Raw genomic sequence first — 69,799 nt, 5'->3', positions numbered from 1 at the left:
GCCCTGGTGGGGGTCTTGCGACCCAGCTTGCTCACCAGGTCGCGGCAGGTGGTGCCGGCGAGGAACGCGCTGATGACGTCTGAATCAGTGATGTTGGGCAGCTCGGTGCACTGCTTCGAGAATCACCGGATGTAGTCCCGGAGAGACTCTCCCGGCTGCTGTCGGCAGCTCTGGAGATCCCAGGAGTTCCCAGGGCGCACGTACGTGCCCTGGAAATTGTTGGCGAAGGCTTGGACCAGGTCGTCCCAGTTGGAGATCTGCCCCGGAGGCAGGTGCTCCAACCAGGCGCGAGCGGTGTCGGAGAGGAACAGGGGGAGGTTGCGGATGATGAGGTTGTCATCGTCCGTTCCACCCAGTTGGCAGGCCAGCCGGTAGTCCGCGAGCCACAGTTCTGGTCTCGTCTCCCCCGAGTACTTTGTGATAGTAGTCGGGGTTCGAAACCGGGTCGGGAACGGCGCCCGTCGTATGGCGTGGCTGAAAGCCTGTGGACCGGGTGGTTCGGGCGAGGGACTCCGATCCTCCCCGCTGTCGTAGCGTCCCCCACGCCTGGGGTGGTAGCCTCGGCGTACCCTCTCGTCGAGTTCGGCCCGACGGTTGTGGTGATGGTGCTCGTTGCCGAGGCGACCCGGGGCCGTAGGCGCTGTGTTGCGTGTGCTCCCGGTGTGGACCGAGGCTTCCCTCATGAATCGGGAAGTCGCAACGTGATGTTCCGAGGGGTACCCCTGCCTTCGGGAGGCGGAGCTTTCGGCCCGTCGGGCCGCGGCGCCCTCCACGAGATTCTTGAGCTCTCCCTGAATTCGCCGCCCCTCGGTGGTTGATGGCTCCGGCATCGCGCGGAGAAGCATTGCCGCTGCAGCCAGGTTCCGGCCGACTCCACTGGAAGTGGGTGGCGGCCTTACCCTGACATCGTCGGCGATGCGGTGCTGGATACCCTGGGGTAGATGACGCACTTCTCCGGCCAGAGGTTGGCCCGCCCATTCCTGCCCGACGTCCCGGCGGATCGGCTCAAGTGTTCCTGCTCCCTCGTCGAGCCTGGCCTGCACCCCGCGGATTTGCTCGAGCTGTGGGTCATGACCCCCCGCCGGAACGGGGACCACAGCTAGCTCCCGTAGGATGTCAACGCGAGGCACAGGCCTAGGGAGATCACCGTTCTCCGGCATACCAAGATGGTTGCCTTCGGAGGGACCCCCTAGATCGACGTGGAAACATTCACGACTTGGGCCACAGTCCTCATCGCCGAGGCTGCGGCTACCGTCAGAACAGTCGGAAAGGCAGTAGTCGCATGCGGTCATGAAGTCCCGCATGGCACTGGGGTTACCAAGTCCGGAGAAATCCCAACAGAAGTCGGGCTCGTCATCTTCCTCGGACCCCGAGGGCCCGTAGGTCGAGACGTCCGTCAGCCGGTCCCAGGGTGACCGCATACGATACCCCAGAGGGTTTGGACTCGGCTCTACGAGTGTGTCCGCCAAAGCGAAGTCGCTTGGCGGGTCGAGGCTGAATCCAAAAGGCGTGAGATGGGAATCGGTGGGTACCTCTTGGTCGACGGGCGGTGACGAAGTCACGTCAGGGACTGACTGCACCGTCGTCTCAAGTACGAGGGTGACACCCAGCAAGCCTTTCGCGAGCGTGCTGGCGTCGTCCGTTTGCTTGGGATTGGCGTGTTGCGGGGAGACGGCGCTCGTCTTCGTCTCAGACGCGAGGTCGATGCCCGACGTGCCCCCCGTTGGGGCACCGGCGCCGTTGACTCGCTCGACAGCCGACGAGGTGCCGCCTCCTGCTTGGCCTTGGTTGCCCCGCCTCCTCCTCCGTCGGCGGGGGAGGGGACGGGGTGAGCTCGAATGTTGTTCTTCCACCATGCGGGGAAGACGTCGTCGATTTCGCCGCCGGCGGGCGGGCTGTCGGCCGCCATTGTCGCTGTCGCACGGCGGGGGTAGGAGTATCATGTCGTAGCTGCCGTCGAGGGACATGAACTCAAGACTCCCGAAACGGAGCACCGTCCCGGGCCGGAAAGGTTGCTGGAGACTGCCCATCTGGAGCTTGACGGGAAGTTGTTCGTCAACACGCAGCAGGCCCCTACCTGGCGCGCCAATTGTCGGCATTTCGAAACCCGGGGGTCCCTGGACCGACGAGTAAAACTGTCGTCGCGTGCCCCAGCCCAGATGGGTCGGCGTGAGACGGAGCGCGAAGGGGGGAAGGCAGCCGGAGGGAGACGGGCGTGAGAGGTGGAAATCCCGCGGCCTTCGTGTTTGTCCCGCGCCCAGGTCGGGTGCGCTTGCAGTAGGGGGTTACAAGCGTCCACGCGGGAGGGAGCGAGCGGCCTCACGCGAGCGCCTGTCCCGTCCTTCCCCGCGCGGCCAACCTTCTGTAAGAGGGCCCTAGTCCTTCCTTTTATAGGCGCAAGGAGAGGATCCAGGTGTACAATGGAGGGTGTAGCTGTGTGCTAACGTGTCTAGCGGAGGAGAGCTAGCGCCCTAAGTACATGCCATCGTGGCAGCCGGAGAGGTTTTGGCACCCGGTTCGTGTGATTAGGCCTGGGCATTCGGGTTACCCGAAAATTTCGGGTCGGGTTATCCGGGTAATTAAAAGTTCGGGTTTTAGAAAGTGTTACCCGAATTTGCGCCGGGTATTATAGTACCCGAAAGTTCGGGTACCCGACACTTCGGGTTCGGGTATCGGGTACTCCCGAAGCAACCAAATTAAATTTTAAAAGCACGCATAACCAGCAGAATTACAGACAGTCGTCCACTCGTCCAGAGTCCAGAGTTCCAGACAGTCACAAACAGAATTACAGTTACAGACAGTCACAAACTCAGCTCACGCATTACCAAATTCACAAACAGAATTCACAAACAGAATTACAGTTACAGACAGACAGACAGTCACAAACTCACAAGTCACAAACAGAATTACAGCTCACCAACACGGCAGAATTCTGATTACAGACAATCACAAACTCACAAACTGAATTACAGCTCACCAGGCACCACCGCACCAGCAAGGCAGCACCAGCAGACACCGGCAGCCACTGCCCAGCGCCCCAGCTCACTGCTCACGCTCACGCTCACGCTGTCACGCATACACAGTCTGCACCACACGCTGCGAGCCTGCGAGGTCGGATTAGGGTTAGGGTTAGGGATGTGCTCTGTTGTCTGCTCGATTCCTTGGGCAAGGCTCAGTAGGGAATTAGGGATGAGCAGATTAGTGACCCTAACCTGGATGGCAGATTGGTAGGAGCAGGAGCAGTCGAGCAGGATGGCGTGGCCAGCTGGGTTCGGTGGCGGCCGACCGACGTGGTGACAACTCGGGATGGCGGGATCCCCTGCGCTGCGAACTGCGACGCGAGCCCTGGCGGTTGGCGCGGCTGGAGCTAGATGATGGAGCCTTGGAGTTGGAGCTCTTGAGGCCTTGATGGCTGCCGCCTGCGAATGGCGAATGGCGATTGGCGAAGAGCCGAAGACGACGGGCGTGTGCGCGTGGAGTGCGGGGCTGCGGGCGGTGTGCGGTCTGCGGTCTGCGGTGTGCCGTGTGCGGCTGCCTGTAGCCCTGTACGCCAGACGACCAGAGTTTGCTGGTGGGCCTGGGCCGGCCGTGTAAACAATGGCAGTTGGGCTGTAGAAATTTCGGGTATGGGTTGTTCGGGTACCGGTTGGCGCTACCCGAATTACCCAGAATTAGTTCGGGTTTCACAAGTTAGAACCCGAAATTACCAAATAAATTTCGGGTACCCGGTATTACGGGTTCGGGTTCGGGTATTTCGGGTTCGGGTAACGGGTAACGGGTTTTTTGCCCAGTCCTACGTGTGATGTCGTGGCCGTCGGAGGAGCGCTGGAGCCTGGCGGAAGGACAGCTGTCGGGGCTGTCGAGTCCTTACTGACGTCCTCTTGCTTCCGTAAGGGGGCTGAGAGCCGCCGTCGTCATAGAGCACGCGGGGCGCCATCATTACTTGTCTGGCGGAGCGAGCCAGATGGGACGCCGGTCTTGTTCCCCGTAGCCTGAGTCAGCTTGGGGTAGGGTAATGATGGCGCCTCCTGTTGACGTGGTCGGTCCGTGCCCCAGTTTGGGCGAGGTGGAGGCTCCTCCGAGGTTGAGGTCGAGTCCGTCTTCTAAGGTCGAGGTCGAGTCCGAGCCCCTGGGTCGGACGAGGCGGAGACCGTCGGCTGAAGCCAGGGCTGAGTTCGGGCCCTGGGTCGGGAGAAGCGGAGTTCGTCGTCTTCCGGGGCTGAGCCCGAGACCGAGCCCTGGGGTCGGGCGAAGCGGAGTTCGTCGTCTTCCGGGGCTGAGCCCGAGTCCGAGCCCTGGGGTCGGGCGAAGCGGAGTTCGTCGTCTTCCGGGGCTGAGCCCGAGTCCGAGCCCTGGGGTCGGGCGAAGCGGAGTTCGTCGTCTTCCGGGCCTGAGCCCGAGTCCGAGCCCTGGGGTCGGGCGAAGCGGAGTTCGTCGTCTTCCGGGGCTGAGCCCGAGTCCGAGCCCTAGGGTCGGGCGAAGCGGAGTTCGTCGTCTTCCGAGGCTGAGCCCGAGTCCGAGCCCTAGGGTCGGGCGAAGCGGAGTTCGTCGTCTTCCGGGGCTGAGCCCGAGTCCGAGCCCTGGGGTCGGGCGAAGCGGAGTTCGTCGTCTTCCGGGGCTGAGCCCGAGTCCGAGCCCTGGGGTCGGGCGAAGCGGAGTTTCCTATGGCGCCTGAGGCCGGACCTGGCTGCTGTCAGCCTTACTCTGTCGAGTGGCACAGCAGTCGGAGCGGCGCAGGCGACGCTGTCCTCTTGTCAGACCGGTCAGTGGAGCGGCGAAGTGACTGCGGTCACTTCGGCTCTGTCGACCGGAGGGCGCGCGTCAGAATAAAGGTGTCAAGCCACCTTTGCATTAAATGCTCCTGCGATTTGGTCGGTTGGCGTGGTGATTTGGCCAAGGTTGCTTCTTGGTGAAGACTGGGCCTCGGGCGAGCCGAAGGTATGTCCGTTGCTGGAGGGGGGCCTCGGGCGAGACGTAGATCCTCCGGGGTCGGCTGCCCTTGTCCGAGGCTGGGCTCGGACGAGGCGTGATCGCGTCCCTCGAATGGACCGATCCTTGACTTAGTCGCACCCATCAGGCCTTTGCAGCTTTGTGCTGATGGGGGTTACCAGCTGAGATTTAGGAGCCTTGAGGGTACCCCTAATTATGGTCCCCGACAATAATCATGTGTTTGGTTGGGTGCACGGGTACGGAAGTTGTAGCCGCCGATACTCAAAGCAATGTTTATTTGATTTAGGCATGAATACATGCAGCTTGGTGGTGTGCAAGTAGATATCTTCAGCCAGGTTGAGCGGTGTGCAAGTAGATATCTTCAGCCAGGTTGAGCGCATACACCCGATAGAGTAGGAGCGCATGTAGCTTGGGATCACGTAGTGGCACCGAAAACGAAACATATATTTTTATTTCTTTTTTATTATATCTTCTGATTAAAAGATTTAATCATCGAATAAATTGTATATTTGTGTTCGTAAGATTTTTATGGACAAAACTAGGCTACTCATGTTATATAAAATTTAAATATTTATTTATATACTCTTCTCTAGCATATATCAATACAAGCAACCAAACACTAGTTTTATGTGGACTGGACGCAATAATACAAACAACCAAATAAAAATCTATGTACGAACCTATCCTGATCACTAATAGGGTGTTTGATTTGAGGAATGAGCTAGTCAATCATCTTCTCACTTCTCACTATTTTTGTTTAGTTTGTGTAATGGAATGAGTTGATTCATCACCACCTCATTCTTCATAGTTAGTTAGTTAGTACTAATATGAGGAATGTGGTCATCCCACCAAATTTAAGGAATGAACCCATGATGCATCACCTTAATTTGGATGTAGTGATTTCTTAAACCAAACACTCTCTAAGAGCCTGACTCCTCACGTATGAGAACTAGGCTGTTATCATACATCAACCAATCACACGGAAACTGAACAAGAACTTTTGGACGGAATAATTTTGGGACAGCAGAGGACGATTTTGTTTGTTTTGATGTCTCGGTCTTATTCCTATCGAACGTAGCGGTGCATCCCTAGAGGTGCCTAACGGTCACGTGTGGCGCGCCTCCGTCCTCCGACGAGAGAGCTCACGTTCACAGGTCTGGAAAAGGCGCGACACCACGTTACCTACGCCGAGCATGCATTCCCGGCCGTGACAGCATTTAAACCTACGCTAGGCCGCCATGCGTGCCCTGCCGAGCAACCCCCGCCCCGCCCCACACAGGGCCGGCTCTGGCCCTGGGTTAAACCGTTTAGGGCTCAAGCAATGAGGGGGTTTCGATTTTTTAAGACTATTTTCAATATAGAATTTTATTAGACGGTTTCTAAAAAAATACTATATTAGTTTTTGCCAACAAAATCGTGTATCTTGAGTCTAGATGAAACTCTCCCTATCTCTTTTCTTATTAATTTTTTATCATGCATGCATGTCACCAAATTTGCTTATACGGGGTACAATTTAATGAAGAAGAAACTCAAATCAAATCTCTACATGGAAAAGCTTAATACCAAACCAGCCTATCCGATCTTCTTCTCCTGAAGGTATGTTCGTATATGCATCGTCTCCGGTTATGTATCATGCATCATTAATTTATATATTAGTATAGTAGAAGTTACTGGTATTAACTTTTTCTTACGAATCTAGTTCTGCAAGGTTGCATAAGAAGCACCTATTTGGTGCTCAAAAGAGGAACAAAAGAAAGGGAGACCATAGCCTCAGGTGAAAGAACTTTCTCAAAGTTGAAGTTATTGAAAAACTATTAAAGATCAACTATGTCACAAGAAAGATTAAATAACTTAGTTGCATATTCTATCGAGAAGAACATATTGAAAAACATTTATCTAAAAGTTGTTCTCACAGATTTTTGCTTCAAGAAATACTCAGCATAGTTATTTAGTATGAGACATTAGAACTGTATGGAATCTAAAATTGTTTAATACTCTCAGTTTTATTAATTCCCACTTGAGGTAACTGTATAGATTTAACATTGTTTTACTGTTTTTATTCTCTTCTATTTTATCATTATAATTATTGACAATATAAAAGGAAAATAATAGAAGCCCAAACTTTGAGATTGGTTTATATAGGACGCTCTAAAACCCAGAGCCAGACCTGCCTGACACCGGGCGCGCCCTCTACTTCTACTCTACTACCCCGGCGCCCCGCGCCTCGCGTCACACTCTCAACACCCACTTCCACTCCTCCGATCCAGGCCATTTCGAAGCTAGGTTAGGTAGCTCCTGCTTGCATTGGCGTTCAAAATAAACCCTCCTCCGACTCCCCACGCAGCCACGCTCGCTGGTCCGATCCCGTCCAATGGAGAGCTACGGCCACAAGCGCGCGTGGAAGAAGGAACCGACGCGGGGGAAGGGCGGCCCGCAGAACGCGGCGTGCGAGTACCGCGGCGTGCGGCAGCGGACGTGGGGCAAGTGGGTGGCCGAGATCCGAGAGCCCAACAAGCGCGCCCGCCTCTGGCTCGGCTCCTTCGCCACCGCCGAGGAGGCCGCGCTCGCCTACGACGAGGCCGCGCGCAGGCTCTACGGGACCGACGTCTTCCTCAACCTGCCGCACCTCCGCGCCTCGGGAGTCTCCGCCGCCGGCGCCGGCAACGCGCACGAGAGGCTTAGGTGGCTCCCAGCTGCCTCCGCCAGAGGCGCCGCCGTCCCGGCCTACGGCCTGCTCAACCTCAACGCGCAGCACAACGTGCACGTCATCCACCAGAGGCTGCAGGAGCTCAAGAACAACGGCTCGCCCGCCGATCATCTCCCTGCAGCGGCCTCCACGTCTCCCTGCTCGACCGTCACCACCCGCGCGGCTGCGGCCTTGCCTGCGCCCATGTCCTGCTTCCACGCCCTGGAGCAGGCGGTGACCACGGTCGCCACGAGGACGACGGTCGACGACGCTGAGCCGTGCGAGGGCGGCGCCTGCCCGTCCGGTGCGGACAAGCCCCAGATCGACCTCAGCGAGTTCTTGCAGCAGATCGGCGTGCTCAACAACACCGACGACGACGGCATCAGGACTACTGCTAAAGCCAGCTTTCGCGGTGATGCCGCGGAGGCTGGCTGCTTCGGCGGCAACGGCGAGTTCGACTGGGACGCGCTGGCAGCGGACCTCAACGACATCGCGGGAGCAGGAGTCCATGGCGGCGTCAACGGAGGGTTTCAGATGGACGATCTGCATGAGCATGAGGTCGAGCAGTTCGGGACCTGCCTGCCCATCCCTGTCTGGGACGTGCAGTAGTGTGGTGTCAAACGAGTCCATGCAATGTTGAAATATCCCGCCCATCTGCATGCTGCACGTGGCACCGCCTTTCCCTAGCGCACAAGCTTTAGCTTCCAAATTCATGTAATCGATTCAGAATCTGGTGGGTTGATGATGAGTTTGGCATGATGATGAATTTGTGAACAATTGGGCCTACTATTCTTAGTTCTTCATAAAAAAAATATGGAAGCTGCCAGCGGCCTAGCACTGGTCTGTCCTTTTTTAGAAGGACAAGCCTAGCGAGGTGGTAAGAATGTGGTGTTTGAATGCATTAAAAATAAATACTTAACTATTAACTAGTTCACTAAAAATAGCTAAATATATAGTTAAACTATTAGCTAGGTTATTTGGATGTCTTAACTAATTTTAGTCACTAACTATTATCTCTAGTGCATTTAAACACCTCGAAGTCTTTCTACTGATAAAGGTCTTAGGTTTGACATAACGTCCCTACAAAAAGAGTTACTCCCCTTGGCAACAGTGATGGCTCTGCCACCCTCGACGTGGAAGACTTTTGCTTTTGACACCAACAACTACTTCGGCGCCAGGAAGGAGAATCCAGAAGTGTGATTAAGCATTAAATAACGCTTCGTTGATTAGTGCAGGTTGCCGTGAAATAATTGTTGATTAAGGGAGGCAAATAGTTCAATCGATATTTAATTGTCTCAATTTCCTCAAAGTTAGTACTTAATGAGGGGTATTGTGGTATTTTTCCTTGTACACTAATCTGTCCTCAAATGGCCGGTTACCTTAAGATCAGGAACCGAGGGAGTATAGATAAGTAGAGATGGCCAAACGGGCCGCCCGGCCCGGCCCGGCCCGGGCCCGGTTAAGCCCGGCCAAAAACCGGGCCGGGCCTGCTGAGCCAGCAGGCTTAATTTTCTGTCCAAGCCCGGCCCGCAGCGGGCCTAAACGGGCCGGGCCGGCCCGTTTAACACGAAAAAAACGGGCCGAAAAGCGGGCTAAACGGGCTGGTAAGCACGTTTTAGTGTAAAAATAACGGGCTTAACGGGCTTAGAGGTAAACGGGCCGTGCCGGGCTAGCCCGCCGTGCCTAGTTTTCTGTCCAAGCCCGCCCGCTTATTCTATCGTGCCGGGCTCGGACCGGGCCCAAAAAGCGGGCTTCGTGCCGGGCTCACGTGCCTCGTGCTTTTTGGCCATCTATACGCGCACGCCGGCATCATGGGGGACTCCATCACCGTCTATGGCGAGAGCTTCTTAGCCTCCAGTGGCTATCAGGGCCACAGGAGGGCGCCTCTGATGCCCTCTCTTCCGCTGCCACGGCGTCGATCGGCCTTCCAGCTCCCGCCATGGCCGCCACGGACACCTTGACTGCGCCCTCAACGCTCGCTGCCGCTGCATCCCCTCCTCGCCCGACCAGACATGGAGCTCGCTGCATTTTCCCCACCTCCCTATGCGGTCTGTTTGGCATCCCTGTTGCCAGGAACGCCGCCGCCGTCCTAGACACATCACCACCGGCACCTTCCGCCCCTGCATGGCCAACGCGGCCCTCTCCTATAGATGTACATGAGACACGGGCCCGTTAACCCGGCCCGAGGCCCGTTTTTTTGGCCCGGTTCGCGCCCGGCCCGGCACGTATGGGATGGGCCCGGGCTGGCACGGCCCAGTGGAGCAGGCCGTGCCTGGGCCGCTGGCCAGGCACGTGGGCCGGCACGGCACGGCCTGCTCCACGCGGACAGCCCGGTCGGGGCCCGTAGCCGACACCGCCCGTGCCCCTTACCTCCTCGCCTCCTCGCCCCAAGGGGCCCACCTCTCAGTCCCTCCGCTCGCACTCGCATTCGCACTCGCACCCTGCTCCCTCTCTCTCTCCCGACTCGGCGGCGATTGACTTGGCGATTGGCGATTCCCCTCCGACGCCTCCGTCGCGGCGCCGCCCCTGTCCAGCGACCTCGGCTCCCGTCCCCGACGCCGGTGACCTCGATCCACCAGCTCCTCTCTAACCCCTCTCCCCTATCCAATCCCCTCTCTCTCGGTGAACTATGTGAGTTCGTGTTGTCGTCTCGTCCTCCCCTCCGGCCCTCCCCAGCTCGCCGTCGTCTCTAATCGGTCTCTGTCTGTCGTGTGTCGTCTGGGTGGCCCCCGTGTTCTCCGGCATCGGGCTCCGGTAGCACAGGTAAACCCTAACCCTAGATCTTTCGTAAACCCTAACCCTAACCCTAACTGTATAATGTTTTGCTCTTTTGTAGGTCAGTTGCTGATGCCTCGTCTTCCTCCTCTAGGGTAGATCGGGCACGGCGACTGCGTGCTCCGTTGAGGGACGGTGCTGGAGATCGGCCGTCCGCGGTGAAGGTCGCCATGGCGGATGATGACGATGTCAATCCGGTCACCGGCAACGACGACCTTCGCGCGGCAGGGCTTGTCCCAGATGACGAAGACGACATCCAGGCTGACGCTGCTGCTTTGCTCGGTATCGATCTAACCTCTGCTCCTGTCGATCTAAGTTCTAATCCGACCAACGCTGGTGGAGGGCCTGCTACGGCCACCGATACTCCGGTCGGCTCCACCAGCACCGATGGTGGTACTGGTACCTCATCTGTTGGTAAGCGTAAATCTACTGTCTGGGTTGATTTTGATGAGGTATTTGAGAAAGTGAATGGGTCCAATGTTCGAATTGCTGCTATTTGTAGAATGTGTAAGACTCGTTTATCTGCTAGATCTTCTGCTGGTACTGGGCATTTGCTTAGACACCAGAAAGCTTGTAAGAAGAAGGTTGATCACGCTGCTAGGGTCCAGTCTAGGCTTGCTTTCAATCCTGATGGTTCTCTACACAATTGGGAATATGATCCTATTTTTGCTCGAACTGAGTTGTGTCGTCTGATTGCTAGGCTTGACCTTCCATTAGGTATTGGTGAGTCACAGGCCTGGGAGGATTATATTGCCCGTGCTCATAACCCTAGGTTTACCAAAGTGTCTAGACAGACCACCACTAGAGACCTTCTGAAGCTTTTCACTGAACGACGTAATGTGCTTATCAATTCTGTGTTGCCTGCTACTTCTTCGGTTGCATTAACCTCAGATATTTGGTCTGGTAATGCTAAGGAGGACTACATTAGTGTTGTCTGTCATTATGTTAATGCTGATTGGGAATTACAGAAAAAGGTCATTGGTCTTAGGCTTATTGAGGTTAGACATACTGGTCAAAATATTGCTGAAAGAATTGGTGTTGTGGTTGAGGAGTTTTGTCTGGTTGACAAGATTTTCTCTCTCACTCTAGACAATGCTTCTTCTAATTCAAAGGCTATGGATACATTGACACCTTTGTTTGCTGGTTATTTGGGTCCTGATCCTTCTTCTAACTACACTCTTATGCATCAACGTTGTGCTTGTCATATCATTAATCTCATTGTTAAATCTGGAATGAAGAGACTGAAACCTTTTTTGGAAGATTTTAGAACTGCAATTAATTTCTTAAATGCTTCTAATTCTAGAATAGCAACATTTAAAGAGTACTGCTTAGCAAGGGGTGTTAGACCCAGAAAATTTGGATTGGATATGGATGTTAGATGGAATTCTACTTATTTGATGCTTAAACACTTGGTCCCATACAAAACTGTTTTTTCTGTCTTCATCAATTCACATTATGAGTCACAATTATTGCCTCCTAATCATTGGTATGTTGCTGAGAAGATTTTAGAGTTTCTAGAACTGTACTATGACTCTACTGTTGTTCTGTCTGGTGTTTATTATCCAACTAGTCCACTAGTTCTTCATCATATTCTGGAAATTGCATCTCATTTGAAAGCATGTGAAAGAGATTTAAATCTTAGAACTATTGTGTTTCCAATGCAACTTAAATTCCTTAAATACTGGAGTGACATACCTTTGCTATATTCATATGCATTCATTCTGGACCCTAGAGCTAAGATGAGAGGTTTTTTTAATGTGTTGCATTTACTTGGAGAGTGCACTGGGTGTGAGTACAGTACATATTATGCTGATGTAAAAAATGAATTGTATAAACTGTTTACTAAATATGAGACTAAGTTTGGTGCAGTTAGGGCTCAAAGGGCTGCTCAGCCTTACAGGTAAAAGAAAACAAGCTTGGGGAAGAATATTTGGAGATTCCAGTTCAGGTGTTGTTGGTCCTCCCTGAAAGGGAAATGTGCCCTTGGGCCATTTCTAAGTATTTTGGTGATTGAGTGCAAACACAAGGGCCTAAATGTGAATTTATGTACATGGATGAACAAGGTGAAAATCATGAAGTAAAGGTATGTTTCTAAGCCTTAGTACATTGGTTTTAAGTACTAATATATTTGTCTAAGTGTTAGAAACAGAAAGAAGAAGAATAGAGAAAAGGAGAAGGGACTTGGCTGTGTGCTGTCAAGACCCAGCTCGGTCTGGAGCACCGGACTGTCCGGTGTGCACCGGACAGTGTCCGGTGCGCCAGGCTGGCGAGACTCGAACTGGCCGCTCTCGGGAAATTGGCCGGCGGCGTACGGCTAAAATTCACCGGACTGTCCGGTGTGCACCGGACTGTCCGGTGAGCCAACGGTCGGCCAGGGCCAACGGTCGGCCGCGCAATCCGCGCGGGACACGTGGCCGAGCCAACGGTCGGAAGACGGCACCGGACTGTCCGGTGTGCACCGGACATGTCCGGTGCGCCAACAGCGCCAGATCTGCCAACGGTCTGCAACGGTCGTCTTCGCCGTTTAAGGAAACAAATCGGGCACCGGACAGTGTCCGGTGTGCACCGGACTGTCCGGTGTGCACCGGACTGTCCGGTGCCCCCGACGACAGAAGGCAAGGATGGCCTTCCGGATTTGCTCTCAACGGCTCCTAGCTGCCTTGGGGCTATAAAAGGAGCCCCTAGGCGCAGGGAGGAGGAACACAAGCAACCTTTGAGCATTCTTGATCATCCACACTAAGTCTCTGCGCATTCGTTTGTGTTTCTAAGTGATTCGAGCTCTGTTCTAAGTGAGAACTCTGAGATAGTCTTGTGAGCTCGATTCTTGGCCGTGTGTGTGCGCTTTTGCTGTGGATTTGTGTGTGTTGCTTCCCTCCCTTACTCTGTGTTTCATTTGTGATCATATACTTGTAAGGGCAAGAGACTCCAATTTGTGGAGATTCCTTGCAAACGGGATAGTGAAAGGAAAACAAAACACCGTGGTATTCAAGTGGGTCTTTGGACCGCTTGAGAGGGGTTGATTGCAACCCTCGTCCGTTGGGACGCCACAACGTGGAGTAGGCAAGCGTTGGTCTTGGCCGAACCACGGGATAAAACCACTGTGTCACTCTGTGCTTGATTCTCTTGTGGTACTGTGTTTTGTTAAGATTGTTGAGACTTCACCTTAGCCACTTGGCAATAATCGTGCTAACACTTAACAAGTTTTTGTGGCTTAAGTTTGAAGTTTTTACAGGATCACCTATTCACCCCCCCCTCTAGGTGCTCTCAATTGGTATCGGAGCCGTTCTCTTCACAAAGGGACTAACCGCCCGAAGAGATGGATCCTAAGGGGAAGGGTATAGTGATCAACGACAAAGAGAAGGAATCCTTCGTCAACGAGCCGAAGGACGATAAGCCTACCGACTCCGGCTCGGGCCAAAGACGGAAGGAAGGGAAGAAGAAGAAGACCAGGCGCATCAAGGAGATCGTCTACTACGACAGCGACGAGTCTACTTCTTCCCAAAAGGACGAGGACCACAACGACTACGAGAGAAGAAAACCGGTTAATTCGAACTTTTCTTTTGATTACTCTCGTATTCCGCAAAGTTCACATTCTCATTTGCTCTCCATTCCACTCGGCAAGCCCCCACACTTTGATGGAGAGGACTACGGATTTTGGAGCCACAAAATGCGTAGTCACCTATTCTCTCTCCATCCTAGTATATGGGAGATTGTAGAGAGTGGAATGCATTTTGATAGTTCGGATAGTCCCATGTTCATTAATGAACAAATTCATAAGAATGCACAAGCTACTACTGTTCTTCTAGCTTCCTTGTGCAGGAATGAATACCATAAGGTGAGCGGCTTGGATAACGCCAAGCAAATCTGGGACACCCTCAAAATTTCTCATGAGGGGAACGACGTCACCTTACTCACCAAGATGGAGTTGGTGGAGGGCGAGCTTGGACGGTTCACAATGATAAGGGGCGAGGAGCCAACGCAAACATACAATCGGCTCAAGACCCTTATCAACAAGATAAGAAGCTACGGGAGCACGCGATGGACGGACCACGACGTCGTCCGCCTAATGCTAAGGTCATTTACCGTTCTTGATCCTCACTTGGTGAACAATATACGTGAAAATCCCAGGTACACCAAGATGTCGCCCGAAGAAGTTCTTGGGAAATTTGTTAGCGGGCGAATGATGATCAAGGAGGCGAGATATGTGGACGACGCCTTGAATGGTCCGATCAACGAGCCGCAACCTCTCGCTCTCAAGGCAACACGAAGCAAGGAGGCGCTACCTAGCAAGGTGGCACAAATTGAGGCGGCCGGACTCAACGATGAAGAGATGGCTCTCATCATCAAGAGATTCAAGACGGCGCTAAATGGTCGCAAGGGGCAGCCAAGCAAGACCAAGACCAAGGGGAAGCGCTCATGCTTCAAATGCGGTAAGCTTGGTCATTTTATCGCTAACTGTCCCGATAATGAAAGTGACCAGGAAAAGGGGAACAAAAGAGAAAAGAAGAAGCAATACAAGAAGGCAAAGGGCGAGGCGCATCTAGGAAAGGAGTGGGACTCGGATTGCTCCTCCTCCGACTCCGACAACGAAGGACTCGCCGCCACTGCCTTCAACAAATCGGCTCTCTTCCCCAACGAGCGTCTCACATGTCTTATGGCAAGGGAGAAGAAGGTGAGTACTCAAGACTCCACTTATGCTTCTTCTAGTGATAGTGAGTCTAGTGATGATGACATAGATTATTCATGCTTGTTCAAGGGCTTAGATAGATCTAAGATAGATAAAATCAATGAATTGATTGATGCATTGAATGAAAAGGATAGGCTTTTAGAAAAGCAGGAGGATTTATTGTATGATGAACATGATAAATTTGTAGAGGCACAAAAATCATATGCTTTAGAAGTAAAAAGAAATGAAATGCTTTCTTATGAACTATCTACTTGTCATGAAACCATTTCTACTTTACAAGGTGTTAACAATGATTTAAATGCTAAGTTAGAAGTAGCAAATAAATCTAATTCTTATGTAGAACATGTTAAGATTTGCACTAGGTGTAAGGATTTCGATGTTGATGCCTGTAGTGAACATCTAGTTTTAATTTCCAAATTAAATAAGGAAGTGGCTAGTCTTAATGCCCAACTTAAGACTAGCAAGAATGAAGTTGATAAAATAAAATTTGCAAGGGATGCCTATACGGTTGGTAGACACCCCTCAATTAAGGATGGTCTTGGCTTCAAGAGAGAGGCCAAGAACTTAACAAGCCATAAGGCTCCCATCTTCGTCAAGGAGAAAGGGAAGGCCCCTATGGCTAGTAATGCTAAAAAGAACCATGCTTTTATGTATTATGATAGGAGAAATGCTAGAAATGCTTATAATGATTTTGATTCACATGTTTATGATTCTCATGCCATGTTTGCCTCTAGTTCTTCTTATAAGCATGATAGGGATATGCCTAGGAGAAATATTGCTCATGTGCCTAGAAAGAATGTTATTCATGCTCCTAGGAAAGTAGTGAATGAACCTTCTATAATTTATTGTGCTTTAAACACTTCCTTTGCTATTTGTAGAAAGGATAGGAAAATAGTTGCTAGGAAGTTAGGGGCAAAATGCAAGGGAGACAGGACTTGCATTTGGGTCCCTAAGGACATTTGTGCTAACCTTGCAGGACCCATGTAACACCCAAATTCTGAATTTGGAATTGGTAGAAGAAATCTGAACAAAGTATCATTGGGAAATAAGAAAATGAGGAGAAAAAGAATTTTTTTTAAAACCATTTATACATTTCATGAAATAAATAAACAAGGAGAATAAAACTTAAACTAGTAATAATAAAATAATTTGGTTTATATTCACCTTTGGATTCCAATTGATATATTTGAAAATCTGAAAACTAAAATAGAAGTATAAATTTGAATTTGGAATAGAAAATAGAAAATAAATGGGAAGGGAAGAACTAAGAAAAATACTACATAAAATAAAATAAAAATCAGGATAAACATCCTTCATACTTATATTATTAAATTATACCTTTCAAACTGAGGACAAGTTATTTCACAAAATTTGAATTTAAACTTGAACTCGAATTGGATTTGAAATTGAAGAAAAGAAATAGAAAATAAAATGGAAAAAGAGAAAAAAAAACCTTACCTGGGCCGCAACCTGGAATTCGGCCCACTTGGCCTTTCTCCCCCGCGCGGCCCATTTAACCCACGCGCGCGCCCAAACGGGCACTGACAGGTCGGGCCCGCGCGTCATACGTCGCTCCCCCGCGCCCGCGTATTCCTTCTCTCGCTGACATCATGGGGCCCTCTGCCCAGTCTCTCTCACCCGCGCTCGCTCCTCCCTCCCTCTCTCTGGTCCGCGGGGTCCGCATGTCGGGCTCGTCTTCAACAGCTCGCTGCAACAAACGCGCGCGGACTCCGAAGCTCGCCGGTAATCTCGGCGTCCGTGCAACGACCGTGGGTGCGCTCCGGGTATAAAGCTCACCGGGCTCGCCTCTCCTCCCTATCTCCCTACTATCGCGACCACCGCCGTAGCTGTACGCCACCGTGCCGCCGCGGAAGATCGGGAGCCGTGGGCATCGGGGACCGCCGCCGTCACCTCGCTCCGTTCGTGGCTCTGGATCTTCGGCGGGTCGTTGCGGAAGCTTTGGTGCACGTAGTTGAAGAATCGGGGCGGTCTTGCTTCGGTAATTCCTCGCCGGTGTTGCAAGAACTCCGCCGAGCCGCCCAAACACGTGCACAACCCGTCTGCGCGCCCGATTTCCGGTAGATCCACCTCCCAACTCTCTGCGCTGCCCTCCTTTACGTTTTGCCCGGTTCAATTTCGTGTTTAGCGTTCGGAAACGGCCGATTGCATACCTCGCCGGCGTGCTCCGTCGTGTGCCCTGGGCGGCGCCACCGTCGCTCGGCGAGAAATTGGGGGAGACACCGGGGCCGTCGATGCGGAGTCGGATGGCCAGGATTAGAAGCCGGGTAACGGTTCGATCTGGGTTTGTTAGGACCGTCCGATGCGGGGCGAACGCGTTGGATTTAATGCAAGGTAAAGGAATCCGGAACCATCGGATCGCGATCCAACGGATTGGATTGCGTACCGATTGGGGTGGGGTCGATCTAATCTGAGCCCTCCGTTTCTGATCGGACGGCCCATATCACCGGATACCCCTTTCGCGTGGCAAATTTTATAAAGAGCCCCTCCACTTATTTGAAATAAACCCGCAGTCCAGGGTGACTGTGCTCTGTGTCGGGGGAAACTTACGCGGTGGCCCCTGAGTTTCTTTTTATTTGACGCGCAGTCCAGATAACAGAGAAATTAGATAATTGATATTAAAAATTGATTTTTAGTATAAAAATAAATCTTAAAACTTGTATAATTCATATTTAATTCATTTTAACTCCAAATTGAGTCATTCCAGTTGCAATAATTTTGTATTAATATTGTCTATCAACTAGTAACACTGTTTAACTATGAAACTTGAATTAAAATGGTTCACTTGGATTAATCTATTCTAAGCACTAAATAATTTCGGAAATTCATAACTAAATAACTATAACTCCAAATTTAGTGATTCTTGTTCCTACGACCTCGTAGCAACGCGTAGATTATTGTTGCTCGGTTTGTACTTATGTTTGGTGTAATGTTAATTTTGCCTATACAATGTTTGTTTGTATTGCTACGACTAGAGTGAGATCACGTATCACCTGAAGATCATCTTGGTACCTGGATTCTCAAGGCCCAGGCAAGTTGTGCCCTTGATCACTTCTTTTTACCTACTCATGTTCTAATTAATCATAATGATCTGCATAGGTTAATTTTGATGGGACCCAATAGGTTACCCTAGTTTGTCTATCTTTATACCTTGTTTACCACTGAACTTTCTGGGTAGTACTTGCTAGTGCTATATGTGGATTTTGGGTATGAAGATTACACTATTCATGATTATACCTTTGTTATCAGTTGTTATTTACGGTTCATATTAAGATCATTATGTTAATTGGAACATGGAGAACCACCCGGGAAAACAGTGCTACCACAAGGGTTTAATGGGACGCCCTTGGCTGATTAATTAGGAAAGCTAGTGGAAGACTACCTTACCCGAAAGGGGCAAGGGCAGTAGGGGAGAGGTCAGTGCGGGAAGTGCCCTCGGGAGGATTTTGCTGCGATGGCGGTCCTGCAAGGGATTCCTGTACTGGATCTTCCTATAAACTGTAGCGGGTTTTCGGAAGCTAGTGGAACTTTGTAAAGGCCTCGTAGTGGATCCCTAGCCATTCACCTCGGAAGTGTCTTAGGGCCTTGCAAACCCTGGCGACATGGGATACACGACTTGTGGGTAAAGATGCGCAACCTCTGCAGAGTGTAAAACTGGTATACTAGCCGTGCTCACGGTCATGAGCGGCTCGGACACTCACATGATTAATTTATGGAACTAAACTCAATTTGTCATATGAATTGCATTGCAGGTGATGTGGTTACTTTTGTTCTACTATTTAATTGGGTTGGTATTTACTTATACTTAGTAACTGCTAATAAAATTTTGACCAACTTTAAAAGCAATGCTCAGCTCTAACCATCTTCTTTGGTAAGCCTTACACTTCACGTGAGCTCCCACCTTTGGCGGGTTCATACACATTATTCCCCACAACTTGTTGAGCGATGAACGTATGTGAGCTCACTCTTGCTGTCTCACATACACCACAGGTCAAGACCAGGTACTGCAGGATTATGCTCATGGAGGATGCTGTGATGAGTTCGTGAGAGGTCTAGGTCGTCGTCTCCCAGTCAACTTTGGGTTGCTGGACCGTTGTCTCCTTATAATGTAATTATTTATTTTGTACAGAACTCCTGTTGTATATAAAGATGTGACATTCGATCCTGTGCCACTATACATCATATGTATGAGACTTGGTCCCAGCATACCTGGTGTTTATGTTAGCGCCCGGGTTTTGGACCCCTAAAATCCGGGTGTTACAGAAGTGGTATCAGAGGAATGTTGACTGTAGGACGAAACCTAGATAGAACTGGACGACCATTGTCTACTTACCTTTGCTACTCTGATCTTTTCTAAACTTTCCTTAATCTTCTACTCATCTATTTCCGCTTTACTCTGATTATTCTTATCTTTTCTTTTCTAAAGACAAATGTGGATTTCACACTTTGAAATCCTGTGCCTAAAGTGACTTTAAGAATAGGAGATCTATTCTTAGGAACAAAAACAAAACTATTTTTTTAAAAAAAAAACATTTATATGCTTGAATGTTTGTTCTTATGATACTTGCCTGATTTGGATCTTTGTTTGAGTGTGATGAGTTGTGGAGTAATGTCCACAATTGCATCTGCATATACACATATGTATAAAAATATATTTATAAAATAACTAGACAACCTAAATTATCCCCATTGGAACCTATCTAGCTTAAGAGATTTATCTTATCCTAAAAGATCTCATTCTAACCAATTCATCTTATCTTAAAAGATTCTCCCCTATCTTAATAGATTCATCTCATCTTAAAGAAATTCTATCCTACACTCATAGATCTATCTTATCTTAAAAGATTCTATCTTATCTTATGGATTCATCTTGCCCTAAATTGAATATTTATTCCCCTCTAGAATAACAACCATGACCTAATTAAAATTAATGAGATTCTATCTAGTCCAATCTGGTTATACCAATCTAACCTAAAATTGATGCCCTAGATTAACTTGACCATATACATATGCAACTACCTTACCCATCCAATAGATGCATGATCCCTCGGTGTTAACCTAATAGAGCTTTTAACCTAATGATCCATCCTATCCCAAAAGATTCTAAACATGTATCCTACCCTAGTAGATCTATCTAACCTAAACTAGTCAAACTAGTCATACCAATCTAATCTAGATTCCATCTAATCTATTATGATCTAATCTAGAGTAAGTTACTTAATACTAGTATAAGAGATAAGTCCATACCCCTCAACTAGTGCCTTAAACCCACTCACCCACATGCATGAGATCTGATCTAACCAATAGGGCCATGATGAATGGTATAACTTTTCTATTCTCACCTAATAACAAACAAACTTTTAACCTACACATAATCCATCCTACTCACATATATCTTAACCATATGTCCTTAACTCGGATGGCAACTCCAAGAAGAAAGGCCAAAGGAGACCAACCACATCAAAGAAGGATAAGCATTAACTCAAGACTTCAAAGATCAAGTTGAATCGCCAACGGAGTCAAGATCCACAAATCTTGGATGGAGTCTTTTTCTTACCCCACTCCTTACCCAAAACTATATATGCTTTAAAGATATCATTTATCCTGCATAATAAAGTGGCTATACCCATATATACCCATGCTTTTCTAATCACCTGATAATTTGTGATATAAAAAAAAAAGAGAAGAGTTTTGGTATTAAAATCAATTAGAAACTAACCCATAGACTACAAACAATTTCTTCTACATCCTCTTACTAATCTCGGGGACGAGATTATTTTTAAGGGGGGTAGGATTTGTAACACCCAAATTCTGAATTTGGAATTGGTAGAAGAAATCTGAACAAAGTATCATTGGGAAATAAGAAAATGAGGAGAAAAAGAATTTTTTTTAAAACCATTTATACATTTCATGAAATAAATAAACAAGGAGAATAAAACTTAAACTAGTAATAATAAAATAATTTGGTTTATATTCACCTTTGGATTCCAATTGATATATTTGAAAATCTGAAAACTAAAATAGAAGTATAAATTTGAATTTGGAATAGAAAATAGAAAATAAATGGGAAGGGAAGAACTAAGAAAAATACTACATAAAATAAAATAAAAATCAGGATAAACATCCTTCATACTTATATTATTAAATTATACCTTTCAAACTGAGGACAAGTTATTTCACAAAATTTGAATTTAAACTTGAACTCGAATTGGATTTGAAATTGAAGAAAAGAAATAGAAAATAAAATGGAAAAAGAGAAAAAAAACCTTACCTGGGCCGCAACCTGGAATTCGGCCCACTTGGCCTTTCTCCCCCGCGCGGCCCATTTAACCCACGCGCGCGCCCAAACGGGCACTGACAGGTCGGGCCCGCGCGTCATACGTCGCTCCCCCGCGCCCGCGTATTCCTTCTCTCGCTGACATCATGGGGCCCTCTGCCCAGTCTCTCTCACCCGCGCTCGCTCCTCCCTCCCTCTCTCTGGTCCGCGGGGTCCGCATGTCGGGCTCGTCTTCAACAGCTCGCTGCAACAAACGCGCGCGGACTCCGAAGCTCGCCGGTAATCTCGGCGTCCGTGCAACGACCGTGGGTGCGCTCCGGGTATAAAGCTCACCGGGCTCGCCTCTCCTCCCTATCTCCCTACTATCGCGACCACCGCCGTAGCTGTACGCCACCGTGCCGCCGCGGAAGATCGGGAGCCGTGGGCATCGGGGACCGCCGCCGTCACCTCGCTCCGTTCGTGGCTCTGGATCTTCGGCGGGTCGTTGCGGAAGCTTTGGTGCACGTAGTTGAAGAATCGGGGCGGTCTTGCTTCGGTAATTCCTCGCCGGTGTTGCAAGAACTCCGCCGAGCCGCCCAAACACGTGCACAACCCGTCTGCGCGCCCGATTTCCGGTAGATCCACCTCCCAACTCTCTGCGCTGCCCTCCTTTACGTTTTGCCCGGTTCAATTTCGTGTTTAGCGTTCGGAAACGGCCGATTGCATACCTCGCCGGCGTGCTCCGCCGTGTGCCCTGGGCGGCGCCACCGTCGCTCGGCGAGAAATTGGGGGAGACACCGGGGCCGTCGATGCGGAGTCGGATGGCCAGGATTAGAAGCCGGGTAACGGTTCGATCTGGGTTTGTTAGGACCGTCCGATGCGGGGCGAACGCGTTGGATTTAATGCAAGGTAAAGGAATCCGGAACCATCGGATCGCGATCCAACGGATTGGATTGCGTACCGATTGGGGTGGGGTCGATCTAATCTGAGCCCTCCGTTTCTGATCGGACGGCCCATATCACCGGATACCCCTTTCGCGTGGCAAATTTTATAAAGAGCCCCTCCACTTATTTGAAATAAACCCGCAGTCCAGGGTGACTGTGCTCTGTGTCGGGGGAAACTTACGCGGTGGCCCCTGAGTTTCTTTTTATTTGACGCGCAGTCCAGATAACAGAGAAATTAGATAATTGATATTAAAAATTGATTTTTAGTATAAAAATAAATCTTAAAACTTGTATAATTCATATTTAATTCATTTTAACTCCAAATTGAGTCATTCCAGTTGCAATAATTTTGTATTAATATTGTCTATCAACTAGTAACACTGTTTAACTATGAAACTTGAATTAAAATGGTTCACTTGGATTAATCTATTCTAAGCACTAAATAATTTCGGAAATTCATAACTAAATAACTATAACTCCAAATTTAGTGATTCTTGTTCCTACGACCTCGTAGCAACGCGTAGATTATTGTTGCTCGGTTTGTACTTATGTTTGGTGTAATGTTAATTTTGCCTATACAATGTTTGTTTGTATTGCTACGACTAGAGTGAGATCACGTATCACCTGAAGATCATCTTGGTACCTGGATTCTCAAGGCCCAGGCAAGTTGTGCCCTTGATCACTTCTTTTTACCTACTCATGTTCTAATTAATCATAATGATCTGCATAGGTTAATTTTGATGGGACCCAATAGGTTACCCTAGTTTGTCTATCTTTATACCTTGTTTACCACTGAACTTTCTGGGTAGTACTTGCTAGTGCTATATGTGGATTTTGGGTATGAAGATTACACTATTCATGATTATACCTTTGTTATCAGTTGTTATTTACGGTTCATATTAAGATCATTATGTTAATTGGAACATGGAGAACCACCCGGGAAAACAGTGCTACCACAAGGGTTTAATGGGACGCCCTTGGCTGATTAATTAGGAAAGCTAGTGGAAGACTACCTTACCCGAAAGGGGCAAGGGCAGTAGGGGAGAGGTCAGTGCGGGAAGTGCCCTCGGGAGGATTTTGCTGCGATGGCGGTCCTGCAAGGGATTCCTGTACTGGATCTTCCTATAAACTGTAGCGGGTTTTCGGAAGCTAGTGGAACTTTGTAAAGGCCTCGTAGTGGATCCCTAGCCATTCACCTCGGAAGTGTCTTAGGGCCTTGCAAACCCTGGCGACATGGGATACACGACTTGTGGGTAAAGATGCGCAACCTCTGCAGAGTGTAAAACTGGTATACTAGCCGTGCTCACGGTCATGAGCGGCTCGGACACTCACATGATTAATTTATGGAACTAAACTCAATTTGTCATATGCATTGCATTGCAGGTGATGTGGTTACTTTTGTTCTACTATTTAATTGGGTTGGTATTTACTTATACTTAGTAACTGCTAATAAAATTTTGACCAACTTTAAAAGCAATGCTCAGCTCTAACCATCTTCTTTGGTAAGCCTTACACTTCACGTGAGCTCCCACCTTTGGCGGGTTCATACACATTATTCCCCACAACTTGTTGAGCGATGAACGTATGTGAGCTCACTCTTGCTGTCTCACATACACCACAGGTCAAGACCAGGTACTGCAGGATTATGCTCATGGAGGATGCTGTGATGAGTTCGTGAGAGGTCTAGGTCGTCGTCTCCCAGTCAACTTTGGGTTGCTGGACCGTTGTCTCCTTATAATGTAATTATTTATTTTGTACAGAACTCCTGTTGTATATAAAGATGTGACATTCGATCCTGTGCCACTATACATCATATGTATGAGACTTGGTCCCAGCATACCTGGTGTTTATGTTAGCGCCCGGGTTTTGGACCCCTAAAATCCGGGTGTTACAACCCAACATGAGTTGGGTACCTAAGACCCAAGCCTAAATTTGCCTTGCAGGTTTATGCATCCGGGGGTTCAAGCTGGATTATTGACAGCGGATGCACAAACCATATGACGGGGGAGAAGAAGATGTTCACCTCCTACGTCAAAAATAAGGATTCCCAAGATTCAATTATATTCGGTGATGGGAATCAAGGCAAGGTAAAAGGGCTAGGTAAAATTGCAATTTCAAATGAGCATTCTATATCAAATGTATTCTTAGTGGAGAGTCTTGGATATAATTTGCTATCTGTCAGTCAATTATGTCAAATGGGATATAATTGTTTATTTACAAATGTAGATGTGTCTGTCTTTAGAAGAAGTGATGGTTCACTAGCTTTTAAGGGTGTATTAGACGGCAAACTTTATTTAGTTGATTTTGCAAAAGAAGAGGCCGGTCTAGATGCATGCTTAATAGCTAAGACTAGCATGGGCTGGCTGTGGCATCGCCGCTTGGCACATGTGGGGATGAAGAACCTTCAAAAGCTTCTAAAGGGAGAACACGTGATAGGTTTGACTAACGTGCATTTCGAAAAAGATAGACCTTGTGCAGCTTGTCAAGCAGGTAAACAAGTGGGAGGAGCGCATCACGGCAAGAACGTGATGACCACTTCAAGACCCCTGGAGCTGCTGCATATGGACCTCTTCGGACCCGTCGCCTATCTAAGCATAGGAGGGAGTAAGTATGGTTTAGTTATTGTTGATGACTTTTCCCGCTTCACTTGGGTGTTCTTTTTGCAGGAAAAATCCGAAACCCAAGGGACTCTCAAACGCTTCCTCAGGAGAGCTCAAAATGAGTTTGAGCTCAAAGTGAAGAAGATAAGGAGCGACAACGGGTCCGAGTTCAAGAACCTTCAAGTGGAGGAGTTCCTTGAAGAAGAAGGGATCAAGCACGAGTTCTCCGCTCCCTACACACCACAGCAAAATGGTGTGGTAGAGAGAAAGAACAGGACGCTCATCGACATGGCGAGGACGATGCTAGGAGAGTTCAAGACCCCCGAGTGCTTTTGGACGGAAGCCGTGAACACGGCGTGCCACGCCATCAACAGGGTCTACCTTCATCGCCTCCTCAAGAAGACGTCGTATGAGCTACTAACCGGTAACAAACCCAATGTATCGTACTTTCGTGTATTTGGGAGTAAATGCTACATTCTAGTGAAGAAGGGTAGAAATTCTAAGTTTGCTCCCAAAGCAGTAGAAGGGTTTTTGTTAGGTTATGACTCAAATACAAAGGCGTATAGAGTCTTCAACAAATCATCGGGTTTGGTTGAAGTCTCTAGCGACGTTGTATTTGATGAGACTAATGGCTCTCCAAGAGAGCAAGTTGTTGATCTTGATGATGTAGATGAAGAAGATGTTCCGACGGCCGCTATACGAACCATGGCGATTGGTGATGTGCGACCACAGGAACAAGAAGAGCAAGATCAACCTTCTTCCTCAACTATGGTGAAACCCCCAACTCAAGACGATGAACAGGTTCATCAACAGGAGGCGTGTGATCAAGGGGGAGCACAAGATGATCTTGTGGTGGAGGAAGAAGCGCAACCGGCACCTCCAACCCAAGTTCGAGCGATGATTCAAAGGGATCATCCCGTCGATCAAATTCTGGGTGACATTAGCAAGGGAGTAACTACTCGATCTCGATTAGTCAATTTTTGTGAACATTACTCCTTTGTCTCTTCTATTGAGCCTTTCAGGGTAGAAGAGGCCTTGCTAGATCCGGACTGGGTGTTGGCCATGCAAGAGGAGTTAAACAACTTCAAGCGCAATGAAGTTTGGACACTGGTGCCTCGTCCAAAGCAAAATGTTGTGGGAACCAAGTGGGTGTTCCGCAACAAACAGGACGAGCACGGGGTGGTGACGAGGAACAAGGCTCGACTTGTGGCAAAAGGTTATGCCCAAGTCGCAGGTTTGGATTTTGAGGAGACTTTTGCTCCTGTGGCTAGGCTAGAGTCAATTCGAATCTTGCTAGCATATGCCGCTCACCATTCTTTCAGGTTGTTCCAAATGGATGTGAAGAGCGCTTTCCTCAACGGGCCAATCAAGGAGGAGGTGTATGTGGAGCAACCCCCTGGCTTCGAGGATGAACGGTACCCCGACCATGTGTGTAAGCTCTCTAAGGCGCTCTATGGACTTAAGCAAGCCCCAAGAGCATGGTATGAATGCCTTAGAGATTTCTTAATTGCTAATGCTTTCAAGGTTGGGAAAGCCGATCCAACTCTTTTTACTAAGACTTGTAATGGTGATTTGTTTGTGTGCCAAATTTATGTCGATGACATAATATTTGGTTCTACTAACCAAAAGTCTTGTGAAGAGTTTAGCAGGGTGATGACGCAGAAATTCGAGATGTCGATGATGGGCGAGTTGAACTACTTCCTTGGGTTCCAAGTGAAGCAACTCAAGGACGGCACCTTCATCTCCCAAACGAAGTACACGCAAGATCTGCTAAAGCGGTTTGGGATGAAGGACGCCAAGCCCGCAAAGACTCCGATGGGGACCGACGGACACACCGACCTCAACAAAGGAGGTAAGTCCGTTGATCAAAAAGCATACCGGTCAATGATAGGTTCTTTGCTTTACTTATGTGCTAGTAGACCGGATATTATGCTTAGCGTATGCATGTGTGCTAGATTTCAATCCGATCCTAAGGAGTGTCACTTAGTGGCGGTGAAGCGAATTCTTAGATATTTGGTTGCTACGCCTTGCTTCGGGCTCTGGTATCCAAAGGGGTCTACCTTTGACTTAGTTGGATACTCAGACTCCGACTATGCTGGATGTAAGGTCGATAGGAAGAGTACATCGGGGACGTGCCAATTCTTAGGAAGGTCCCTGGTGTCATGGAACTCTAAGAAACAAACTTCCGTTGCCCTATCCACCGCTGAGGCCGAGTATGTTGCCGCAGGACAGTGTTGCGCGCAACTACTTTGGATGAGGCAAACCCTCAGGGACTTTGGCTACAATCTGAGCAAAGTCCCACTCCTATGTGACAATGAGAGTGCTATCCGCATGGCGGAAAATCCTGTTGAACACAGCCGCACAAAGCACATAGACATCCGGCATCACTTTTTGAGAGACCACCAGCAAAAGGGAGATATCGAAGTGTTTCATGTTAGCACCGAGAACCAGCTAGCCGATATCTTCACTAAGCCTCTAGATGAGAAGACCTTTTGCAGGTTGCGTAGTGAGCTAAATGTCTTAGATTCGCGGAACCTGGATTGAATTGTAGCATACATGTAGTTATGCTTTTGATCATGTTCCTTTTTGCATTATGTTGCTTATTATGGTGCTCAAGTTGTACAAACACTCCCTGGACCTCACAAGTCCGTTGCAAAGTGATGCACATGTGTAGGGGGAGATGTGTTACAACTTGACCCTTTGAGACTAACCATGTGCTTGAGTTTGATAATTTAGTCTCGAAGGAGGATTGAAAGGGAAAAGGTGGACTTGGACCATGAAAGACTTCCACTGCACTCCGATGAGAGGGTAACTAATTCCAAGTTCATCTCATGAAATCTTATTGCCATTTGCTCTTAATTGAAGACTTTGGTGAGGCAATGGGGTTAACGGGCCAAGATTGATCCCGTTTTGGTGCTTGATGCCAAAGGGGGAGAAAATAAAGGCCAAAGTGATAAATGGATCAGCTACCACTTGAGAGATTTTGAAAATAGTAGAATAGAGTTTTTGTTTTGTCAAAAGCTTTTATTGTCTCTTATTGTCTCTAGAGTTTTTGTTTTGTCAAAAGCTTTTATTGTCTCTTATTGTCTCTATTTTCAAAAGTTGGCTTCTTGTGGGGAGAAGTGTTGATTATGGGAAAAAGGGGGAGTTTTTGAAATCTTTGATCAATCTCTTTTGGAATGACTCTCTTTATACTTCAACATGTGTGTTTGACTTAGAGATAGAGATTTGAGTTTGATTTGCAAAAACAAACCAAGTGGTGGCAAAGGATGATCCATATATGCCAAAATTGAATAAAACCAATTTGAGTTTTTATTTAAAGTGATTTTGCACTTGTTCTAGTTGCTTTATATTGTGTTGGCATAAATCACCAAAAAGGGGGAGATTGAAAGGGAAATGTGCCCTTGGGCCATTTCTAAGTATTTTGGTGATTGAGTGCAAACACAAGGGCCTAAATGTGAATTTATGTACATGGATGAACAAGGTGAAAATCATGAAGTAAAGGTATGTTTCTAAGCCTTAGTACATTGGTTTTAAGTACTAATATATTTGTCTAAGTGTTAGAAACAGAAAGAAGAAGAATAGAGAAAAGGAGAAGGGACTTGGCTGTGTGCTGTCAAGACCCAGCTCGGTCTGGAGCACCGGACTGTCCGGTGTGCACCGGACAGTGTCCGGTGCGCCAGGCTGGCGAGACTCGAACTGGCCGCTCTCGGGAAATTGGCCGGCGGCGTACGGCTAAAATTCACCGGACTGTCCGGTGTGCACCGGACTGTCCGGTGAGCCAACGGTCGGCCAGGGCCAACGGTCGGCCGCGCAATCCGCGCGGGACACGTGGCCGAGCCAACGGTCGGAAGACGGCACCGGACTGTCCGGTGTGCACCGGACATGTCCGGTGCGCCAACAGCGCCAGATCTGCCAACGGTCTGCAACGGTCGTCTTCGCCGTTTAAGGAAACAAATCGGGCACCGGACAGTGTCCGGTGTGCACCGGACTGTCCGGTGCCCCCGACGACAGAAGGCAAGGATGGCCTTCCGGATTTGCTCTCAACGGCTCCTAGCTGCCTTGGGGCTATAAAAGGAGCCCCTAGGCGCAGGGAGGAGGAACACAAGCAACCTTTGAGCATTCTTGATCATCCACACTAAGTCTCTGCGCATTCGTTTGTGTTTCTAAGTGATTCGAGCTCTGTTCTAAGTGAGAACTCTGAGATAGTCTTGTGAGCTCGATTCTTGGCCGTGTGTGTGCGCTTTTGCTGTGGATTTGTGTGTGTTGCTTCCCTCCCTTACTCTGTGTTTCATTTGTGATCATATACTTGTAAGGGCAAGAGACTCCAATTTGTGGAGATTCCTTGCAAACGGGATAGTGAAAGGAAAACAAAACACCGTGGTATTCAAGTGGGTCTTTGGACCGCTTGAGAGGGGTTGATTGCAACCCTCGTCCGTTGGGACGCCACAACGTGGAGTAGGCAAGCGTTGGTCTTGGCCGAACCACGGGATAAAACCACTGTGTCACTCTGTGCTTGATTCTCTTGTGGTACTGTGTTTTGTTAAGATTGTTGAGACTTCACCTTAGCCACTTGGCAATAATCGTGCTAACACTTAACAAGTTTTTGTGGCTTAAGTTTGAAGTTTTTACAGGATCACCTATTCACCCCCCCCCCCCTCTAGGTGCTCTCACTCCCCTAGCTCTACCCCTTCTACTTCATCTTCATCTGCTATTTGTGAGCTCTCAGCCTACTTAGACAGTGACAATGTCACTTCTTATGAGGATGATTTTGATATACTTCTCTGGTGGCGTGACCACAAGCTAACATATCTAGTTTTATCCATAATGGCAAGGGATATTATGTCTGTTCCTGTATCTACTGTCTCTTCGGAGTCTTGTTTCAGTTTGACAGGGAGGATAATCGAGGAGCGACGACGACGCTTATTGCCTGAGAATGTGGAGATGCTGACTTGCTTAAAAGATTGGGAATTAGGAGAAAAGAGAGAACAACATGCTGTTGACAATCCAGAGCTTGAGGACTCATTCCAGAATTTATTTCTTGATGAAGATGAACCTGTTGCTGCTTAGTTGTAGTCTTCTAGACTGTGATGTGGTCATCTGGCATGTGCTTTCACTGCTTTGTCATTGAGTGATTGTGAGAGAGTCATTTTGTATTGTAATATACATCTGTAACAGATACAAACTTAGTGATTAAACTTTTGAGCTGGCTGCACTCTTTTTTCCTTTCTAGGGTTTCTCACAAGGGTGAGTTTTACCTAGAAAGGTTTTTAATGAGGCAGCATTGCACAAAACAGCTCATTTATTATATTTGTCTATATTTTCTGCTGTTTTTTAACTTTGGTTAAATTTCTCTATGTTTTCTGCTGTTTGGGATCTCTGACGGGCTGGTGCTGGCACGGCCCGTTTTTTTGAGCGTGCCTAGCGGGCTGGCCCGGCACGAAAAGTGGCCCAGAGGGCCGTGCCTGGGCCAACGGCCAGGCACGTGGGCTCCCTAGGCACGGCCCGTTAAGCCCGTGTGTCCGGGCCGGCCCGTTGGCTGATGGGCCGTGCTTCCCCGGGTCGTGCCGGGCCGGCCTGTTGGCCATCTATACCCTCTCCACCCAAGTGGACAGGCCCCTCCACCCAGCGTCGCCTCCCTCCACGACGAGCGCTGCAGCATCTTCTCTGGCTTCGGCACCATGACCTCCCTCGGTGTGGTCGCCGGTGCAGGCTCGACCCCCGACGTGACCCCTACTGCTCCTCTTACTGCTGCCTTGGCGGCGGCCTTCTACGGCGCCATCGCAAGCGCCGGCGTGGCCCCCACCTTTCACTTACTTAGGCTAATCACAGTGAGGATTTCATGTCCCTATTTCCAAAAATGTAACATCAATTTTATGGATGAATGAAACACCCTCTCTCAACAGAGAATTTCATCTCACTACTTCATATTTCAACATACTTCTTAAATGCTGCATATAAATAACAAATAAGATTTACTCAATTATATGAAGATGAAACAAAACACTCTCAGTGGAGGTTTCACACAGTTTCTAAAACCTTGAAAACGAGTTAACATGGTTTCATCCCCATGAAACACCATAAAACTCTTCCTTCTTAAATGATGTGACATGTCATCCAAATAGCTGATGTGGCAGGCTAATTAATACATGAAACACCTCGTGAAACCTCCATTGTGATTAGCCTTAGTATCGCCACATGCATCCTCACGGCCACCGTCCCTGTCGCGTCGGACCACTACGCCGCCGCGCTGAGCCCTACCTCCAACATGTTTCTTGTGGCTCTCTACCACCGTGTGTCTCCTTTCATGACAGCCAGCTCCTCTAGAGCACATTCATGGTCTTTGATCGAGTCTTGAACCACGTTCTCCATTGTGTTCAGCTTCAGCCTCAGGCGGACCGCCATGATCATTCCTCCACCGGTCGGTGGCTGACATTTATAGTGTGTTTGGTTTGCAGCACGACATGGATCCAGAGTGATCCGAACCTGTATCCGAGCCTACAAAATCGTTTGGATAGCGTCATGGAGTCTACCCATCCGTCATCCACTCATTCCAAAATACAACAAAACCCTAGCAGCGACTCATTCCTCCAAATCAACCGGATGAGCTCACTCCGGTTCGCATCTCGCACAGGGGCGGCGGTGGGGCAGCTTTGAGGGGATCTCTCGGCGGCGACGACGCGGCGACAACGACCGCCAGGCTCGAGGTACTCACCCAACCGCCGCTCCTCACACTACCATATCTAGGCGTCGCACCTCAGGATTCGCATCTCAGGATTCGCACGGAGTGAACAAGGCTGAGCGTCGCCTCGTTCCGACTTCCGATCCCCAGCGGAAAGCGGACCTAGGACCGGGAGCTGGAGCAGTTGTCTTCCCCCCTCGTCTCCGTCAACTGGTGAGCTCCCTCCTCCACCTCCTCTCCCTGCTCTTTGATCTCGCCCTCGCTTCTTCCTCCCCGGGCGGCCATCAGTTCCGGCGCGGCAGCTGGGAGCCCTGCTTTCTCGACTCTGTTTCTCGAGCACCTTCTTGAACCAGCCGATCTGCACGCCGAGGGAGTAGGGTACCCTAGCCGCTCCACTGCATACAGTCATCAGTGGGCAGTGGTTTCTTTTCAGCTCTTGGTATCTCAACCCAAGTCCCAAGGTAGCTGTAGTTAAGCTCACTGCCTAAGACGGAAAAGTTAGCCACATCATCACATAGTGGATTAAGATTAACCTACAACACATTCCTGAGAGTTATTCATGGACTGTATACTTTTGCTTCCTGGAGATTGTATTTTCTATTCGTGTTGTCTAACTAATCTGGCTTTTTAATTCTGCAAACTGAAGCATCCGATAGAGTGAGGACAATCATTACCTACTGCTAGGTGGCTCAAATGGTTGGTTCATTCGGTTGGTTGTGTGTGATGTCACAGTGGAATCATAAAATTGTCGTCTATGGTGCAATGATTGTACAACATTCTGGCTTAGTTTACATTAACTTGATTCATAACTTATTCAGTTTCTTACCAATCTTCTCTTCTTGTTTCTCTTGCAGGTCTTTAATTCTCTCTTTACACATATCTTGGTCTTTAATTCTCTCATCACCAGCGTAAGGTAACAATCTAATCTGTTGTGTTTATTTTCATCTTTTTTCTGTATTGTTTCTTGTCTATTCTGTATTGGGTTGGGTCTATTCTGTATTTTTTTAGCTAGACTATAAATTATGCATATGCAATCGTGTGTATGTCTTTTTATGTATTTAAGCTCTCTGAACTTCATGTAGATGGATGCAAATGAAATAAGAAGATCTTTAATTATTAAAGCTGTTGCTCTAGCCGCCGCTACATTTTATTATATTCTGATTGTGAGGAGGAAGATGAAAAGGAAACGGGTTTCATATGCCCCAATGATTGATATGGAAATGAAACGAAATGACTACCTTTCTAGTATTTACCATAAAGATGATACGAGTTGTTTGCGCATGCTAAGATTGAGGAGAGCACCATTCTTTTTGTTGTGTGATACACTGAAACAAAGAAGCCTTCTTTCTGATAGTATCCATTGTTGTGTTGAGGAACAAGTAGCAATGTTCCTTCACACAATTGGTCACAACGAGAGGAATGCTATTGTAGGAAAAAATTTCAAGAGATCAGGGGAAACTGTCAGTCACTACTTTAAGTTAGTACTTCGTGCTATCGGTGAACTTCGTGATGACCTTATTAGGCCTCCATCTCTTGAAACTTCAGTCAAAATCCTTGGAAATCCTCGATGGTATCCTTACTTTGAGGTATGGTCTAGGCACACTAAAATTATTTTTGACCTGCACATAATGATATTCTTATTTCTCATCAAGTCAAAATTATAATGTAGAATAGTATTGGCGCAATTGATGGTACACACATACGAGCTAGTGTCCCCAAGTCTCGTGAGGCAGCTTTTCGAGGTAGAAAGAGTTTCACAACCCAAAATGTGATGGCCGCGGTAGACTTTGACCTTCGCTTCACATATGTGCTAGCTGGTTGGGAGGGTTCGACACATGATGTCGTCATTCTAGCCGATGCCTTACAAAGGCAGAATGGTCTCGTTGTAGCTGAAGGTAATATTATGTAATGATTCCACTTAAAATATGCACCCACCATAAGATAGATCATTGCCTAACGATGTTATCATGCCATCATGGTATTGTAGGAAAATATTACCTCATTGATTGTGGTTATGGTGCAAAACCGGGGTTCTTACCACCTTTTCGCGGTGTCCGTTACCACTTAAAAGTGTGGGGTAATGATAACAGGCCAGAAAATGAGAAGGAATTATTTAATTTAAGGCATTCACAACTACGGGTCACTGTTGAGCGTGCCTTTGCATCCCTGAAGAACCGTTTTAAGTTTCTTGATGATGCTCGACCTTTCTTTCCTTTCAAAACACAAGTAGATGTTGTCCTTGCATGTTGCATCCTCCACAATTGGATATTATCGCATGGGGCAGATTGTTTTCTCCCACCTGAGGAAGCATGGACAACAAACCAACCTTCTAGTTCCACTAGTTCCCATCAGGAGCAAGTACAAACAGACAATGGGTTCAGTGGAGGCAGCAACTTGCAAATTGGATGTGGGAAACTAGAGCAGCTTCCAATGTACAAGAAAACTAGAGCATAAATTCAAAAGTGGCATCATTCTTTGGATGTGAGATATTTTGTTGTTTTGTCTATTTGCTCATTTGCTTAGATGTGATCTATATTCTCAAATGTTCTAATATTGTAGGGAGATGGATGATGTCCAAGAAATTGAACAAAGGTCCCAACCACAAATTTTCTGGACACAAGAAATGTCTGCATGTGCTTTGAAATATTTGGCCCAGTTGGTTGTTGATGGAATTCGAGTAGACAAAGGATTCAAAAGCTCGCACTATAATCAATGTGCTAAAGTGGTGAAGGAAAGATTTCAGGTTCAAGTTTCTGGTTCTCAAGTTACTAATCATCTTAAGACATGGAGAACTAGTTGGTCAAACATATGCAATTATAAGAAGATTAGCTCAGCCCATTTTGATGAGCGAACTGGAACAATATTGCTTGATGAGAAGAACTACTTGGAACGGGTGCAGGTGTGTATATATTTAACAACCTCCTTCCAAAATGTTTTACTGTTTTACAATTTATATTTTAAGTTTTGGTCAACACTCAACACCGGCTTTGCATTGCATCCATCTAGATTAGCAGGGATTTAAGTTTCTGGCCTCTCACTTCTACTTCCAGCCTGCTAGTAGTTATTACTGAACTTTGCATTGTCGTATATGCTTGTTAAAGTTATATCCTGGGCACTTTCAGGGCGATTTTATTGCCCAGATGAATCCTGCTTGCCACTATTTTACTGTTTTACTGTTATTACTGTTTTATTGCCCAGATGAATTCTGTTTTACTATTTTACTGCTTGCCACTATTTTGTTTCTGGGAACTACTTGTAAGTTGTTTTACTGTTTTACAATTTATATTTTATTGTTACTATAATCTGTGTTATAGTGTCTACAAAATGCTATAGCTATTTCAGATTTTACAGTTTTTGTAAACAATATTGTTTAATTTGAATCTATACATTATTTCAGAAAAAACATCTGAAGCTAAAATTTTTAACAAGCCACTTGAGAACTACCATTACGTGGTTGTCATATTTGGGAATCATCAAGCAACTGGACTATTTGCAAAATGCACCAGTGATCCCCTAGGTTTCGACACATCTGAAAGTGCATGTATATATGGTGTGGGTTATTCTGGAGACTTGGCTGGTCATGGGAGTAACAATGCAAGTCCAACTCGTGATAGTGGAGAATCATTGAACCCAAGTGGTCCAATTCGTGATGGTGGAGACTCATCTACTCGAAGTGGTGCAAGAAGGAAGAGAGGGTGCATGATGATGGAAGATGAGGATCCATTGATATGCACTGTCACTGAAGCTTTTAAGACTCTTTCAGATGCAATCAAGCAGTTAGCACCACAACCACGTCCGATAATCCCACCCAACCTATGGACTATGATGAAACAGATTCCTGTTTTTGAAAGAGAACATATAGCACACTACTATGGCTACTAGTGTGAGAATCCAGCCCTTGCTTATGCCTTTCTAGAGATGGGACTAGATGATCAAATGGTATGGGTGTCTAGGTACATCAAGACTCATCTTTCTGATTGATGCATCAAAAAAGCAGATTAGCCTAAAACTTGTATCTGAAACTTTTTAGTTATTTCTATGATGGATGGAGTCTATGAAACTTCTCTTTGAACATTGATATGGATGTTGGATAACTTCTCAATTTTATTTGTATGCTGGATAATGTTGGATAAATTCTCAGTTTTTAATGTATGTTGGATAATGCTGGATGAAATTGTATGCTGGATAAGTACTCGTGAAGATACAAGTTTCAATTTTCAGTTTTATCTATGTTATAACTTTCAGTTTTTATGTATGTTGGATAAAAATGCAACCTTTTTGGTGTGGTGAGTGAAAGCAGATTGAGCGTCGCTTGATGACCTGCTTCTTCAAAACAAACAAAAAAAATGGATTCACCTGCTTCCTCAAAACAAACAAAAAATGGATTCACCTCATTTCTCTAACCAAACATAAAGAAAGAACCATCCAATCATGTGAGGAATGAATCCATTCCGGATCGGCTGGTTCTAGATGGAGCCAATCCCCTAACCAAACACGCCATTAATGAAGCGAACCGGTATCGACTGGTTCTAATCCGGACCGTATCTCACCAGATCAACGGCTGAAACTTCCCTTCTGCCTTCGACAGCCAGCAGGCGACGGCGTGCGATCTCCGTTGCGACTTGTCGCCGACGAGTAACGAACCGGCGCTCTGGTGGTCGATATTGAACGCAGAGAGGTGCTATAGAGAGTTGGTAGGATGGCGAAGTTCAAGGGGAGTGTCTTACCGGAGAATGTGCCACGATGCTCATGTTGTAACCAACATCGGCTGGTAGAGGCGGTTACGACGATTGTTACGGTGATTCATAACGAACCCGGGGAAGAACCTTCTTGCGAGGCGACCCCACGGATCAGTGAAGCAGAGTCACAGTGCAAGCGAGTTCAAGCAGATGACGAAGGGTTTCGTCGAGCCTGTGCACGAGATCAAGGCTGAACCGGAGGTGGAAGACGCATCCGACAGCGGAGTCCACCGGTCGCGTGCGTGGCGCAGGGGCGTTGCTGGGCCGCGCGAGGGGTACTGCAATTGGGCCGTAGCCTGCAGGGACAGATTCTGACTGATTGGTTGCTTTGCCCTTTTCTTTTCTTTTCCATTTTAAGTTTTCAAATTCAAATCCGTGTTTAATTTTTTATTCAAACTAGATGCACAATCAAAAGTCCAGCATGGTGCAAAGTTTTATCTATTTCTTTATTAAATAAATGTTTGTAAGTATATAATTTAATAAACAAATAATTCACACAAATCATATAAACAAAAGAACACTCTTTATTCTTATTCCCCAAATTTTTGGGTATTGCAACTAAGTGTTTCTAAAAAAACAAATGTAAAATTGATCTTTTTATGATGAGATTTGTAGTGTTTTCCCGTGTAAATTTACCCGTTTTATTATGTGCTATAATATGAAATTTCTGAACGTCATGTGCGACATAGCCTTGAATTTCATGATTGCACTTTGATACAAGAGCACTCCGAAGAAAATGGGGATGCTTTGGTGGTGCATCTGTCTGAAGATGACCAGGGCTTAGCAGCTGGTCAGTTGGCAGCGTTCTATAGTGAAAAATTATGCCTGGGGGGTCAGGCATCATTTTGGACTCATGGGACAAGATGAGCTTCCCTGTCTGCTCAAGGGCACTCGAAGTCGCTGAATTGTTGGAGGACAAGTCGAGCTTAGGGAAGCCATCCTGAACTCGGAACATGTCGTGAAGACAGGAGGCAACCGAAAGCTGCCTGGCCTGACAAATCGGTGTCGTAGCCTTGTCCCAACTGCCCCTGCAAATCTATTCACGAGCAGTCTCGCAGGCCCTGGAAATCGGAAGAATCAGGGGTGTTCCAGACTCTACTGATATATGTCCCCCACAGTTGGAAGCTCCAGGTGGTTCTTGGAAGCTAAGGACGACGACCTAGACCTAGTGGCATGGCATGATGCCATGTGTTGCCCACTCGCGTTGCAGAGGAACGATGAAAGAAGCTTCGTGCCTGGATAGTTGACCTCAACTATGACAGTGATTTGACCATCTCGCGGGAAATCACGCGAAAGTTTGGGCACGTCCTCTGCTGAGTGGAACGACCTGGATGCGGTAGTAGTTTTGATGACAATATAAAAAAAATCGGTGCGTGATTGCGCTGGCCATTTTTGGGGTTTGGGTCTTGGCTGAAACGGATCGATTTGTCAGAGGTTCAGTTTTGTTTACTCGGCGTCGGTGCGACCGTGTACCAGCACACAGTACCGCGCGCCAGATGTACCGTACTGTCCTCTGAATCTGATTATTTGCTTGGGACGGATTTTGTAGTAGCTCGTGAGACAGACCTTTTTTTTTTCTTTCCTTTCTAGTAACATCTTGCTGACGCGCATCTGGATGCGTGCTGACCACTGCTGGCACACTGCCAGTACGTCTGCCGTTGCGTGGGAGGTCGCCATCTGGCTGACACTTGTTAGCGACCGTACCAACGAACGGCTAAAGCAAACGCTGGCTGGACCTAGACGCGCATCTCCAGCTTGATTGATGGTTACAGCGAAAACACTAGAACTATGCTACTGTAGCGATCGTTCGGCAAAGGGTCGCCGTCGGTCACTTGCGTTATCGGAGGGTTGGAGCTGTGCCTGTCCGCCTGCCAGTTCTCAAAACCTACGTGGCCGTGCCAGTCAGCCGCAAGCAACAAGTGCTTTTGTTAAACCTACCTAGACTGAAGAGTTGGTAGCTGTGCCTTTCCAGTTTGCAGCCAGAGACCGCACAAAAGAACTTTGTTATGTTAACAGAGGAGGGGGGGGTGGGGAAGGGGAAGGGTAGTTGCGTTGTTGGAAAGAAGACGACGAATTAGACCGCAATTCCTGCAACTGAAGCATTGCATTGCCGCGAGATACAGACAAACCAATATTCACACCACATGGAATTCTGACCTCTCACGCCCCCACACACACTAGATTTCCTCAGCATCTCGTGCAAAATCTCCCCTTCATTCGGATTGATTTATTAACCTTTCCTCACCCTACATGCTACACCCAAACCTCAAAAAAAAAAAAGATTTCGCGCTAGTCCTGCATGTAGTATAGTAGATTGCTAGCTGTGCTGCCTGCGCTAGAACCCACCTGCTCTCGGTATCGGTAGAAAGGAGGACAGAGGAAAGAAGGGACCCGGCGGTGACGCGGGGGCGCCTAGCGGAGGGCGCGCGCTAGGCCGGCGAGGACGCGGGAGAGGCCGAGGCGGAAGCGGGCGACGGCGCCGTGGGAGTAGGGCGCGCAGTCGCGGCAGACGGCCTCCATGGCCTCGACGAAGAGGCTGAGGCTGCGCACCGGCGGCACGTACAGCGTCAGCGGGGCCGCCGAGAAGGCCAGCGCCATCAGCAGCTGCAGCATCTTGGAAGATCGTTCCCTTGGGCCTTGGCCCCCCGCGATCGATCGACAGGCGCGGCTGGCTCTTGGGCTGGGCGTCTGGCGTGGGCGGCAGCGGCACCGGGCGGGAGTGTTTTTGAGGTGGTGTGACCGCGACGGCAGGCAGGGAGGGAGGGAGGGACCGGCCCCGTGGCGCGGCGCGGTGAGGGAAAGGCGAGCGTCTGGTGGCGAGCGGGCGGGCGGCTCTGTGGTGGAGACGGGGTGGGGCCTGGGGGAGGCGAGAGCAGCTTGCTTTGCCTGCCCGTCGGGGTGTGTGGTGTGTGTTCGGCAGAGCAGGACGCGGTGCGCCGTGCGCGTAAGGGTTTCGTCGCGTTTCGTATACGGCGGCTCGCGGTTTTGGCTGTGCGGGGTGTGGTGTCCGTGTTCCATTCCATCTGGCCATTTTTATAGCCTGCTGGGGTGTCCGTGTTCCATTCCATCTGGCCATTCCGCGTGCGGGGGATAAGATAAGCACGGCAAGGAACGCGAGCCTGCTGGCGTTTTCTGGAGCGGCTCGCGCCTCTTCTTCTGTTTATATAATAACAACAACAGCATGCGAGGATTTCATTTTCTCACAAACAAACATTACTAAAAAAATAGTGGTCGTTATTATTTTCTCAATAAACATACTATGATGTACACATGTTGTGGCCCCGTTTGGTTTGGGTGACTAAAGTTTAGTGACTAAGTCTAGTCACTTTTAGTCCCTAAATAAGTAAACATGGTGATTAAAGTAGAGTGACTAAATTTCAGTTCTTTAGTCACCAAGTGGGCGACTAAAATGGGCTAAAGTAGTATTTTGACCTTATTTGCTCCCTCCACTTTCTTCTTATACCAAACATTCATTAATTAATAGGGTAAAACAGTCATTATTCATAGCAATTAATGCTCTTTAATCCGGTTTAGTTATTGGAATCAAACGGGGTACTTTAGCAACTAAACTTTAGTCACTAAAATTTAGTCTAGTAACTAAAGAAACCAAACAGGACCTAATATTATTTTATCAGATTTGGAGAGAGAGAGAGAGTGGACTCTATAAAAACAAAAGTCGTGCATTAATTTATATTCCATATATCTTAAAATAGTAGTCGTTCTAACTCTATATTTTTAGAGTTATGAACATTATTCATTAAATATTGTATGAATCTAGTAAAAAGGTAAAAAGAATATTAATTTGGGATAGAGTGAGTAATTTGTAATAGAGCGAGCGTAGTGTAGGCTCCACTGTGGAGGCAAAGAAGTCTGGGCGAGAGGGCTCACCACTTTGACGCGCGTTCACGGCGCGGCGGAATTCAGCAGCGTGCCCGGCTCCCGCTGTTTTTCGTCGCAAAGAAAACGAAAGATTTTGCGGTTTTCAGCGGCGGCCTAGGGCCGGGAGAATAGTTGTCGGCCATGAGTACCAAGCGAAAGGCTCGGCTAGTATTTTTTACTATTGGCTGACGAAGCCGCTTTTGTCGTGCGAGCAGGCGGCCGAATTCCAATCTGATTGCCTGCGCGGCGCAGCGCAGGGACAGCGAGCGATCGGCGCACAAAAAAAAATAAATAAATGGAGCCATGGACTGGACGGGGGGCATCAGCAGCAGCACTGCCGCGAACCCAATCGCGCGTGTTTGTTCCGGGGAACAGGTGTGTTGACCAGTGTCTGGTCGTCCGGTCGTACTTCGTTTTGTTGTGTTGTACTGTATCACGACGATTGGGGTTGAGGTTGGGGGGAAGCAATCAAATCATTAGGCCCCACCACCCCAATTCCTCGCTCCCATAGTCCAGTTCCAGTCCCATCCCCGCGATCGTGAGCTCCGCGGCGGCTGGCGGGCATTCATACATGCAGCACGCTGCGCAGATCATATTTTGCCCGGAAAGGCTTCAGGCCGGAAACGGTTGCAAGGCCAGAAAGCAGCGGACCACTCAATTCAGCCTAGAATTTGATCCAGGTGGTAAGAGAATCGGATTTCTACCGAGTCATAAAAGAAGGGAAAACTTAAACCAGATTGCATTTGTTTTTATTTCGGGTTGAAACAAATAGTTCAGGCTTGGATTCCAAACTGGATAGTTTTTCCAGCCGGAACGAGGACTGGAACGGCCGGATGAGCCCGAAACGAACGAGACCTTATGTGAGTGATGTGCTGGGGCCCAAATATCCGAAATTTGAGGCATGACCTAGACCTGTATTTAAGCCTGATCCATATTATTTGTGTCGGATCGTGTATTGGGCTCCTCATGCTAGTGTTGGACTAAAAAATACCCGTCTATATTTCCAGCACTACTGACACCTATACTGGTTGACTGACGTTGTTCGGATCCCCCGGCATCAGCCGGTTTCCCACCTCCCGCGTGGAACTTTCTTTTGCTTAGCTCTGCTCTGCCTGCCAGCCCGAGCCCGGGGAGACTGGAGAGCGGAAGCCTCTGCAAACTTGCAACGACTTCTTTACACGGAGGTGTACTATTGGAGTTCACTTCACAGCGGAAAATATAGTAGTTGTTGTGCTAGCATCAGCACAGCATCAGGAGACGTTCGCCGCTGCTCCTTGCGTATGCATCAGCTCACTTACCATCAGCAAAGCTAACGGAGTACATATGCATCGTTGAATAATAACCCTATGGAAAACCAGTTCGTGTAGAGACTCGAAGTCGAAGCACCGAGCAAATCGGATTTCGACTCTGACCAATTTCTAGTGTCGTCGTTGCCTTAAGTCAAACGTAGCTAGTTAGCTACCAGTAAGTAGTCTGATCGGATCTTTCTTCTAGCTGCACTTCTGGTGTACGTGTACCTTTTGAAGATGAAGGCTCGACCGCATCCGCGTGCCACCAAACATAACCTTGAACCATGCATTATTTTCTTCTCTTTTGTTTCCATGTTTATTCAAGGACATCACTGGAGGAAGGGGCATGAAGATGTTATGCCATTACAAACACATCACACCATTATATTATATAATAAACGACGATCCATTTATCGTGCGCCTTTAACCCTGCAGCTCTAGAGACAGCATGTCTCGTTGTAGCCAGCCCGGCCAGAAGCCTTGCAAGGCACGGTTGCATTGCAGGCGGCCTGTGGTTCCAGAGGTGCGCCAGCACAGCATAGCAGGACATCTCCCAAACCCGAGCAATAATTTGGAGTTTTCCCTTCATCCATCGGCACAGATTTGAGATATATCCGTTGCTTGGGCCCCCTCAGACTCAAGAGTCCGGACGCGTCGCCGGAGGAGAGAGGAAGCTTCCAATGCCTGCTGGAGTGGTGGATTCCATTCCCCTTCCCCCCCCGCGTTCTCGAGACAGGCAGCGAACTGACGTCGACGACAGGGAGGGGAGACGGCGCAGACCGACAGCGACACCGAAACCAGTGGGCGGCCGCCGTGCCCACCGAAATGGATGGCGCTGGGCCTCCTTGCGAGGCTTGGACTGCGGCGTGCCGTTGCCGTTGCCGGTGCGCTGTGCGTGGCCGGCCTGCCACCGGATGATTGATGCAGTCTGCCATCACTCAAATCAAATGAGTTCCGCCAATCACCGAAACCATATGTAAAAGAATCCACTGCACCTCTAGAGTACGGTCAGGCTTTGGATGCGCGTAGCCTGGCTTCCTTCGCTCATCCCAGCTAGCACACACTTGTTGATGGCTCTCACTGGTTGATTGGGTAGCCGGGGAGTCGTGATCGGGCGTCTGATGACAAAACTCGACCATTATCGTCGTCCCATTTTCTGCGGAAGGATACAATTAATAGGTGTTAGGATTCTAGCTGCATGAAACTGAACTGCTAAAAATAAAGTACAAACATCTCGCGAAGAAAACAAAAAAATTAACTAATCGAGCAGCATCTTGTTTAGGGTTTTTCGGCTCACACTGTCCAAACATAAACACTGGTCAGTACAAATCCGGCATTAGCACAGAGCATATGCTGGAGCCACCATCTCACCTGTACCCAGAAACGCGCCTATATCAACTCAAAAAAGAAAAAACAGCCGAGCAACCAAGAAACCAGTCAACAGATCCACCACAAAATCGTCCAGAAGAACCAAGAAACGCCGCGGTGGACTGGAGAGAGGCGAGTCAGCGAGGAAGGAAGGATGACCTGCGAGTTGAGGAGGGAGCATGCATGTTCCCCTTCCGGCAGCCCCTGCTGCCAACTCTTTCCGACCTTCGCTCCTCCCTCTCACTCTCTCGCACTCGCATTGCTTCCCTGATTCCTACTCCATCAGCCACCAGTACGTCCACCACCAATGCAAGATCAACTAAACTCACACGAGCTTTCATTTAATGACTAGAGATCAACTAGACTGACACAGACCTTTTCCTTTTAATAATGGATGGAAGATACAATGCGTAGATGCTGATTCAAAGACTTGACGGTAATTTAGTATTTGAAGAAATGAGAGCTGATTCAAAATCGTTTTCCTTGCTTTCAAAGCTCCACGGAGGCAACGGGCCTTTTGAGCTTTCAAAGCTCACTATTCTGCTTTGGCCAATTAGAACGTTCTAGAAGGCATATAATATATATACATTTTATATGACTCTATATCTATATTCTTTGCTTTGTTAAATAAGAATATGTAACCCTATCTTTATCTTATTTGTCTATATAAATATGTCTCCTTTATACTCAGTACTTCCCGTGAGTTTTTTTTTTCTCCTCCATATTTTTTTTTCACGTTAAACTTTGTATCCCACTTTTTCACATGTGATCCTAACAATTGTTATCTAGAGTTAGGGTTTAAACACAACAGTCTATTTCTCCGTCGCCGCCGCCGCCGGTTCTTCATCGATCTGTGCTGCCGCTGTTCCAATCAGATCGTCACGCGGTGTGCATCCTGTCTGTCGACTCCGACACGCCGGTGTCGTGGTCGTTGTCGCCGCCGCCTTCTATCGGTCGCTGACCGTGCGGAGTCTGTATCCGCCAGGAATTTCGATCAGCCCGCCACGGTAGCTATCTCCTATTTTACTCTGCCACCGCACCACGCAACAGGGCTTTTGACGTGACCCATTGCATTCCCATCTGCTGGTTGTCGCCGTCCGCGCTTGAAAAAACAATATGTAGCCGGGGACCAAGTCAACTGGGCTCCATGCAGCTCAGCTCATCATTCATTGTACGATTAAGTCGTAATCACGCATTACCACAAGTTTAACCACGACTGGCCGGGGAAACCAAGCACTACTCCGTACACGTGACGCCACGGCACGGCACCAGCTAGCTACACGGAGGCAACGGGCCTTTTGAACTTTCAAAGCCTACTATTGTGCTTTGGCCAATTAGAACGTTCTAGAAGGCATATAATATATATACACACTAGTAGTAGTATATAATTGCAAAAGGCTAGCTCAGTGTGGCCCTCTGCTTGATCCATATCCACTATTATAGTTGTACCATAAACCATAGCTAGCTAGTGCTATGTTGCATGGGATTAGGTTTTTTTTATGGGTACGACGAAATGTAATGATCCGTCCACAGTCCCCTGCTTTACGCTAATAATCTCGAACGGGGAACCTTATCCATGTTCTCGACCGACGACATAACCGTACTAGTATATATTCGCGTGTGTCGGCAATGCTAATCTACTGGCAGATGGTAGGGGCTATGTGATAATGTGAATACAGATGTGTACACTACTAAAAAAATGGTAATAACGCGTATGGACGGACAAATAAGGAAAATCTCGTCAGATCGATCATGTGGAGAAATTCGTACGACCCGCAACTCGCAAGACACAGACAGCCCCCCCTTTTCGAGACGGGGTGAAAAATGACCACCAAGACAAATTCGAATCCTGTCACCACGTACAGAGTTCGAATCTGTCACTTGCAAGTCGGCTTCGTCAGCAGCTTTTACCCTTTGCAATCGCGCGTGCTCCCGCGGCGGCGCGGCGCGGCCACCTCGCCGTTCCCCCCGCTTCCCCATGTTCCCGGCGACGTCTTTCCAAAGGCCAAGAGCTTCGCGCATAGCTTTCTGGGCTCCTTTCCCCTGTACCAGCCCCCAGTCGGTCCTACAAACTCACGGACTGGCCCAACAACGAAGGCCCTCCTCTAGATTTGGACCGGAAAACTTCAAGCCCAATGACAATGCAAAACGATCAATGAGAACACACACGTCTCCGAGTTCAGATATTTGAAGGTTTAGTTGTATGCATCTGAATGACCCAGTTAATGGTTCAACTATTAACTACTTTTAGCAAATCAGCTAGTAATTATTCAACTATTTGTTAGCTAGCTAATTCTAATACTAACTTTTTAATCAGCTAACTACTAGCTCTAATACATTCAAACAGGGTTTAAGTTTAAGTTCGAACGGTTAAGATATTGTTTCTTCCTCGATGACAACTTTACTTTACATGTGCTGCAGTTCTTTTTGTAACGACAAAAATAACGGTATACGCTCGCGGCTCCACGGTTCGCGGGAGGGCAGGTCGAGTGAGACGTCAGAGAAGGCAACACAGCGGAATTAGCCCTTCGGGCTTGCAACGAGCTACAGGTATAGAGCTCTCTCGGATCAGATGGCTGCCGCCAAAGTGTGCTCTCCGTCGAAGTAGCAAGCTGCCCAGCTACCGACTGTCATGTCGTCTACTACTCTGCTTCATAGAATCAGTCAGACGCAGAAGCGCACCAAAAAAACTTTAAGCACTAAATAATCTAGCAGGAAATTGAACAAGCGTTTCAATAAGTACTTATTACCTATAATACAAGTGGAATTGTGGAAAGATAACTAATGAGACATGTCACGCTGAGAAAAGCCTCGTCCGAAAATTTTATGGCATAACGACATATGCTAAAAGAGCCAAACCCGTTTTAATAATGCCAATAATATGTATCATGAGTAATTAGATCAAATTTCATGAGGAAGAGCACGAGCAAAATGGTCCATGGCCTCGGCCACGACCCGACAACTCGGTGATAAGCCCTATATGGAGTCTCTAATTAGGGACGGTTATATAAGTGTAGATATGGTAAACATCTCAACAAAAATACGAGATAAACTTATCTCGTAAATATAGAGTTATACTCGTTTATAACTTGGCCAATTTATAACTTGACCATTGATTCGATCACGTCATGGTTCATCATACCTTCTCATTCCAACAACTACAAGCATCCCATCTGGACTCATTGGCAGACACAAACATTTAAGATTGGGTATTCAAAAACTCAAAAGACTAAAGAAATTAGTGCTCTAACTCTATTTTGTGTAATGCATTATTGACAAATTACTATAGATCAACAAAAACTTGGGTCTTCAATTACATACCCATAATACCCTCTGGACCCGCCTCTGTCTGGACTAGCACTGTTAGTAAGAGAAAGGCCACCGCCCCCACTTCACTGATGCAAGTATGCAACTACATCTACCGCCGAAACTTCCTCGACCCGGAAACAACTACGTTTGCACCTATGACGACTCTCTAAAATATTTATTTATTATCCAATGCACATTTATCTTTTCCTAGCGAGTTTTTCGACAGGTTTATGGCTATTAACTAAGCTAATGTAATCTAGAAAATAATATGATATGGTAAACAATGTTATAGTAATAATTTTTTTGTTTATACTATTTTCAATGGAGGGAGTCTTGGAAATATGAAATCCCTCGCTGCAACTAGCCTACCAAAAGAGTAAATATAGTAGAGATTTATTCTCCTAGCAAGAAAAAAAGGAAGCCATATCATCGCCCATACATGGAATTGGGGAGAAGGGGGTGGGGCGAAAAGATCTGTTAAGGCTAACTCTAGCGGAGCGTGTATATAAACGTAAAAAACATTATTTTGTATTTTAAATGATACTACATTCGTTTACAATATGTGACACTGTTGATTTTTTAAAAAAACCTTGTATGCTTGTTTTATTCAAAATATTTATTTAAAAATATATCATTTTAAATCAAACTACCTTAAGTGATAAAATAAACCACAACAAAATAAATGATAACTCATTTTTTGAATAAGATGAGTGGTTACATTTTTATAAAAAAATCAACGGTGTTATATATTTATGAATAAGAGAAATACTATTTATAGAGTAGAGTTTGAAATAGATTGTGATACAAGGAGTCCAATAGACAGTTTGTCGTAAATAGTCTAAACAACGACGACCCTGGTAGGAGCATGACGTCATTAGTCCGGCGCGCCCCGTGATAGCCAAGTGCTCTGCGGTCGTCCAAGCCCGCACGACTGACGGCCCCTCGAGAATCCAGCGGCCGGCCACGTTGGGGCCACCAGATCTGCGCGCGTAGTCGATGGATCCTCCGACTCCACGCCTCCACGGGCGCCCAACAAACCGCATCGCGTCCATCTCACGCCTGCGCCTGCACCTGCAGTACTGCACGCGCCCAGATCGGAACAAAGTTGCTCACCCACACCGTACGATACGTGGGACTGTCACGACTGTGGGAGTTGGGATCGACCGGTGAGGAGGGCCCACCGTGTGGCTATCCAGCGCAGATAAAAGTAAGAAAAGGGCGCCCGCGTAACAGATGGCGAAAAAAGAGGGGACAATAAGGGCTTGTTCGGTTAGCTGTCAATCCATGTGGATTGAGTGGGATTGGATGGGTTTGAATCCCAAACAAGTCAAACTTCTTAAGAATTTTTTCCAATCACATCCAATCCATGTGTATTGGGAATAACCGAACAAGGCCTAACAAGGAAAGTTACTGGCACCATACGGTTGTTCTCCTGGTTAGAGATGACAACCGAATACCTGATACTCAATTAGTATTTACTCTATAAAATCAAGTTTTAAAACCCTATTTTAAGGGATTTCTTTTTTTCCAAGTGAAATTAATTCCTCTTGGTAAAATAGAAATTCCTTTGAAAAATAGGGATCTCAAATTAGCCCTTAGAAAATTTCCCTTGCGAAAATGGGGATGTCTTGGGGAAATGGGGTTCTCAAACCAGCCATTCGGGTATATATATGCGCTAAATGTTCTACTCATGAGTATTTTATTGGGAAAAAACCTTCACCCAATGGGTAAACGAGTATTAAAATGTTCAGCTATCACTCATACATGTTAACCCATGGGTATAAAATACCCGATATAAATTTAGTCCAAAAGCATGAAGTTGGGTTCAGTCATCCATCTCTTTTGACTATTTAACAACCTTTTGGGTGATAATGTCATAGAAAGCTTAACAACTATTTGATGATCATGTAATGAAATATGTAATATATTATGTAGTACTATCCTAGTGTTACTACTTTATCCAATTACCTATGATATTCTTGAATAGATGATTGAATGATGCTAGAAATTTTGTAATAGTATTTAGATGGATATATTTTACATTTGTATAATATATATATGTTTAATCTTTATGGATACGGGTGACACATACCCACATAGGTATGGGTATGTGATAAATTCATACCCGCCGATGGATATGGATACCTCGATGGGCTATTTTTTTTGTCATATGTAGCAATACCCCGTGGAGTATTTACCCATTGCCATCTCTATGTGCATGAGTCCACGGTTTACAAAACCGTTCTGGATATAAAAACCGCCCCCCACCGGTAACGGTTTACCAGCGGTAAACCGGTAAAAACCGGTAAAAACCGACCGGTTTGATCAATTCAAATCAATTTGAATTTGAACCGGTTTACCAGCAAAAACCGGTAAAAAACCGGCGAAAAACCGCTCTAAACCGCCAGTTAATCGCGAAACAAATCGGTTTTGCTGTTTTTTACAGAAAAATGGAAAATTTTGACAAGATTTATTTGTAGATTGCTCAATTCACATTGCACAGTAAATATTAATTGATCCACATGACATGTGTTTACCAAAATAACATATAACATACATATGCAACCACAAACTCCAGTTCTCATGCAACAAACAATCAGTGAACTTCGCAATACTCAAATACAAGTTCTTTTACAACTCTCCAACGAGGCAACGACACGCAGGTTGACTTATTTCACAATACTCACATGTTTATCTCGAGTCATAATGATAGTACTCAGGCATGTTGGAAGGATCGTGATATTGTTCTAATCCGTTAGCGATAGTGATAGGTCTATACAAAATATATGAGATACATTAGCGAGAAAACAAGATCGGTAAATAAATATTTATCCACAAAGCAAAAAAAACATATCGGTATGTGTGTTCGGTGTTTGTGTATTGCATGTGCACCTAACCAAGTGTTAGACTTTTCTCCTGATCAGCAAATCTTATGAACACATATAGAAGAACTGGAACTAAGGATTCTAGATTGAGTCTTGTCTAGATAGATAGTTATTAGAAGAACTGAAACTACTTGATTTACGAATTCCATCTTGATCAGGAAATGAAATCGAAATTGACCACTAAATGTCTAAACTGGACTTGAGCTATTGGTTTATCTTCACATATAACATATAACATATAACAGTAAACAACACTAATATACCTAAATTGACCACTAAATACTCAGTTTTGGTATTAAATCCGATTTTTCGGCAAAAATTGGCGGTTTACCGATCTCAAATAACGGTTTACCGATCCCAGAAAACGGTTTACCAGCGGTTTTCGGGTTTTATGAATTTTTTCAAATTTTTGAATTTAGAATGAATTTTGAAAGAAAAACCGGTGGTTTACCGAAACCGCACCCCAGCGGTTTCGGTAAACCGACCGGTTTACCGCCGGTTTTTACCGGTTTTGTAAACCTTGGCATGAGATGACTCATGTCCTTTTTATAGGAGCAAGTTGGGGTTGCCTTTTCTTTTTGCTGGTGGTAAACAAAGTTTGTAAAACAAAAACGTTTCCTTCTCATGATATGCACAAAAAGTGAAAGATTCTCTTGCGACCTGCTTTGTACGGAGAAATTTCTCGACGTTTTTAAGGCTACCAACTCTATTTTTTCAAAGAATTGTTATTTCCTTTAAAAAATAACTAATTTTTTTGGAAATAAAAATCTCTTGAAAAAATGGTGTTGACAAACTAGCTCCCCCTTTTCTAGCATACATTTGTCGTGCATTCTAACAAAATGGACGGTCTGGACCATAATTAGTGGCGTAGCCAAAAAAAATTGTTTAGGGGCCAACCCAATATATAACTATACTTATAAGGTCAATAAACAGAATATATGTTTTTTGTATTTTAACTTATTGTAAACTAATCTTTTTAATTTAGCTATAAATATACATGTAAAAAATATTTTCTACTTGGTTAGATAGGGCCATGGCCCCCACCAGCCCCTTGTCTACGCGACTTGTCTACACCACTGTCCATAATAAACATTTGCTTGGCTCTTCACCACGAAACACCTTGAGCAACTTTCGTTCTGTTATACTCTGCGTGGAGCATTTTTAGTTTCTCCATTTTTTTCATTTTAGTTCCTAAATTATCAACTACGAAAACTTAACAATTTAAAGACCAAAATAAAATAAAATGGTGTCGAGAGCACAAAATGTCATTGCAAGTTGTTATATAGGACTAACTTCGTAAATACTGTTGGGTTTGTTTGAATCACCCAGTTTTTAGGAAACTGGTTTATAGAAACTATAGTGGTTCCAAACTTGTATAGTTTATGTCTCAGTTTATAGAAACTGGATTCTCGGATTCTTAAAAACCAAGAAGCTACTCTCACTTAGCTAAAACCAGTGTTTGTTTGTTTAATTACATCATGCCATTGTTTGTTTAATGGAATTTAATTGCCGCTGGTTTTTAAAATAGAAGGCCAGTAATTATGTATAAAAAAACTAGAAACTAATTTCTTTGAAACTGAGCTCTAACCACTCATAACTAGCTTTTTTCATAAACCAGTTTCTAGAAACTAGGGATAGAAGTATTTTTTTTAAAAAAAACGTCGTGCTTCCAAACAAGCCCTAAATTAAGAGTGCATCTAGTCCTTTAATAGATTTTGGTGAATTGATTGAAAACATAATCATTTTACAAATCATAAGAGTTTGAATGGTCACGACCAAGTTTGATAACTAAGATGATTAAACTTGAATTGACCTAACCTAGAAAAATAAAATTACATAAGCATAGTGTCAAGCTCAAGGTATAAAAGACGGTTAGACTTAGTTATTAACAGTGTTTACATTATATGATTGTAACCAAAGAAATGAGAGTTGTCGGTAATGGTAATAAGGGAATCAAAAAAAAAAATAAACGGATGACAGCGAGAGGAATATATAATTTTAGATAGATGTCGACGAAGAGATTGTTATAGGTTTAGTGGTAACAAGCGAATATTTTTTCTTCTAATAAAGAACAAACGTATTCGGGTCTGTCTGCGAATGATAGCACACGGAAATGTTTGGGCCGGAGTGTCGGCGACCCATCTCCTCATTATTTGGTTTTATCGTGGGCGAGGTCTGTGTGTCTCTGTGTGCGCAACACTCCAACCCGCACACACACCAACCCAGTATAAAAAAAGCGTCCTCCCTCCCGCGAGGCGAGATCCAGCCAGCCAATGGACGACGCCCACAGTTTCCACCGGCAGTCTCCGGTCGCCCCGGCCCCCTCGCGCAACGGTAACCGATAAGCCCAGCGTCCCGACACGCACCTCCGCCAGCACGTGCCGGTCCACGCCTGCGCATCTCGCTGCCGATAAGGTAGTCGTAGTGCAGTGCAGGTGTGGCCACGACACCAACCTTCCGTATAAATATTTCACTTACCCCCTCGGGATCCCGAAGAATCGCACACTCTGCGCTGCTTCACACTACTACTAGTCTACTACCTTTTTTCCGTCTCGAGAGGACCCGGAATTGCTCTGCTTTTCTGTCCTCGGTTGGGGTTTCTGCTCGTCGTCGTCGTCCCAGGAGGAGCTTCTCTGTCGTATTGGTGGCCGGAGTAGAGCACCATCTGCAGCGCCGACGGCCGAGATGGTTGTGCATCTGGCTCTGGTTTGGGTTGCAGTCTCGCGAGGTTCGATGCAGTTTTGCTAGGCGACAGTTGCTGGTACCTGCTAGTAGTATATAGAGGAGCTTAATTGGAAGGAAGCAGTACTGGAGGAAACGATGAGCTTCGGTACTGTGGGCATGGAGGAGGAGAGCGGCGCCGCGGCGGCGGCCGCAGCGGCGGAGGAGATCCGGCGGCTGCCGGCCGAGGTGAACTGGGAGATGCTCGACAAGTCGCGGTTCTTCGTCCTCGGCGCGGCGCTCTTCTCGGGCGTGTCCGCAGCGCTGTACCCGGCCGTGGTGGTGAAGACGCACCTGCAGGTGGCGCCGCCGCCACAGGCGGCCAGGGCGACGGCCGCCGCCATCCTACGGCGGGACGGCCTGCGGGGGTTCTACCGCGGGTTCGGCGCGTCGCTGGGCGGCACGGTGCCCGCGCGCGCGCTCTACATGGCGGCGCTCGAGGCCACCAAGAGCTCCGTCGGGCCGGCCGCCGTCCGGCTGGGCGTGTCCGAGCCCGCCGCGTCGGCCGCCGCCTCCGCCGCGGCGGGCGTGTCCGCGGCTGTCGCGGCGCAGGTGGTGTGGACCCCCGTGGACGTCATCAGCCAGCGGCTGATGGTCCAGACCCCCGCGTGCTGCCGCTACCGCGGCGGCGTGGACGCCTGCAGGAAGATCCTCCTCGCGGACGGCGTCCGCGGCCTGTACCGCGGGTTCGGCCTGTCCATCCTCACCTACGCGCCGTCCAACGCGGTGTGGTGGTCGACGTACGCCGTGGCGCAGCGGTGCCTGTGGCGCGCCGTCGGGCCCGAGCGCTCCGAGAGCTGCGCCTCCCTGATGGCCGTGCAGGGCGCGAGCGCGGCCGTGGCCGGTGGCGCCGCGGCGCTGGTGACCATGCCGCTGGACACCGTGAAGACGCGGCTGCAGGTGATGGAGGCGGACGCGGCGCGGCCCACGCTCGCGAGCACCGTGCGCGGGCTGCTCAGGGAGGGCGGCTGGGCGGCGTGCTACCGCGGGCTGGTGCCCAGGTGGGGGTCCATGTCGCTGTCCGCGGCCACCATGGTGACCACCTACGAGTTCCTCAAGCGGCTCTCCGCCAAGGACGGCTCCTTGGGCTAGATCCTTCCTTTGCCGCCCTCGCTATAACCGTAGCGATCGTCAAGCGACTCCTGCCGTCCTCCAAGTCGATGGTCGATCCGCGGGGATGGGTGGTTAATTAGGACCCTCTCTCCTATCTTGTACATATTGCTCACCAGGTTATTTGCCTTCGTTCTTGTTTTCTTGATCCGGCGCTATAGAGAGTGGGCACTGGGCAGGAAGAAGAAGAAGAAGTAGAGGGGGTTTTAGGATGCAAAATTTTGCTGTGGGCCTGTGGGCCTGCTGCTTTTGATGATGATGAAAACATTGTGTGAAGTGAAGAACTTCTACTGTTCCAAACTTGCGTCGATGTCCCTGTTCAGTACTAGAATGACCTGGATCTGCCGATGGGCGTAGTATGTCCGCGTTGAACCCTGCTGTTTGCCCAGTGTGTTTTTCAGTGCTGTTAGCTGCGTCACTGTCATGGCGTTGCTTCATGGAATGGAAGACTCGATGCACTCGGGCTGTCGCGTCGCTTCGTCTTTTCCGCCATTTTCTTCGCTTCGTTCTACTTGTACACGCAAGTACCCGGGGGAGTGAAGTGGAACTTCGCTAGGGTAGGGAGTCGGGACAGCGACGGTCTTGGCTTGCTGTAGGCTGTACCGCGTCCGCGCTTGGACTCTTCTTCCGGATTCCCGGAACCTGGGACAAGAAGAAGGAAAATGGAGAAGGGGAAGGGTTAGGTCGTCGCACGATAGATCATATCAGTCCACTGGTGATAAGCGGTGCTCCCCGGTTCTCGCACACACGCCGGCGCTAGTTTGACTCCGCTCGTTTGGTATATCGACCGGAGAAGACTCGAGAAACCAGGCCGTTGTCCAATCTCCTTACGCATAAAAGCACATTAACTGCAGATCACCAGGTCAGCGGCACCTGGGATTGAGACTTCTTTGGAGGCACGAATAAATTGAAAAAAAAAAATAATCTATACAACTGGTTGTATCTCTGATCTAAGCTGGAGTCCCAACTACGAAATGTTTAAGGACTTGATCAGCGAGCAATCTTCACGACGTCTCGAAATCAATATTGGTGCGGGATGTCTTCATCGACGTTATCTCTCCCATCCACCATTGGTGAGAGGAAGATCCTACTCATCCCCCTTAGGCTTTGTTTGGATATAGAGGGATTGAAGTGGATTGAGGTGTATTGAAGGGGATTCAAAGAAAAATTAGTTTATATTACACTTCAATACACCACGTACCACCTCAATCCACTCTAATATGAGATTACCCAAACAAGCCCTTAGCCTATTTCCTCAACCTCTAATTTTTTTTTATTTGTAGGGGTGCAAGTGATGACTATACGGATATTGTGGAGGAGCTATTATGTTCATGTGGATATAGATAATTCGAATCCGATCTATATGAGGATGCGAAGTAGGATATGGTATCACAAAATCCAACAGAGATATGGAGTATCCGATATTTGAACGTGGATTATCTAATGCTTAAAACATGATAATATCCTATTAGTTTGGCAAGTACAAGAGAGACAGAGGGCCCGACAACCATGATTGATTACTGCCCAAATAAATCTGAAATTAATATAAGGCAGAACAAGAAACAAAGCGCTATGCACGACACGAATCAATCGCCACCCCACCCCAACAGGCAATATGCCAACACAAATCAATCAGCGATCAACCGATCACACATCGTATAGTGTATGGCGTAATGTTATTTCTTATTTACCTACTTAGTTACTTATTATAGCTACATTCAAGTTATGTTGCCAATTATTAAACTTTAATTTATGAATTATTCATCACTATAAAAGTAAAGGTATACATGTATTATCTAACCTTTGAAATCCAGTAATGCTCTGACATCGGTCCAACTACATACCATTCCTAGTACCCTAAAACATCTATATCCATATCTGCAACTACATAATATCTGTTCCGATTGAATCCAACGACAAAAAAGGATTAGGATATGAAAAAGGCGTTATCCGCTCCACGTCGATTCGTTTGCATCCCTATTTACCAGTATGATCCTCCCCATATTTAATCTCATTCAATCCTCCTCAATTCATCCCTAACCGAACAAGCCCTTACGATGCTCCTCCCTAATATGGTGCCCCTGTTCCTCGTGCTCCCTCAAGCATGGTAGTGCCACAAAGCAACCACAACGATGTGGCCTCCAACCAATCCACATTCTCTAGTGTATCGTAGTTCTAACTACGACAACAATGGACTACATTGAAGAATGAAAGGCTTGTAAGTACATGTACACCTTTATGAATTATACACTTTTTGTAAGTAGAAAATATATAGAATCATTGTTGAGTTCAAACCTACCCTAACGTAGCAGTTGTTATGTTGTGTTGTGGGCTTGTGGCCCAATGGGTCGAGTATTGCCGCCACGGTGCTCCGCTAGTGTCGGTGTTTCGACCCCGGGGGGTCCCTGGACCGACGAGTAAATTGTCGCTGCGTGTCCCAGCCCAAATGGGTCGGCGCGAGACGGAACACAGAGAGGGAAAAACAGCAAAGGGGAACCCGCAGCCTTCGTGTTGTCCTGCGCCCAGGGCGGATGCGCTTGCAGTAGGGGGTTACAAGCGTTCGCGTGGGAGAGAGCGAGAGCGAGAGCCTTATGCGTCGGCCCATTCTCCCGCGCGACCAACCCTCTGTACAAGAGCCCTGGACCTTCCTTTTATAGACGTAAGGAGAGGGCCCAGGTGTACAATAGGGGGGTGTAGCAATGTACTAACGTGTCTAGCAGAGAGGAGCTAGTGCCCTATGTACATGCCGTCGTGGCTGTCGGAGAGGTGTTGCTGCCCTGTTCATGTGATGTCGTGGCCGTCGGAGGAGAGCTGGAGCCCTGCGGAAGTACAGCTGTCGGGGTTGTCAGATCCTTGTTGACGTCTCCTTGATGACGTAAGGGGCTGGGAGCTGCCGTCGTCATGGAGCGTGCGGGGTGTCATCATTACTTGTTTACTAGGGCGAGCCAGATGGGACGCCGGTCTTGTTCCCCGTAGCCTGAGCTAGCTAGGGACAGGGTAATGATGGCCCCCTGGCGACGTGGCCGGTCCGGGCCCGAGTTTGGGCGAGGTGGCGATTCCTCCGAGGTCGAGGTTGAGTCCGAGCCCTGAGGTCGGGCGAGGCGGAGTCCATCGTCTTCCGGAGCCGAGGCTGAGTCCGAGCTCTAAGGTCGGGCGAGGCGGAGTTCGTCGTCTTCTAAGTCGTGGTTGAGTCCGAGCCCTGGGGTCGGTGAGGCGAAGTCCATCTTCCGAGGCCGAGACGGGGGCCGAACCCTGGGGTCGGGCGAGACGGAGCTTCCTATGTCGCCCGAGGCTGGACTTAGCCGCTGTCGACCTCACTCTGGCGAGTGGCACGACAGTCGGAGCAAGGCAGGCGGCGCTGTATTCCTGTAAGGTCGGTCAGTGGAGCGGCGAAGTGACTGCGGTCACTTCGGCCCTGTCGACTGAAGAGCGCGCGTCAGGATAAGATGTCAGACGATCCTTGCATTAAATGCTCCTGCGATATGGTCGATTGGTGTGGCTAATTGGCCAAGGTTGCTTCTCCGCGAAGCCTACCCGAGTTGTGCCTCGGACGAGTCGACGATGCGTCTGTTGCTTGAGGGGATCCTCGGGCGAGGCGTGAATCTTCCGGGGTCGGCTGTCTTTGCCCGAGGTCGGGCTCGGGCGAGGCGGGATCGTGTCCTTTGAGTGGAGCCTTGGCCTGAATCGCGCCCATCAGGCCTTCGCAGCTTTGTGCTGATGGGGTTTACCAGCTGAGATTAGGAGTCTTGGGGGTACCTCTAATTATGGTCCCCGACAGCTTGATATCTTCCTAGCTCTAGGATGCTTCACCAAACACTTATGCTTGTTTTAGTCTAGCACCGATCACACTATTGGGTTTACTATAGACCATCATCAATCTATATGTGAGCTAAATCGGTATTACGCCATCTTTCCATTTATAGACTCATATTTAAACGAAATAGAACTATTAATTCAAACAAAATACAAAAAACCAAAGTTCATAAAAAACTACTCTTTATCCTTGTCCTCTACCTCAACTTCTTTTCTCATTTCCTTGATAATCTATTTTTAACTTTTTGGTCAATTGTTTAAAGACTAACATGTGAACTCTTCTCATGTTGTCATTCATGTAGTCGATGTTATGATCCATCAATTTAGTAAATTGCTTGTATAACTTTGCATAATTTAACGTCTCGCTGGCCTTGTAGAGATGCTTCGTTATGACCTTCTTCTAGCTAGGGATCTCGTAGTTGCTTGTCGTTGGCCCATTGCCCTTAACTTGCGCTCGTGCCGTATCACGACCAATAAGACATGGTGCTTCGACACTATCGAACAATCCAAAGCTATAACCCTCCTTCACATTGAGACATGATTGTTTGCTCGTGTTGCCCGAGTTGGACGTCACATGTTCCCTAGCTTAAATTTCATTTCGTCGGGGCCTGCTAAGCAAGCTATTTTTTGTCGCTAGGAGCAACTAAGCATCATCGAATCTGCTCGGTCGGGCCGTAGACAAGCAGTTGTATATATGTTATTGAAGAAGGTAACCTTTCGATTGCTTATGGATCACTGATCCTTAAGCTATTTGGCGGTATGTTGGCAAGAAGACTCGGTGGTGGAGTTGTATGTGGCCTCTATTTAGCCCGAAAAAGGCAATCTTTTTTGGTGTTGTCGTCAATAGGGTCAGCGGAGTGCATTAGACACACATGCACCTACAAGTGTACAAACTCATATTTGTTTTTTTTCTTCCCTCTCTAATTATCTAGACCACTCAGCAAACATTCAATCAAGCTTGTGGAGACGGAAACTCACGACACACATCACAATGAGCCGAGCCGCAGGACGGCGCCGCCGATCGGCCGGCGACCAGATTGGCATGGAAATGGACATCCGTTGGTGGCGCCGGCCGGGAGGGCCTTTCCCGTCAAAACGGCACCAAAAGTGCTGTGCCACCAGCCCACCACTGACAAACCGGACCCACGACGTGCTGATACCCATCCATCCACCAACAACTCCCCGCTCCGGTGTCCGGTCGCCGTCGCGACTCACGCAACCTCCTCGGCTCGCTAGCCGCTACGCTACTATCTACGTCGCCACGACATCTCCCATAAGATGGTAGCCGCAGCCGCAGCCGCAGCTGCAGCCACAGCCACAGCCACAGCCACAGCCACAGCCGCCGCGCTCCTCGCCCCCGGTCTAAAGCTCTGCGCGGGCCGCGCGCGCGTCTCCTCTCCCTCCGGCCTCCCACCCCGCCGCGTCACTGCCATGGCCTCCGCCCCCAACTCCTCCTTCCGCCCAGAGGAGGCGCGCTACCCTCCCGCCCTCGAGCTCCCGATCCCGCGGCTCTCCAAGGTGACGCCCTTCCGGTTCGGATTCCTTAGGGCTTGTCTACTGGCGCATGTCGGGGCTTGATCTGACCTCGTGCCGAGTTTTCTTCTGTGATCGCAGTTCAAGGTGGCGCTGTGCCAGCTCTCGGTGACGGCGGACAAGAGTCGCAACATCGCGCACGCGCGAGCGGCCATCGAGAAGGCAGCCTCCGACGGCGCCAAGCTCGTGGTTCTCCCCGTGAGTCTCTCTGATAACAGGGCTATACTATCGTCATTGTTCACTGTGCTATACATAACCAAGCTAGCTATTCCCGTGGGCAGGTTATTGATGACACAAAAATCACAAACCTTTTATTTAACCTAAAACCTAAGGTTCCGTTTAGTTCACATATTTGTAATGTAATATGTAACTGATAACATTAGATCATGTTTGTTTAGGTTCAACCGTAATCAGATACCACACTAGCAACTAATACCAGCCTATTCAAGCTTGTTACCACTGGTACTCGATTGTGAATTATTACCGTTGTCATTTACGTCACATTTCATGAACCAAACATCACCTAAAACTCATTGTGGAAACGATGGTAAAGCATTTTTTTCAGGGTTGGGCTGTGGTACATTGAGGAATAAGCTAGGCTCATGCAGATTAGCGTTCAAACTTGGGCCAAAGCATAAATCCTGGGTCAAGTTTGGATACCACGAAGTGTTTTATTCAACAGCCAGGTCTTTAGGTTTAGACAATAGTTAATTTATCACCTTGTTCATTGTAAATTTGCATATATATGCATATTCTCTTATAAGGCCATGCTTCAGAAATGCTATCTTTTGCTTATGTTGCTTCTTACATTGACCCGCAGCTTTTTTATGCCTGTAGGAGATATGGAATGGCCCTTACTCAAATGACAGCTTTCCAGAGTACGCCGAGGACATTGAAGCTGGCGGAGATGCAGCCCCTTCATTTTCAATGCTGTCAGAGGTTGCTCGCAGTTTACAAATCACTCTTGTTGGTGGGTCCATAGCTGAACGTTCTGGCAACAACTTATACAATACATGCTGTGTCTTTGGTTCAGATGGCCAGCTGAAGGGTAAACATAGAAAGGTATGTTCAAACTTCTAGTAGCTGGAGTAAAGTTTTCTATTGCTATTTGCGAATATTAGATTTGATGAGAAGCTATGATTTATGTGTAGACATTATAATGAGAAATCTGTATATACCGAATTAATGTTGAATCCTATCTCCCATCATACCAGCTCCCAACAGTACCTCGATGAGTCCAGCTCCAACATGAGCACTGAACATGCCATAGTGCTGACAGATGCATATTAGATCATGTCTTATGCCTTCTTTTACTTTTGAGTGTGATCAATAGAGTAGTAAGTTCGATCAAATTGTGGTCGACGCTGAAATTCCGGTTCTGATTTGCTTGCTCCCATCTTATTTATGCTCTCTTTTCCTTTCATTGTCCTGAATATGTGTAGTAAGTTTGGTTCATTCCTAGTGCTTTCTGGCAATAAAAATTTGTGCACCTGCAGATCCATCTTTTCGACATTGACATTCCAGGAAAGATCACTTTCAAGGAATCAAAGACTCTTACTGCTGGGCAGAGCCCTACTGTTGTAGACACAGGTTTGTCCAATTAATCTTCTGTCTACAGCTAATGAAGCATGTAGGATAAGAGAATATCATACCATCCGTTTTTTATTCCAAGTCTAATATTTGGTTATCCATGTCCATGTATCTCTAATTTTGAGTTTAGATTATTTGAATTGGGTCTTATAATGTGAGTTTGTTGATGATTGGGATAGTTACCTTCAAGATATAGCTTTCTATATAGTATGTTAGCGTTACATAGTTTTACGACACCTTTTTTGTGTTGCTTAAGTCTTGCTTATATTCTAATGGCATTGTTGATTTCTTTTTCAGATGTTGGGCGCATTGGTATTGGTATATGCTATGACATCCGTTTCCAGGAACTAGCAATGTTATATGCTGCAAGAGGTACGGGTTCCTCATGTTTGTTTTTTAGTGTATACTCTATTAAGCTGTAACTTGATGATGTAAACATATTATACTTATTAAAGGTGCTGTGGTATGTGCCGTATTTGGACCATGCCATCTTTTAACCCACTCGATATGTAAAATGGATAGACACTTCTCAGATTATTTTCTGTTTGATTTAAGTTTTCAGTTATGCTAACTATTCTGAATACATATTTACAGCTTACTACTGCTCTTTTCTGATAATTTGAAAAAGATTGAAACTGACAAAACAGACTAAGCTCATTTCACTAACTGCAGGTGCTCATTTGTTGTGCTATCCTGGTGCATTCAACATGACTACTGGACCACTGCATTGGGAGTTGCTGCAAAGGGCGAGGTAATAAATGAGTTTGAACCTCAAGTTATGATGATTATGCAAGGGAAATATAGCGAGTTGAAATGGTCACACTTTATTTTTGTTAATTAGCATATCTAAAAGTAGTTCAAAACAAGTCAGAACCTTGATCAGAACTCATAATTCTTGGAGGTAATTTCATATCTGAAATGTTTCACTGCTACTTTGCCCTGTGCTGATGACATCATTTATCCAATGCCAGGGCTGCAGACAATCAGGTATGCTGCGATTCTTTGTGCGCTGGTGTTTCATTTTCCTTGACTTCAACTTTCATTTGGCATTCGTTTTGCCAGTTAAAATGTTAATAAACTGTTTGCTGCCAGCTGTTTGTTGCAACATGCGCTCCAGCTCGAGATACCAGTGCAGGCTATGTTGCTTGGGGACACTCCACTCTTGTTGGACCTGTAAGTTGACCTGAGAGTTCCATTTATTGCACTTTAGTTCTGTCAGTAACTACTGAGGGCCTGTTTGGGAGCTCAGTTTTGTTACAGTTTTAAAGCAATACTATAGTATTTGATGATACCGTGGTATTGGAAGCCAAAAGGTGTTTGGCTGCTACTAATAAAACACAGTTTCAAATACCATGGTCTACTTGAAACTGTAGTATTTTTGGAGTTTTGGAAACTCCACTCAAAACCTCTGTTTTCTTCTGTTTTACACGCATGCCTTCCGCCCACCCCTGACGTCATAGTTCTGTCTACTGTACAGTACCAAGCAGCCATGATGTATTTCCTTCACTTCCAGACAGATCTCGGTATTTTTAAAATCAATGGTTTTGCCGTGGTTTTGAAAACTGTAGTATTATTGTCACGAACAAATATAAACCATAGTATTTCAAAACCGTAGTATGAAAAACTTTGTTGCCAAACACTCCCTGAGACTCTGCACCACCACAAATCTAGTTTTGGTTCTGATAAAATAAAACCTCTTGTGATTTTTGCGAACAATCTTAAAGATGTACGCTAGCAAAGATATGTCACACCATAACTAACCATTTGCGTACTGCTAGTTCGGAGAGGTGATTGCTACAACGGAGCATGAGGAGGCGACCATAATAGCAGATATTGACTACTCACTGATTGAGCAGAGGAGGTAAGCAGAGTGAAATCCTATGTTTTCCAGTAGTCTTATATATTTTCACCTTTGGTTGAATGGGGTCGCCGAAATCTTCTCCAGGCAATTTCTTCCTGTGCAACACCAGCGGCGTGGCGATCTCTATCAGCTGGTAGATGTCCAGAGACTGGGTTCTCAGTAGCGAGCCTGGATGCGGCTGTGTGCCCGCTCTGCAGGCTTGCTCGTACTACTTCGGCTCTGCAGGCTTGCTCGTACTACTTCGTTCATGAGATGCATGTCTATGGGTTCTAGAGATCGACCAACATGATGAGTGAAGGCGGAGAGGACGCAATAAGGCGACTGTAGTTGTACCTTCAGTGGTGTCTCCAGTTGCCAAATAAATTGGTTACTTTAACGTCTGAAGAAAACCTCCCTCCATGGGACGAAGATAAAACGGAGGACTGCGACTTCCCTTTGGGCCCGACTAGTTTGAAGTTTGTACTAGCTTCGGGGGTGTCTGGGAGTCAAGTTTTTTTTCACAGTTTTGGTAGAATACTGTAGTATTCTCGAATACTACGGTATTATATACAAAATGTTGTTTGGCAATCTAGATAAAATCTATGTTTTTAAAACTGAAGTATTGCAAATACCTTAGGGCATGTTTGGAAATGCGGTTTTGAAATACTGTAGTTTTGAGATACCATAGTTTATAATTGTACATGACATAAATACTACGGTATTGCTTTACCACAGTAAAACTACAGTATTGCTCAAAACCACGATCCGTTTAGTTCTATTGGAAAAACAAAGTATATGTAGAGAGAAGAGAAGAAAACTGAGGTCCTGAGTGGAGTTTCGAAAACTCTAAAAATACCATAGTTTTGGGTAAACGATGGTATTTAAAACTGAGTTTTGACTGTACAAACCAAACACCTTTTGAGCTCTAATACTATAGTATCATCAAATACCATAGTATTATTTCAAAACTGCAAAAATACTACAATTCCAAACAGGGCCTTAGTTGTTCTAAGGTATTCTAAACTTAGGTTTGGACCTCAGTTTTTAAAATTGTAATACCTTTTAGGAATGCGGTTTTGAAATACTGTAGTTTTGAGATACCATAGTTTACAATTGTATATGACACAAATACTATGGATCATAGTATTGCTTAAAACCGAGATTTGTTTGGTTTCATTGGAAAAACAAAGTATATATAAAGGGAAGAGAAAAAAACTGAGATCGAGTTTCGAGAACTCTAAAAATAACATGGTTTTGGGTAAACCATGATATTTAAAACTGTGGTTTGGCTATACAAACCAAACACCTTTTGAGTTTTCAATACTATAGTATTATCAAATAACATAGTATTATTTCAAAACTTTAAAAATACTACACTTTCAAATAGAGCCACAATATTTTAAGCTATAGTATTGTCATGACAAAAGTATAATGTAGTTTTTTAAAAACTATGTTTTTTATAAACTTTGTTACCAAACAAGGTCCACTTGTGCTGCGTGACCTGGAGCCGATGTGGGAATGGATCCTCCTCACATTTGTTTGGCCATCAGCACTTTAGCAGACTCAGAGTGCGTTTGCTAATACCCAACTAAGCCTCCGTTTGGTTTAGTTTGAGGGGCTAAAGATTAGTTTCTTTAGCCTTATTTAGTTCCTAAATTAATAAACAGTGAGACTAAAACAGAGACTAAACTATTTTAGTCTTTAGTCCCTCAAGGAGTGACTAAAAGAAACTAAATCATATTAATTTCATTTTTTATCCCTCCTTTATTACAGTTGCAATAATGGTGGGAGGATGCTAAAGGGTATTTTGATCTTCTTATGATTCATTTAATGTGTTCTAGATATTTTTAGTATTTAGAACCAATCAAGATAGTGACTAAATTTTAATCTCATAACTAAACTTTAGTCCATAGACTAAAGGAATCAAACAGACACTAAAGGGGTTGATGTTTGGTTACTTTAGTCACCCTTCTAAATTTTCTTAACTGTGGTGACTAAATTTTATTCCACAGAAATTCTATTTAGAAGACATATGTTAGTCACTTGTTGACGCCTTTTTCGGACGTCAAAAACTCAATAAGAACGAGCGGCGGTGCTCTCTGCACAGGCGCGGACGGTCCGCGACCTGGCGCAGGGCTAGGGTTTCCTGCCTGACGACCGGACGGTCCGCTTCCTAGGGCCGAAAGGTCCACGCGTACGTAGGGGGCGGCGAAGGTCGCCGGCGGCGCTTGGATCTCGCTCCCGAGAGGGACCCCGTCGGGGAGGAGAGATCCTAGGAGTTGTCTAGGCTCGGGCAGGTCGACCTAAACTCCTCTAATCGACGTAGAGTCGAAGAGAAGCGGAGAATTTGGGGATTGAGAGGCTAAACTAGAACTAGACTAGAACTACTCCTAATTGTATAGGAAATAAATGCGAGATAGAAGTATTATTGATTCGATTGATGATTACAAATCGGTCGTATACCTCTATATTTATAAAGTAGGGGGCTAGACCCTTTACAAACTAATCTCCCGAGCTAATTCCGCGAATCTAGCTAACAACCATAGCACAAAACTCGGAACCCTAATCTGCACACGCGCGGACCGTCCAGCCCACAGGCGCGGACCGTCCGGCCTCAGGGCCAGACCGTTCGCAACTCATTTTGGAGCTCAACATCACTCTGTTTGGTTTTGTAGGGATTAAACATGACTAAACTTTAGTCATTAAAGTTTAGGAGGCGGGAACCAAACCTCTCTAAAATTTAGTCTCTATCACATTAAATATTTAAATGAAAATTACGGTTTAAATATAGTCTAATTATAAAACTAATCATATAGATGAAAACTAAAAGATAAGACGAAACTATTAAACCTAATTAAACATATATTTAAAACTCACCGTTTATATTAAATATTTGATTTGACACGAACTAAATTTTAATCAGAAACCAAACACTCTCGTAAATTGGTATGACGACGGCACGAACGAACTAAATTTTAGCCACTAGGACAATGACTAACTGTAGCTGATGGACAAAGCAGTGTACATAATATGGCGAGCTCTTCTCTTGCACGATTAAAAGCCTTAGTCCATTGAAAATTTACCTTCCATGTTGCTTGATCCATCATAACTTTGTCCTCTAGTTTTCGTTATGCTCAAGCTATACTTAGTAAGTTATCAATGTCAGATTTCATACATGCGGCCGACGTCTCTCTTGCACATGGATCACAATCTATTACTCCAAGGTTATCAGCATACCGTAAGACAACCACCATATATTCCCTTCCTCACATCGGCTGACTCATCCACTAAAAGGCAAAATATGTCACCACCATTTTCCTTCAACAACAGATTTCATGATGATCTGCAAAACAATAAGTAAAAAATAGTTTATCTTTATAGACTATGACTATGAGTACATAGTTTGTAAAACAAAATTAATATGACAATCGCTTCTTAGCTCAGCAAAACAATTTGCAATATTCAGAACATGAGATTCAGAACCAAGTGATGAGTAGGGGTGTTATCGGATCCAAATGTTTTTTTTAAAATAAGTTATGGTCCTTAATAAACTTTAGTTTAAACAATAAATAGAAAATAGAGCCTAATCCTAATCTAATTAAGTCCTTAGATTTTATAGTGTAAAATATAGAGGATTTGCGATGCGTTAGGTACGAAGCTGAAAGGGTGCTCGGCATTTGGTTTTCTGGCCATAAAGTATCTGCAATCTGTGTATGGATTATGGATCAGCGACAAGAGCAGAAGACTTCCGAGTGCCGGGCCGCTGAGGTCTCACGGACAATGCAGCAAAAGTATTACATGGAAGTTTATCAGAATCGACTGTAACAAGTATGTGGTTAACCAACCACTCAAAACGAACAAACAAAAGCTTACTGCTGGGTATCTGGTTCAGCAAGTGCACACAAGAGCTGATCCATAGTTTCAGAATTCCACGTACATCACTCAGACACCAAGCATAGTTTTGAGTACTATATATAGAACATTAAGTGCAAACAGCGACAATCCATGAAAATCCGATAGCAACAAGGGTTCGATTTATGCTAGGCTACGGCGCACCATCTCTTGCAGAAGGCTACTCTGAAACAGGGGTGCCAACTTAGTACTCGTGGTCATGTTCACTGGAAGTTGGAGTTGCCTCCTTGACCCTGGTAGCCAGGGCTGCCACCAGGGTAGCCAGGATTGCCACCACCCGAATATGGCGGTACGTTGGGGTTGCCTCCTCGGTAGGGAGGTGGTGGCCCTGGTGGGCTGCCTCCTCGGTAGGGAGGTGGTGGCCCTGGTGGGCTGCCTCCCTGGTAAGGAGGTGGTGGGTTGCTTCCTTGGTAGGGAGGTGGTGGGTTGCCACCTTGATAACCAGTGTTACCACCTTGGTAGGCAGGGCCTGGGTTCCCTTGGTAACCACCTTGATACCCCGGAGGTCCACCTTGGTAGCCAGGAGCAGCACCTTGCTGGTAGTGAGGAGCACCGCCAGGGTTGTAGCCCGTCTGTGGGTTTTGCATTTGGGGCTGATAGTTTGGTTGGCCACCACCAGCATGTGGTGGTTGCGGAGACATGTTGCCCTGACTATGGTGGGATGGCATCTGGTTCTGGCCAGGTGGAGGTGGGGGGCCATTGAAACCTTGGGCAGGAGGCCCATCTCTGTTCTGGTAGTTTTGCATGTTCTCCCTTCTCCTGTCAAAGTTCCTTGACCTGTCAAAGTTGCGAGGCCTATCATTGCGCCGGTTTCTGTCATTGGCACGGGCATTGTTTCTCACCCACTCTTCATGATATTTAGGATCATAAGGAACAGCTTGCCCATTTATGAAGGGTTCGCCTGAAACAGGAAGTAGAAGGTATCATAAACTTGTGGAGTAGTCAATCCATATTAATATTATACTAGCAGAATCAGTTGTCCAAACATGGATTGACATAAACTTTAGCCACCCACAATTTCAATTAAAAACATCAATAAAAAATAACAAAAATAGCTTTAAAAGGCATACATGCATAGTTGATCAAAACAGAGGGTGCGGCATGTGTGGTGAAGTGCTATCCCAAGCTATAGGTTCTTAAATATGTATTGTTTTTTTTTTCAAAATGCAATGAACACATTCAAGATGCAAACAATAATAATATTATATCGCCTAATACGATTTGACAAAGCACCTCATCCAGGGACAGTGATATCCTTGCATCTCAAGCCTATAGAAAAGAAAATTACAGGGCACAAAAGCAGGCAAGTCAATTAAGTAGCAAGGAGCACAATTTCATAGAATTGCTTGGACACTAGAAAATAACTTGAAAAGGCATTCACAATTTCACATCTGATATAAAATAATGAAGGTTTAAATTACTCAAGTTCAAAATTAAACTGGAATAAATTGTGTAAAAGCAAGAAAGATATAACAGTGTTAACAAACAACAAATACAATGTGAAAAAAGGCAATTCGAGTATCATGAGCAGGATTTTTGTACATGACCAAGAAAATGCACATAGTCTATAACTGGATAAAGAACATGTTATCATTACCTCCATAGTCCTTGTTTTTGACATCCAAGTATGAATCAGGAAGAACCCAGCGGACCTTGGGAATTTCTGGAAAAGATTCCAGGGACAGATTTTAGAGTATCCAACATTGTTTTACTTCCTACTCCTATATTTTACTCAATGAGATCATAAATACCTTTCAGTTTGTAAGAAAGTTCCTCAGATACAAGAGCACCAAAGCCAAAGTAATGACGAGTCGATACAGAGTATATCTTTTGCCTAGCTTCTTCCTCACTGAAACAAGGAATTAGTTTTAGATGCAGGCCTTGCATAGATAAAATGGTCAAAAAAGAACATTCTAGGAACTAAAAATCCACCGAAAATAACACTCTAAACTCTAATGTCCTAGACGCACAAAAGAACCATAACTACCAAATTAAAGAACAAAATTGAAAGATCATAGCAGCAGATCAGTAGGTCCCTTTTTGGATCCATTGGTGCCAATATAGCAAGCATCTAGAAGAAGAATCCAGCTAGTAGCTTTTGAATAGCAGGGCTATTAGTTAATCTATTATTTGACCCCGTTTGGATACTCCACCTAATAGTTAGTACGATCCCCATTCCATATTATAAGAGGTTTGGCTCTTCTAGATACACATAGGTCTTGCTATGGACTTCACATACACTATGCCTAGATACATATTTAAATCAATGTATCTAGAAAAGCAAAAATGTCTTATTTAGAATGAAGTATTAGTGATTAAGTTAGGGAAGCCAATTAATAACAAATTATCAGCTATGTAGTTCATTTTGAGTTGTTTGCTAGACTATTAGCTACGGTGTTAGGTGTTTAAATCGACTAGTGCTACCTTTAGCATCTAGTAACAATTAGAGGTAATGGATCCAATCCAAGCAAACTGTTACCCAAGCTCACAACAGGCAAACAGGGGTAGTAACAAAAACAATTAGAACTAATGGATCCATACAAACCGTTCTCCAAGCTAACACCAGGCAGAGAATCAACAAACAGGCTCTCGTAATTTGTACAGTCACCAAGTCAACATGAAACCAATAAAGTTCGCATCAAGCATCCTTCCTATTAACCAGCAACTTGCAAGTTCTTATATATAAGGAAATGGTTCAGTTCCTCTCTATTAACCTGGAAGTTCTTCTAATATACAAAGAAATACAACTAAATGGTTCAGTTCTAGAGAAAAAAAGATTGTAGTACTTTTCAGGAACACTTCTTTCCCCAGACCTTAGAATTTAAGTATTTCTTGGCTAGCTATACGACGATCAGATTTATAAGTATCTCCTTTGAAATATGACCAACATCAAATCCTTCTAAGACTCAAACTTCCATTTCTCCTATTCATTGTAGTATCCACATAACCAAATCCTTCTAAGAGCCAAACCTTTTCTCCTATTAGTTGTAATGACCACATATTTATCTAATCAAGCAGTATAAAACTTTCTCCAATTAGCTGTAATACACCAGAGCACTTTTATCTATTCTAACAGGAAAACATCAACAACTAAACAGAGAAATGGATCCAGCAACATATACCTCCCGACGACTTGGGCGAGAGTCTTGATATAGCTATCGATGATCTCGTCGCGTGTGATGTCGGGGTTGGAGGCGTCACCAGGCGGCGGCTCCATGATGACGAGCCAGTGCTCGAAGTCGCAGCCGTCGAGGAGGATCGTCTCCTTGGGCGGGCGATTGCTCCAGTTTGGGGACGAGTCCCGCAGCGAGGACGTCGCCGGCTGGGTCGCGAAGCACCGCACCCTAGCGCCGAGGGCGGCCCCTGCCGGCCCCGCCACCGCTGGGAGGAGGCTCGCGGCCGCAGCGACCGGGCGCAGGAGGGCGGGGACGCGGCGAGACGCGCCGGCCTGGAGCGCACGGGAGAGGAGGAGCGCACGCGACGCCGACGCCATGGCGGCGGCCAAAGTGCCAAACCCTAGGGAGACGATACGGATGGCGGAAATGAAGAGGACGCGGCCACTGGTGGCGATAAGGGTTTAAGCCGCACCTGGTGTGGTATTTAGCTGCTTCGAGGCCGAAATATCTGGCGAAGTCTTGGACTTGTGGGCTGGGCCGTGGCAGTGGGAGGTTTATGGGGTGTCTCGTTAATGGTTACTACCTGCCTACACCGGACCAACCGGTCAAGCCCTGTTTGACCTGTTTGAAAGTTGGGGCCTGTATGATGTGGATGTGGTGCGAGTAGGAACGAAAACGGTCGGAACCGGTCGGTAAACACTAAAATCATTTTTGTTCTTATATTTTTTATCGAAAACAAAATCGAAAACGGTACCTCCGGAAACGGAAACGATATCGGTATTTCGGAAACATCGGAAACGAAAGTTGAAAATACACCGGTAACGGTCGAAATCTAAAATACGATCGGTAAACATATCAAACTTCATAATACAACAAAGTTAACAAAAGATCACAAATTCACAATTCATAACAATTTCATAAAGATCACAAGTTCACAGACTCAAAGTTCACAATTCAGAATATCCACTTGATCTAGCAGACATTGCATGCTTACTTATGAAATATTTTTTCCTCACATAAAGAGTTTTTTACAACCTCACAGGAAAACCATAAAACCTAGTGTGTGGAAAAGACCAAATCGTTAATCTCAACTGCCT

At 46.6% G+C, this 69,799-nt stretch overlaps 6 protein-coding genes, 2 long non-coding RNA genes and 1 pseudogene across 9 annotated transcripts; 5 read left to right on the top strand and 4 right to left on the bottom strand.

Annotated features, from left to right (window-relative positions):
• The first annotated feature begins 7,187 nt into the window (after window positions 1-7,187).
• On the top strand, window positions 7,188-8,425 carry LOC103639528 (dehydration-responsive element-binding protein 2E). The gene has a single exon (XM_008662269.4). The coding sequence runs from the start codon at window positions 7,322-7,324 to the stop codon at window positions 8,243-8,245; it is 924 nt and encodes a 307-aa protein (XP_008660491.1). The 5' UTR covers window positions 7,188-7,321; the 3' UTR covers window positions 8,246-8,425.
• A 1,356-nt stretch (window positions 8,426-9,781) lies between these two features.
• On the top strand, window positions 9,782-11,440 carry LOC118473418 (uncharacterized). Its single transcript, XR_004852858.1, has 3 exons — window positions 9,782-10,399; window positions 10,473-10,883; window positions 11,146-11,440. It is a non-coding gene; the product is annotated as an uncharacterized lncRNA (long non-coding RNA).
• A 21,229-nt stretch (window positions 11,441-32,669) lies between these two features.
• Window positions 32,670-33,478, bottom strand: LOC103639525 (uncharacterized). The gene is made up of 3 exons (XR_559498.2): window positions 33,302-33,478; window positions 33,113-33,217; window positions 32,670-33,020 (listed from the first exon to the last, which is right to left on the bottom strand). It is a non-coding gene; the product is annotated as an uncharacterized lncRNA (long non-coding RNA).
• Window positions 33,479-33,873: 395 nt separating this feature from the next.
• LOC118473474 (uncharacterized) lies at window positions 33,874-35,606 on the top strand (annotated as a pseudogene).
• A 2,805-nt stretch (window positions 35,607-38,411) lies between these two features.
• On the bottom strand, window positions 38,412-39,370 carry LOC103639524 (uncharacterized). The gene has a single exon (XM_008662267.3). It carries the CDS (start codon window positions 39,353-39,355, stop codon window positions 38,750-38,752), a length of 606 nt encoding a protein of 201 aa, XP_008660489.1. The 5' UTR covers window positions 39,356-39,370; the 3' UTR covers window positions 38,412-38,749.
• A 2,271-nt stretch (window positions 39,371-41,641) lies between these two features.
• Window positions 41,642-43,318, bottom strand: LOC109942349 (uncharacterized). Its single transcript, XM_020544288.2, has 3 exons — window positions 43,033-43,318; window positions 42,501-42,661; window positions 41,642-42,433 (listed from the first exon to the last, which is right to left on the bottom strand). Exons 1-3 carry the CDS (start codon window positions 43,052-43,054, stop codon window positions 42,143-42,145), a joined length of 474 nt encoding a protein of 157 aa, XP_020399877.1. The 5' UTR covers window positions 43,055-43,318; the 3' UTR covers window positions 41,642-42,142.
• Window positions 43,319-51,195: 7,877 nt separating this feature from the next.
• LOC103639523 (solute carrier family 25 member 44) lies at window positions 51,196-53,200 on the top strand. Its single transcript, XM_008662266.4, has one exon. It carries the CDS (start codon window positions 51,888-51,890, stop codon window positions 52,878-52,880), a length of 993 nt encoding a protein of 330 aa, XP_008660488.1. The 5' UTR covers window positions 51,196-51,887; the 3' UTR covers window positions 52,881-53,200.
• Window positions 53,201-57,861: 4,661 nt separating this feature from the next.
• Window positions 57,862-62,338, top strand: LOC100279870 (uncharacterized). Of its 2 annotated transcripts, NM_001358073.1 has the most exons (11): window positions 57,942-58,229; window positions 58,326-58,442; window positions 59,082-59,306; window positions 59,741-59,834; window positions 60,132-60,206; window positions 60,507-60,585; window positions 60,676-60,735; window positions 60,806-60,821; window positions 60,927-61,007; window positions 61,613-61,695; window positions 61,780-62,338. In NM_001358073.1, the coding sequence occupies exons 1-11, from the start codon at window positions 57,990-57,992 to the stop codon at window positions 61,856-61,858; spliced, it is 1,149 nt and encodes a 382-aa protein (NP_001345002.1). In that variant the 5' UTR covers window positions 57,942-57,989; the 3' UTR covers window positions 61,859-62,338. The 2 variants fall into 2 exon arrangements, with proteins under 2 accessions (NP_001146295.1, NP_001345002.1); NM_001152823.1 differs by lacking the exon at window positions 60,676-60,735 and having other exon boundaries at window positions 57,862-58,229; window positions 61,780-62,288.
• Window positions 62,339-65,502: 3,164 nt separating this feature from the next.
• On the bottom strand, window positions 65,503-69,176 carry LOC100282986 (DAG protein). The gene is made up of 4 exons (NM_001155890.2): window positions 68,709-69,176; window positions 67,338-67,435; window positions 67,184-67,249; window positions 65,503-66,487 (listed from the first exon to the last, which is right to left on the bottom strand). The coding sequence occupies exons 1-4, from the start codon at window positions 69,077-69,079 to the stop codon at window positions 65,790-65,792; spliced, it is 1,233 nt and encodes a 410-aa protein (NP_001149362.2). The 5' UTR covers window positions 69,080-69,176; the 3' UTR covers window positions 65,503-65,789.
• Between the last annotated feature and the right edge of the window lie 623 nt (window positions 69,177-69,799).

The sequence above is a fragment of the Zea mays genome, chromosome 9 (assembly GCF_902167145.1).
Source record: "Zea mays cultivar B73 chromosome 9, Zm-B73-REFERENCE-NAM-5.0, whole genome shotgun sequence".
Lineage (NCBI taxonomy): Eukaryota > Viridiplantae > Streptophyta > Magnoliopsida > Poales > Poaceae > Zea > Zea mays.
The sequence above is the reverse complement of the archived record's forward strand: the minus strand, read 5'-3'. Positions and strand labels throughout refer to the sequence as shown.

Bases quoted from the DNA above. Each gene is read 5' to 3' on its own strand.
- LOC103639528 (XM_008662269.4), top strand. From the start codon at position 7,322: ATGGAGAGCTACGGCCACAAGCGCGCGTGGAAGAAGGAACCGACGCGG.
- LOC100279870 (NM_001358073.1), top strand. From the start codon at position 57,990: ATGGTAGCCGCAGCCGCAGCCGCAGCTGCAGCCACAGCCACAGCCACA. The intron at 59,835-60,131 runs GTTTGTCCAATT...TTTCTTTTTCAG, and splicing joins CCCTACTGTTGTAGACACAG to ATGTTGGGCGCATTGGTATT. The intron at 60,586-60,675 runs GTAATAAATGAG...TTTGTTAATTAG, and splicing joins GAGTTGCTGCAAAGGGCGAG to CATATCTAAAAGTAGTTCAA.
- LOC100282986 (NM_001155890.2), bottom strand. From the start codon at position 69,079: ATGGCGTCGGCGTCGCGTGCGCTCCTCCTCTCCCGTGCGCTCCAGGCC. The intron at 67,436-68,708 runs GTATATGTTGCT...TCCTTGTTTCAG, and splicing joins CTCGCCCAAGTCGTCGGGAG to TGAGGAAGAAGCTAGGCAAA. The intron at 66,488-67,183 runs GTAATGATAACA...TTCCTGTTTCAG, and splicing joins CAAAAACAAGGACTATGGAG to GCGAACCCTTCATAAATGGG.
- LOC109942349 (XM_020544288.2), bottom strand. From the start codon at position 43,054: ATGCTCCCTCCTCAACTCGCAG. The intron at 42,662-43,032 runs GTCATCCTTCCT...ATCCTTCCGCAG, and splicing joins GCTCCCTCCTCAACTCGCAG to AAAATGGGACGACGATAATG. The intron at 42,434-42,500 runs GTGCAGTGGATT...GAGTGATGGCAG, and splicing joins AGCCTGACCGTACTCTAGAG to ACTGCATCAATCATCCGGTG.
- LOC103639523 (XM_008662266.4), top strand. From the start codon at position 51,888: ATGAGCTTCGGTACTGTGGGCATGGAGGAGGAGAGCGGCGCCGCGGCG.
- LOC103639524 (XM_008662267.3), bottom strand. From the start codon at position 39,355: ATGGAACACGGACACCACACCCCGCACAGCCAAAACCGCGAGCCGCCG.